This window comes from Chiloscyllium plagiosum, chromosome 47, assembly GCF_004010195.1.
Source record: "Chiloscyllium plagiosum isolate BGI_BamShark_2017 chromosome 47, ASM401019v2, whole genome shotgun sequence".
NCBI lineage: Eukaryota > Metazoa > Chordata > Chondrichthyes > Orectolobiformes > Hemiscylliidae > Chiloscyllium > Chiloscyllium plagiosum.
Genome location: NC_057756.1, coordinates 2,665,355 through 2,737,443, shown reverse-complemented (window position 1 = coordinate 2,737,443; position 72,089 = coordinate 2,665,355).

Sequence of the window (72,089 nt, the reverse complement as noted above, 5' to 3'; positions counted from 1 at the left end):
CTCCCCAAACAATAACCCTTTACAACACTTCCACCCACACTCCCCCCAATTATTTGAATCAATCACTTTCATTTCTAATCTTATCTATTTTATGTCAATTAGCTCTTTGCTCTGTGAAACTGCAGATTTTATTGGATATAAGTGATAGCTGGTCATTATATTTTCTTAACATGCAACTTTCTAGACTGCATACGAAGGTTGTCTTGTCTCTTTCTTTCTATTTTGTTGGTTCTGAGTTATCTGACATCAATCAGTAATTCTATTCCCACTGTAATTCTTGTGCTGCACAGTGTAGATATCCATTTTATTGGCACGAGGCGTTATCAAAGCCGTCTGAATTTCAAACCATTGGTGCACTGAACAAGTTCAAATTCCTGTCGTCATATAGGAGCTAACACGATTCTCCTTATCGCCTCGTGTTTCTTGGGTTTCAATGTTTCAACGTAACGACCATTTCAATCGTATTCTCTACACTCACTCTCATCCAGATTAGATGATAATCATCAATCATTTATGGACAGTTGGAATTTCCCACTTCCATGCGCAGCTGTTGTCTGTCTGAATTGTTCAATGTGCAATCACGTCTTCCCAACTTGATTCTTTAACAAATCAAGACATACTACTAATTATGAATGCGATTTTTTCCATATACCACCAACCAATTGTCTAATTATTTGCGTTCACTTTCTCTTGAAATTGTTTCTTTTGAATTTTATTGGTTGATCACAATGTAATTATTGAAAATAATGTTTTTCTAAAGCATGTACATCTGGCATGCTTTCTCTGATAAAGACATGCATGCCCTCCCACCTTCATCTACCATGTACTACATTTGAATTTCAGATTGTGTTCTCCCTCTCTGGCGCTCTTCTTTCATGCATATTCTGAACTTAACTGACAGACGTTTACACGACTGAATCTTTGTGTCCTTAAAAGTAACGTTTCTTACCATTCTACCTGTCTTCTCCTACAAATAAGAACATTCAGGATCCTCCGTTGTCAAGCTCATACTGAAATGTCCATTGTTCTCACTGCCCACTGGAATAGTGCCAAATATTTGCAGACTGATAAATATTATTCCTTTTTTTTTTCCAGAAAGGGAATAGCAATAATCTTTGGAATTACAGACCAGTCAGTTTTTTGCCATTGGTGGATAAATGATTGGAGAGGATTCTTTTCGAAAGCAGAGTCTGAGAGATTCCGGTTTTATGATTACTTGGAAAACCAGACTTGGATTTGAGGTATAAGCAATGCTTTGTGAGCGTCATGCCACATAAAATTTGTTTTATTCATTGAGGGTGTGGTAAATTACGTTGATGAAAGTAGAACAGTGGATGTGGTGCACGTGGATTTTCACAAAGAGTTTGATAATATTCCCCATGATAGTCTCATTCAGAAAATATGGAGGCATAAGACACAAGGAAATCTGCTGGTATGGATGCTGAATAGGCTTGCCCATAGAACACAGAGCGGTGTGGAAGATGGAAAGTATTCAGTATGGAGATCAGTGACCAGCAGTGATCCACAGAAACCCGTTCTGAGATCTATGGTCTTTGTTGTTTTTATAAATTACTTGGAAAAGGACGTGTAAAGGTGTGTTTTTAAGAGTACAAAAGACATGAAGAGTGGCGGAGTTGTGGATAGTGTGGAAGCATGTTGTAGCTGGCAATGGGACATTGACAGGATGCAGAACTGGGATAACATGAGACAAATGTAGTTCAACCTGAAAAATTGTGAAGTAATTCATTTTGGGAGTTCAAATTTGAATGCAAAATACAATGTTAAAGGCAGGATTCCTGGCAGCATGGTGAAAGTGAGAGGTCGTGGGATCAATGTCCATAGATTCATGAACGTTGCCACACAATTTGATCGACTTGTTAACAAGATGTATAGTGTATTGACTTCCATTACCAGACTTCGAGATTAAGAGGCGCGATGTAATGCTGCAGCTCTGTACCACACTGGTTAGACCATATTTGGAATATTGTGCTCAATTCTTGTTGTCTCATCATAGGAAGAACTTGCAAAGTTTAGGGAGGGTACAGAAGAAGATTACCAGGATGCTACCTGAACTGGATGGCATGTCTAATGAACAAAGGTTGAGGGAGCTCGGGACATTCTCGTTGGAGTGAAGAAAGATGTGTGGTGTTAAAGATATCGAAGATTCTGTGAAGTACAAAAAGAGTGGGCAGCCAAAGATGCTTTTCCCATGATGGAAGTGCCTACTAAGAGGAGGTTTAACTTTTAAGGTAATTTGAGGAAGTTTTAGGGAAATGTCAGAGTTAGGGTAATGAGATAGAGAACGATGGCTAACTGTAATGGACTGCCAGCAGTGGTAATAGAGGTGGATGCATTAGGTGCATCTAAGCTCCTCTTGGATAGGCACGTGAAATATAATAAAATGAAGAGTATGTAGGTTAAGCTGCACTTAGTGTAGGATGCCCGCAAGTATTTTCCAGCCTCAATTTCACAGTGCAAGCTACTTGGTATTAAGAAGACTAGGTTGTCTCTGCAAATTAATGCTAAACTTGCATGACTGGCAAAGCCAGAATACATTGAACCTTCAGGCGTCACTTCTCGGCAGTCACAAGGTGGTCATCTCGATGCAAAAGATGGCCAAATCAGAGAGGGATAATAGATTTTATTTCCTAAATAACATTGTGGAATCATTTTTATAGTTCTATTATTTTGAAAACCAGAAGGATGAGTTGGCAAATGTACAGCAAAAAATTATACTCTACAAGTAATTGTTCCATTCGATTTCCACACGATTAATGTTGCATTAGCACGATGTCGTGATCCTCAATCACTGGCCGATTGGTTCTGCGGTATGAGCATGCTAGTGGAGAGAGATTTATATGTTTTATGTGAGGAGCTGCTGGAAATTATTTGCATTATTACATCCTCATTAAGGGAAATCTTTTAATGCATCTGTGTCCTTTAAATGAAAGACAGCACAGATGACGGAAGTCCAAGTGACGTATTTGTTGACAGATCATAAGCAAAAAATCAGTTGAGTACCACTGTTAAATTAGGGAGGTCATGAAACGTATGAATATTCAATCCAAAACAACTAGAGGGGAGCCCCTCGCCTCATAATCTGATGCACAGACAAGTGTTAGAGCCAACCTTTCAGCTCTACAATCTGCTGGAAAGGGGTGGTTAAATGAAATGACATCCTTTCGTTAGCTCTACAAATAACAAGTAACAATTTATTTTATTAATGCTTATAGAAAACAAGCCACCAGAATTCCAAGCAAACTGAAATTTCACTCTCACGTTGCCTGAATAAAACAAGATTCTTTCGGTATGCTGATTCAATAATGTAGGTCCCACTGATCCATACAAGTAAAAAGAAAATAATAAATTAAAACTTAGTTGCTCAACGTTCACAAAGAATGGATCCTCAGGAATGCTCCATGTCATCCTGCTCATTCTGTTCTCAACGATATTTTATTTTTATTCACCTGTTCTTAATGCCTTTCTCCGTCGACTGTCTATCTTGAACGATATTCACACAACGTGCGGTGTACCACGTGGATGGATGCTGCTTTTTCAGAGAATGATGAGATTTCTTGTTAGAGCCAGGTACTTCCTTCTCAGAGAAGGGGTTTGTTCTCTGCTCAAGTGAGAGTTGGCTATCTTCTCTCTGTCCAATTTGCTCTCTGTCATACAAAACCTACGACACATCTCGCTCTTCAAATCTGCTGTCAATAAGTGAACTTCAATATCGAAACTTTAAACAGAATGACCGACTATTCTTCTACTGGTAAATAACAAAAGTATTTTTTGCTCATTATACGTAAGCAAGGTGCATTAAAATGATGTAATAACATTAAACTACCGTCATATGAAATGTGAACTCACGTATATGACTCAAAACGTTCTTATTTGTATTATTTCCGAAACAAAAATACCCTCTGTTCTTACCTGCTTCTTTATTTTCAAACTCTGAAGTGAGAAGAGTCAATAATTTAAATAACAGTTTCGCATTTCTGAAATACGACAAAATAATGTACAACTGCAATCTTGGATACGAAAACAAAAATCCATAAATGTTCATGTGAATAAACATGTTGTGAATTATATTTTTTTTTACATTCTGAAGTAATAGCATTGCAACAATTTTTTTTCTCGAAATGAGATCGTCAATTTGTGTTTCCTGATCAGCATCTTTATGGTTTTGTGTCACTCTCTATGAGCTGGTGAATTAACTTTCAGTAGACCTTTCAGTATATTTTTCAAACCATTTCTGGCATTAGGAACAGTGCAAACTATTTGACCAATGATATAAGTTGATATGTTGCAACAAATGCAAAGCGACAATAGTTACATTTAATTATACTGGTGGGTTTCCAGAGACCTATGTATTCTCACTCACTTGCTTCACCTTCTTTCCTCATCGTAAGATCTGTAGTCGGCATTGAATGGAAAATAAAACTTACATTTGAACTGCTTGAAAGAATATACAAACTTAGTGAAAGAAATAGATTACTGCTCAGAGCAAGAAATGAATTATCAAATGTAAAGACAGACACATTGACATCACAGTTTACGAGCAATACTAAGTCCAACTGAACGTGAGTTCCTATTTTTATGATTTCTCATTCATTCGTTTCAGAAACCCAAATAATACTACCAAAATATATCAGCCTTTTCTGGCATTGTTCTAAGTTCAAACATTATCATAACAAGGAAGACCAACAAATTAAACGAATGCTAACACTGACGTCATTTAATAGCTTTGCAGGACGAACTTGACATTTATTATTTTGGACTGCTGAAGGCCTTCCAAAGTATTCGTTGACTGAGCGACTTGATTTTTTTTATTACAGATCAAGTTTGTTGCATTCTTTCTGATCGTCCAGCGATCGCAAACTTCATTAAAAGGCAAATGTATTAAATGCACCAAACATTTCATCACAAGTTATCACAATCATCAATGTTGCAGTACAAGCGTAACTGTAACTGTCAGACTGCACCATCACGTAGCATTCTATATCGACTAGATTAATAATTTTCCATCTTTGCCCCATATTTCCCAACAACGTATGTTACAATGGTTACACCTCTTGAGATTATACAACTTCTAAAGGTCAGACCAGTGCTGAAGGTTTGTTTGGCGATACACCTTGAATTATTCATAACATGTCAAGACAATTATCATAGAAACCGACTGTCATAGGTGGCCATGCATTGCATTTGTTTGTAATCTGCATGTTATTGTCAAAATGTTGTCATCAGTTTTGCTCCCACGTCTCTTTGGATCGTTTGTGTACGAAAGATGGAACATGAAGAATGTGGATTTGCATACAGCAACTTTCAAGCAAACTGTGGAACATAATAAATAAGGTGGTCCTGGATAGTGAGTGGAAATAACACTGAGGTGCATATGCCATTAGGAATATAAACCGCAAACTAAACGTGAAAAAGCAACCAATTGAACGGCCAGGTATTCCACTGGAATAAATTCACCAAAACAAGAATCTCCACCCTGGTGAGTGGTGGAGTTCAGGAAGAGAATTTTAAAGAGATAACGCCACTCGTCTGAATTATTCGAGTTTCACCAAACAGAACCCGTTATGTAACTCCTAATTTAGTTTGATAAAGCATCTTTTGGTCTATTTCTTTTCCACGATCTTTTCTAAATCACTTGACAATTGCCTTTTTTGTCACAACGTTATTACCTAATATTTTCTGCATCAGGTGTTGTTAGTTAACCTTTTGTCGTCAGTTGGGGTTAACTTGTTTTTGACTTTTGAAACCTGACACGTATCAAGGGCATTCAAGTATATTGCTCATCTTCTTTGCTGAATGTTTGTTTCCATTGACGTTCTCTGCACCACTTAAACAGTTACATTTTTAATTTTGCGACTCGCAAGGAATTCATGTATTTCCATTAAACTATTTTGTTCGTGAACTTTGTCCTCATTATAAACTCAAATATAGAGATTTTGGAAATGCCAAGTGTTTGATTAGAACGATCAGAACAGTAGTGTCTATATGTTCAAAGTTTAAAGACCAAACCAGAGAGCATTTCTTTGGAAAATAAATTTTACCCTTACACTTATTTCTACTAATAGATCTCTTAATCTCATATTATAGTCATGTTACGTGTATCTCCTTACTGTGGTCCCTGTAATCATTGTTGATTTATTCTCAGTATATTTGCAACAAAGCAGCCATTTTTCTTTCCATTCTGTTCACCAGTTTCGGTAGTTTAAATATCAACTAACGCACATGCGATTATTTAAAAATCTTTTCTGTACGTCTGACGTTTATCTCCACTCTCCATTTTTCTTTTCATGCAAATTTCGAATGTTCAGTATTTCTGCTCAATTGCAATGATGTGCCGTTGTACAGAATTAATAGCTATAAATTTGTAGCTTTCCTATTCACGTTAAAATTGTCATTTGTTCTTCTTCACGGTAAAAAAAAAGTTGTTCGTCCCCTGTGGCTTGGTGTGCATTCCTCATTTCGGTGTCTTCATGGAGAACAAAGACAAAGCGTTTGTGTAACTTTTTTTTTCCTTTGAAACAAAATGCCTCACTTCAGTTTACATAAAAACTTTTACGTATCCCAAATAGTGTTACTTGTCATGCTTGTTTCTCAAATCTATGATAACATCAGTGATTATTCTCCTTTCGCAACAAAATACGACATGCAATATTGTCTTATCCTTGGGTTTGAAATAAGTACGTGTGTATTGCAACTATTTTCAACACACGCAAACTATAATAAAATTCTGTGTCATTGGCGTCTCAGCAGCATTGTGGCGATTAAGGTCACGACAGGATAGTCTCAGCATTTCGAAAGTAAGTAGACTCACCAGTCTTTTCATTTGCAAGGTCTGAAAAAAATGCAATGGAACACTAAATGCAATCACATGTTGCAATGGAAACAAATTCAATTAACAACATCACATAAATCACTGGCGAGTCCGGGAGGCATACAGCAAGGAAAACATATCCTGCAGTCTAACGCTTCCATCTCAACCAGGCTTCTCATTCGAAACTGCTCATATTTGAAAATGTATGGCCTAAATCTTTCGTATTCATGTACTCGTCCAAAAGTCTTCAAATGCTGTAACTCGATTTGCATCTATCAGTTTCGAAATCAGTTAAGGTCATCTCCACAATGCCCACTTCATGAAAATGTCGCCCCTCAGGTATATTTTAAATATCTTCCCTCTCAAATTAAAACGTTTCCCTCCAATTTCGAGGTTGTCCACGCGAAGGGAGGAAAAGAAAACTTGATCAATTACCTCGTCTACTCCATTGTTGGATTTATATGCTTGCATCTTACCAACAGTCACCTTGCATTTCCAATGTAATATAGCCTCATCAATTCAATCTCTCCTTAAATCTCAGATCCTCAAATCGTATCAGAAGCCTTTGAATATATGCTTCCGCACACTATCCAATTTAATTTTTTTAGTCAAAAGCACGGCTGTGTGCAGTACTCCAAATATGTTCTCGCCAATACCTACCAAAATACAAAATGGAATGCTCTGATCAATGAAGGCAAGAGTGGCAAACCTTTTCTTCACCACCCTGTCCATTGATGACACACTTACAAGGAACCGTGACCTGAATACTCGAACTCTCTGTTTGACAACACTCACCAAGGCCGGCAATTAACTGGGTAAGTCATCTCCTGGTTGCCTTAACCAAATGCAGTCCCAGAATAGTTCTAAATGAAATGGGATCTACCAGTCTTCTGCACATTGGCTCCGCTCATCAAGACCCCGTTGTTCACTTCAACTACCTTCTTCATTGTCAGCAAATCATCAATTTTAAATAATACAAAACGGCTGAGTTAGTTTTCTGTTTATGTTTCTTAACTCCACTCACGTCTCAATTCAAATATTATGCAGAATATATTGGCACAATATCTCTCACTTCATGAAGTCCCCAATGGACCAACATACCGCCACTAATTATTCAACAAAAGTCTGAACAACATTCAAAAAGGGAATTCATTCAGAGATTACAGTACATTCCTCCCCATGGTATTCAAAATATCATGGCTTGCTCGTCCATTTCAGAACTCCTCCCAGTCAGAAAGCTCCAGACTTTTGCTGGCAGGTTGCGAAGAGTGTCCAAATAGTCAACACATTTCTCGATTTTTTCCTTCTGCTTTGAACGAACGTTAAACAGATCTTAATTAATTTATTTTTAAAAATTGTTCTTGGCAGAAAATCAGAAATTCATTTTTGTATACTAAATGGGTGACAAATATTTTCTGCACGTATGTGGGCTTGAATAGTTTGTATTCCTAATCAGATTATTCTATTCATATTGAGCCAGATTGGAAGAAGGAGTGATGTTGTAATGGTGTAGTTGGCTTAGTCAGTCTGGTTGTAGGTGCGAGCATTGGTTGCCAGAAGAGTGAGGAGTACAGTATGCTGTGTAAGGATTAGGTATTGCAGACGAGAAATTATTTTAGGGTTTCTGTAAACTGAGTGTAATGTTGTTATGGACTAGGCCCGACATCCTTAAAACAATTCTTAAATCTTCTCGGTGTTTTTAGTAGGAGTCGAGTGGATTGGGCAGGAGCGGAGCAGCTCGTCAAACCCGTCTGCTTTCAAAAAAACAGAATTCATCTGCACATGAACAAAAGTGAACAGAATAGAAAATGAGATAACTGACCCGAAAAATAGCACTTAATTCTATAACTACAAAATGATTTTGCTCGAAACAATTGCAATATCTCCATGAACACCCTCTTGGCACAGAGAAGAACATATCACAAGTAGGTTGAAACTTTATTGCTGGAACAGCGCAGCAGGTCAGGCAGCATCCAGGGAACAGGAGATTCGACGTTTCGGGCACAGGCCCTTCTTCAGGAATGAGAATGGTAAATCTGCATATTCACCATCCCTTCAATCTGACGAAAATGATTTTAGGTACATTTTGTTTCGAAATTCCGCTCCCACTTCCAATTTGCCATTTACCATCTAACCTTCTTCATTCCTGAAGAAGGGCCTGTGCCCGAAACGTCGAATCTCCTGTTCCCTGGATGCTGCCTGACCTGCTGCGCTGTTCCAGCAATAAAGTTTCAACTTTGATCTCCAGCATCTGCAGACCTCACTTTCTCCTCGAAGATAACACAAGTAGGGTCTTACAAGAGAAACTTCAGAGAGCAAGAGGATCAGCATTAGACTATTACTTTGGATACCCAGCTAATTTTTTTTTACCATTAGCTTCAAAGAGACTGCTTGCTAAAAACAAACCAAACCAAAGTGAATTGGGAGATCGGGGCTCACACATTTCATTGTTACGAAAAAAAGAATAAAAAGGATTTCCTAATGGATAATTTTGGACACATCAGATCCTCTGCATTTACAACTTCTCTCGAAATAGATGATGAAGAAAGAAATCTTGGTGAAATAGCATAATTGTTACAATGAATTGGGCGTGCGAAATTAAATAATTGGTTAGATGGTAAATGGCAAATTGGAAGTGGGAGCGGAATTTCGAAACAAAATGTACCTAAAATCATTTTCGTCAGATTGAAGGGATGGTGAATACGCAGATTTACCATTTTCATAAACTGCAAGCATAAGAGCAGTGAACATGTGCTTAGTATGCCGTTGGGTTATTCTCCATATCACTGATTCAATGAGAGTGTGCAGAAGAACCTCGATTATCCAAACGAAATGGGTGGGCACTGTTTCCTCAGAATAATCAATTTCCCCTGGGGCTCGGAGGTTTCTGTGAAGTCTGCTCCCCGTTCAGGAGATGAGGCAGCAGCATACCAATCACTAGCCCCCACCCCTGTCCTAAACTCTGTACCCCAATAATCTGTCTGCACCCCCGCCCACTCCAAACCCGCTCCCCGTCTGCCTCACAAATCCCTCTGGTCCCACCCCTCCCCTAAACCCTGTTCGCCCCGCCCCAACCCCAGCCACCCCAAACCCCGTCTATTCCCGCTTCCCTGTCCACGTCAACCCCGCGTCCAGTGAACCTCCACCCAGCGTCCAAACCCACTCCACCCCTGCAAACCGTCTGACCCCAACCCCTTCATCCCCCGGTGCAGCCAGACTGTACACCAACATTAAGACTGCTGCTGCGTTTGTCGAGTAAGTCTCCAAACACGTGTGTGCGCTCACGGACACACGGACGCAAACACACAACTTTTTGTCTGCAACTTTTTGACAGTTTCCACCTTTGCCCTGTACGGGACCATGTTGGAGAAATTATTTGGGGAAGGCGGAGTTTACAGTACACCCCTGTCTAGAACTACAGGAATGAATGGATGGAGAGTTAGAGGGCAGGATGTTAGTTATTTGGAGGCAGTGCCTGGACTATCCAGGACTGCTTTTGGCAACTTTTCAGTGAGCTGAGTCTGTTTTTACTCATTGTAGCTGTAGATAAAAGACACGATCAGGGTCGAAACAGCTCTTTGACGTTATGTATCTGTCAGGATTTCAAGATCTCATTTGGGAAATCTGATATTCAGATAATTGATATTTGGATAATTGAGTTCCTCAATGAGAATTTGCTAACAGCTTACTATGGAAATGAACAGAGTAATTTATTTTGGAGTCTATGTCTTTATTTGATGCAAGACGAAATTCTTCTTATGCCCAATGGCAAGTGTTTTCCCTTGTCTGAATTTTTCACGTACCTTGTCATTTGCATTTTAAGAGGTCCTCTCTAGGTGACTACCGAGGAGAAGGAGTAATTGAGATGAGTGATACGGATGATAGGGTTCGCTATCTGTGTATTGTGCCTGACATGCATTTTTGAGAGTCGTGTCTGTGATGAGAGATACACGAAGGTTATCAGAATGTTTGATGTGATAATTGTTGGTGGAATGCAATCATTTGTACACTCCTTCAGCACTTTCGAAAATGTACATTATCCGACACTCTTCTAACTATCAAATTACCTGAGATTGAATTCCCAAAATAGACGGACTGTGGTGTAAATTTGGGAAATTATCCTGGCAATTCGATATGTCGTCAATAAACAATAAACAATAGACAATAGGTGCAGGAGTAGGCCTTTCAGCCCTTCGAGGCAGCACCACCATTCTTTACTATCGTGGCTGATCATCCTCAATCTGTATCCTGTTCCTGCCTTATCCCGATAACCCATGATTCTTTTATCATTAAGAGTTATATCCAACTCTTTCTTGAAAGTATCCAGAGACTTGGCCTCCACAGCCTTCTGGGGCAGAGCATTCCACACACACACACCACTCTCTGGGTGAAGACGTTTCTGCTCAATTATGTTCTAAATAGCCTACCCCTTATTTTTAACCTGTGTCCTCTGCTTCAGAATTGACTAGAATGATTTTACTACGACCTGAAACATACTACCCCGTCAATGAGCTGGCCACAATGAGATTTATAAATGCATTCCCTCTGGAATTCTGATTTTACATTTATTCACACAAGAAACATGGAATTTATGATTCAGTCTAGTACAGCATAGCATATATGTTTTCCCCCAATTCGGCTAACCATCTCAGTGTAAAATATTATGTTACCAATAACTGTTTTTTTGTGGAAACACGTTCAGGAATGTGATCTGTCATTTAGTCTCGGCCGAATGCATTTGATGTTAATTGCATATACGTGCGTCCATTCAAAAAAATACATGTTTTGAGTCAACCAGTCTCACCTTCTTGACACTTCTTCAGATCTGTAGAATAAATTAGTAAAACATTTAGCGTTGTATATTTCTTTCTTTTAATATTCCTTGATTTTTTTTTCAGTTAACCATAATCATTGACAAGAGCGATGAAAACTTATGTTGGCTGCTAATCATGACACATACCCATATTATTGGCAAATAGAATTTAAATGTGCAAATTGGACACCAGAACAGCAACGCAATTAAGCACTACTTGATTCACACTTAAACTATATCACTCTCTCAAATTCCAACTTCAATCCATGATCAAATTCATCTCTGGCTTTCTGTACAGCTTTAGAATCACGGAGTTGCTACAACTGAATGTACACAGAAAACATACATTATATATAAATCCCTACACACGTTCAAAACAATCTTTTGTGTGTTTTTTTGTGAGCAATCCTGTTACTGCAAAATCTAGTCACTGCACATAAAGTTCCTATATTCTTTGGCTTCGTAATCTGCAAAGGGAAAAACAGAATCTTGAACAATGTTCGGCTCTATCAAATAGTCAGGGAACTGGATGCAGTTCTCATTATTGAAGAGAATTTAGACTTTTTTATTTCATGTTATTGAGTTGATCGACGACTTCTTTCTCCTCTTCACCTTATTGCAATATATATTTAGACGTTTGTTTAATTATTGTTGATTTCTATCATCATTAAATTTTCTCACTTTCTATTGAACAAAAGTTACTGACATCAATTGTTTTATCATTTTTTTTAATCCTGAATGCTTTCTGCTTACACCTGCCAGAACATTTTTTTTAACTTACTAATGCATCAACTAGAATTGCACGTGCCAGAAAGACAATGTTGCATGACATAGATTATGAACATTAAAAGCTATGAAGTGTTAATGGAGATGTGCTTTAGTTTTCACAACACTTCGTGTAATAGATGAGTGCAGTTTCTCTTAAAATAAGCTTTAAAAACAGGTAAGAGCACAGAATATGAGATGCATCGGGATATGAGTAATTTTTGTCATGGGGATGAATGTAACTCAAAGGGTGTCATACAGTTAGAAACAAATAGGCAAGCTCCACGCAGAGAAATGAGCAAACCTAGAACTGTGCCCGGGGCACTGGTGTTCTGAGATAGCAGTATTAACTCAGAGCAAACTGCGTTGTCCGTTGATGCACAACAAGTGGAGGATAGGGCTGAGTTGCTTTTCATGACTGAGGCCCTCTTGCTTCTGTGATTAATGTTTTAGAGGGTGGCATTAGTGGATGGACAAATTTAAAATGTAAAGTGGTTTTTAGCAGCCTGATTAAAATGATCTATTTATTTTGATCTTTATTTGAGGGAAGACAAATGTTAGTTATTGTATTTGAAGTAGACAATTAGCAAAAAATTTAATTCTGCTACATATTTGGAGTAAGAGACCAGTATACCTATGAGGGATACTGCAAAGAGTTTCAAATGACTGCATAAATGCAACGTTTCCTGCGTGTTTGTGATATCTGACAATGTTGTAGCATTGTTTAATTTACTGTAGTTAACGATCAGGCACGTTATTAGAAGTCAGGCAGATCCTCAATATGTCTTTGATGTTACATAACGAGTTTAACATTCGGAGATAAGATAAACAAGACTTCTTTTTTAGCATTATGCTTCTTTACACGACAGCACACCTCCATTTTTATTGGTTCATTTCCATCACTCTTGAAGAGACTTAACGTTTCCCTATAAATCACATTTAGTTGTCATTGCCACTGCATTGTTACATTGTGTCAGAGTTCTCACCTTTTGGACATTTTCTGAAGTCTGTAAGACACAACAGATAAAAATGCAAATATGTAAAGAATCATTGTTAGATTTCGAATTAATCCTGCACCGTAAAAGCAATATGGATTATACTTCACAACTTTTGCTAACTTTCTGGAAACATAATCTCGCAATATTTGGATGCTGTCTTTCATTTCGTGATCTAACACAATCCTAGCAAACAAGAAAAACGTCTGTATCAGATTATGATGATCTAATGAATTAACAGAAGGATCAATGACAATTTCCTGCATAATGCAATCAATGCACATTGTTTAATCAAACTCCCTGTCATATTGATCGTTGCTGCGTATGGTTAACAGTATTCAGTTGTTGTTTGATAAATGTGGGTTAAGAGTCTTCAAACACCAATTGTTTGAACGATTTATCTTGCCAAGTGTTCCATGTGCACATGCAGGCAGAATTCAGATATTGTACCAATTAAGTAAGATTTAAGTGTTCAGTGTAGGAGATGGGGTGACCCTCATTGGATGAATGCCGTGTATTGTGCTCTTGTGGAAGAAAGATTCCATTAACTGTTGGTATTCAAAGGTTTTTGTTAATGGTGCGGTGTGATGGGAGAAGGATTGCATGTACGATTCATGATCGGGTAAGGGAACTTTTATTGTTGGGAAAACAAGGCTGATGTCGAGGATTCAAATAACATACTCGTGATTACAATGGCAACAGAACAAATGGCAAGGCTGACGGGCAGATTTCAATGTCAGTTTACATTTTTGCGCAGTTACTTTTGAACATATGCTATAGAAACGTTTTGGAATGGATGAATGTTTAAAAATAAATTAATTGATGAAATGCAGGTCCCTGGTTTCCAAGAGAGAGGATGACGCCTATTTTGTAAGGTGGGTTGTGATAGTTACCTGGGAGAGGTGTAGGGCTGTTCATTTTTAAGATATTCATTTGAGGAATGTTTATTCAAGCATCCAATGAGTTGTGAGTTCGTAACACAGTATTATCATCTGACGCTTTCACATGTATCCTGAAATTGCATATCTGGAGTTTGCACATAAATCATGTCTGTGCAACTCGTTTGGTAGCATTTATTTTGGGCGTAAGTAGCAGATTCCGTCGAGTGAGAGGTCAGGTTATATCAGTTGTCTCTTGTGTCGACACTTAGAAAGTCATCAATCTTTGATTATTTAGTGCAGCCTGGACTTCAAAGGGCATTTCTTTCGTTTGTGAGCCGTTATATTACTGTTACACTTGTGTAACGTCTCAAGCCTGAACATGAATATAAGTTATTCAGCTTGCTTCAGAAATTTTTACCTTCCACAAAAAGGGGACATTTTTCCAGAGACTGTCAAAATGCTGTGTTGTGCACAACTCATGCAATGAAAAAGTCTGTGTCACTACAAGCGTCTATGGGGAAATATCTGGTCTCCAAATGTTCGCATGTAAATAATACCTATCTTTGTTGTGGTTCTGTTCGTCGAGCTGGAAGTTTTTGTTGCAAACGTTTCGTCCCCTGGCTAGGCCACATCATCAGTGCTTGGGGGCCTCCTGCGAAGCGCTTCTTTGATGTTTCCTCCGGTGTTTATAGTTGTCTGGACCACTATAAACACCGGAGGAAACATCAAAGAAGCGCTTCGCAGGAGGCTCCCAAGCACTGATGATGTCGCCTAGCCAGCGGACGAAACGTTTGCAACAAAAACTTCCAGCTCGCTATAAACACCGGAGGAAACATCAAAGAAGCGCTTGGCAGGCGGCTCCCAAGCACTGATGATGTCGCCCAGCCAGGGGACGAAACGTTTGCAAAAAAAACTTCCAGCTCGGCGAACAGAACCACAACAACGATCACCCGAGCTACAAATCTTCGCACAAACTTTGAAAATTCCTATCTTTGTCCAAGAGTTACCAATGACAATAATTAGATCGCTAATATTTTACACTGTATGAAAATTCTGAAATTCAACCTAATATCAAAGATTTGATTGGCCAACCAACCTGACGTATTCACAACTTTGTCAAGAAAATTACTATATAAACTAATTGCTGGCAATAGCTTTCCATGCACTACCTGTGTTTGCATTGTACATGTGATTGTCAAAATGTTGTCATCACTTTCGAAGGATGTTTGGATCGTTTCTGCATGGGAAAAATGGAACATGGTGGCCGTGTTTTTGTCAACAGTTACTTTCAAGCCACCTTCCCAACAATGTATATAAGGTGATGTGGATAGTAAGTGAAAATAACAGCTCGGCATATATGCCAATAGCAGAATCAAAGCAGAAATTAAATGTCAAATGCAACCAAATCCATGGCCAACGTAATAGGAATAACGTCCCAGAGAAAGTAGCTTCACCTCAGTGAGGGGTGGAGCGCAGAGAGGGTATTTTACAGCATCTAGTTCATGTTCAGATGCATTCCAGCTTTAACAAGCAGGACGTGTTTGTAAGTCTTAATTTAGTTCACCTCAAGATCATTTAGCCTCTTTATCCCACGATCTTTAAGAACTAATTAATATGGCCTTTTTGACAGCCTTGTTACTTAATATTTCCTGCATTAGGTGTTATCACTTTTCATTTTCTTGTAAATTAGGATTGACATACTTTCGAGTTTTGAAAACCTACAAGTTGCAAGTACATTTATCTTTCGTGTTCAGCAGCTTTTCTGCATGTTCTTTTTGTGTTGACATTCTCTGAGTAGCTTTTTGTACTCACAGTTGAAACTTATGCCTCCAAAACTATTAATTTATTTCCTTCATATTATTGGATTCATGAATTTTGTCATCGTTGTTAAAGTTAATATACAGATTTCTGAAAAGTTACCTGATAGGTTAGACCTATTTGAACAATAGTGCGTACATGTTCAAAATTCGAAGAACAAAATTGACAGAACTTTATGGAAAATGAATTCGAGCATTTCTTTTGTTTCTACTCACAGATCCTACAAGCGAAAATTATATTCAGTTTCTTTGGATCTCATCACTGTCCCCCCAGTAACTGATGTTGATTTTTATTCAAACATTTGCAACAGTGTAGCCATTTTGGTAGTTTTGTTTTCACCACTTTTGGTATTTTTCGTGTCAGCTAACGTCCATGTTATTTTCTTTTATATCCTGTTTGTCTCACGTTTCCTTCACTTATCCATTTTTTCTGTTATTCACATTTTCTGCTTAATCCCAATCTTCCACCGTTCTTGAAAGTTTAGCATCATAGATTTGTTGTTTTCCCCTTCACTTTTACATTTTTGACCCTTCTTCTTCACATTAAAATTGTTGTTCTTCTTCTACAGCTAGATGTACATGATCCATTCAATTAATCCACATATGGAACAAAGAAAAGGCAATTCAATAACATTTCTACTCTGAAACAAAATTTTGTCCGTTCAGTTTACCAAGAATTTGATTTGTATCCCATTCCAGTTATACATGGTATAGGTATTTTTTTGAAAATGTTTATAACATTGGTTATATTTCACATTTTAAAACAAAATCCGAGATTGTGCTCTTTCCTTCATCCCACATTTAAAGTCAGGTTATGCCGTATCACAGGTATTTTCAATGCATGCACAGCATCATACAATTCCGTGGCATTGCCTTGTCAGTATCATTGTGGCTAGTAAGGTCATTGCAACGTAGTCTCAGGAGTCGAATTATAAATGGCCTCACCAATTTTTTTGTTTGTGAGATCTGTAACCGTGAAATTGGACAGTGAATAAAATGATACATCGAAACAAGTTCAATTGCTGAGTTCTTATTGATCAATATAGAATCGTAGAATTCTGGAGACATGCAGCAAATAAAAAATATACGTTGGTTTAGCTTGTCCATGCCAACAAACTTTATCAAACTAAACTAATCCAATTTTCCTGCGTTTGACTGCTCTCCCTCTAAAGATTTCTTATTCATACAGTTGCCATAACTTATTTTAAATATTATTTTCTACCAGCCTCTGTTACTTTCGATAACATTTCATCCTCAGTAAAATAAGCATGCTGTGTGAGAATCCTGCCATTTATGTTTTTTTTTTCAACGTTTCCTCTCTCAATTTGAACCCTTGGCTTCTCGTATTTATCCCCTCTAACCTATGGAAATGATTATGGCTACTTAACGTATCTATTTAACTCATGAATTTACAACCATGCAGATTCTCACCCCTCAAAGTTTTACTTTCCAGGGAACAAATACTAGCCGATTCAACATCTCATCATAACTCTAACACGCCAGTATCAATAATATTCCAGTACCAGTCGCACTCTTGCAATTTTTCTTTTAATGCACACTTGCCAATGTAATGACACAGCAGGGTTAGACGCACTGTTCCAAATATGGCCCCGCCAATGTCTTGCCAAACGCTTTACAAAATGCACTAAACAATGAAGGCAAGTGTCCCACATGCTTTCTTCACCCTCAATCTTTGACGCCACTTTCAAAAAACTGTGTACATCAATCTTCTCTGTTGAACACTCCTCAGGACGTATCATTCACTGCGTATGTCATGACATGGTTTTTCTTACAGACATGCAACTCTTTGAATTTACTTAAATTGAATCTTATCCACAAATGTCAGCCCATTGGCAGCACACATTAAGATCCCTTTATACTCTGGGATTAGTTTCTTCACTGCCTACGATTACATCAATTTCATTTAATAGAAAATGAATCATTTGGTGTGTTAATTATTTCTTAACTCCCCTTGCACTGCAACTTAAATGATATATTGAAATTGCTAACCTACTGAAACTGATTTCATTATTTCCTGCATGGATAAACATTGACACAATACATATATATTTTTAAAGTAAAATTCTCTGGATAGCGTTCAAAATTAGAAGTCATATCAAGAGTATAGTACATGCTGCCTTGGATTCATTTGTAGTGTCATTGCTTGCTCGTCCAAATCAGATCGCATCCCAAATGGAACACATTTGCATTCATGATGAGATAGAATGTTCAAACAACCAACATATGCTTTTCAATTGTTCTTTGCTATATTGTGCATGAACGTAAAACAGATTTCTTTTTCTTTTAAAATCATCGTTAAAGAAACTGAGAGACGCGGATGTAAACTAACTGGTTAAGGAACGGTTCCACACCTATGATGGCTGTATGGTTGGCATGGCGAGCGGGATTTCTCCATAATGCCGAGGCGGATGGGCAGAAGTAAAGTTGATATAAAAACGAGATAGCTGTCTTAATCCGTCGGGTGGTAGGCGCAAGCATTGTTTGCTGATGAGTGAGGACTGAGCAGTGTGCTGTGTAAGAGTTAGGTGTTGCAGGAGAAAAATCAGTATAGATGCTGTGTACTGTGGGTAGTGCATCGGCGTTGGAAATGAAATGATGTGCTCAGTGTTTGAAGATGATAAACTGGAAGTGGCTGTGGTAGATGTAAACAAAATATACCTACATGTATTTACGTCAGATTGTTGGTGTAGTGAACATCCGGATTGCCAATTTCATAAACACTAAAGCGAAAGACCACTGAACACCTTTTTTTGTAAGAGGGTGGGTGAGCCTCTCTTTAACCGTTTTGATAAGTGTGTTAAGTGAGTAGTTGCTGAGGTGTTAGTGTAGAAAGAACCTGAGTAATATGATTTTTCGTCTGCATCTGTCTCTGGTGCTTCACAAAATTCTTCTTGTGCTGGCAGCCAAGCCAGACTCATTGACATAAATGTTTTTGACTCGGTTTTGGTGAGTGTTATAAGTCGATTCTCCGACGATTTTTCTCAGCGTTATGAATGCCCTAGCAAAAATCACGTTACGAACTTCCAGCTGAGACATAAGAAACTTTAAATAAAAAAGTTGTATTCGGTCATTTGTAGGGAATGCATTTCGGAACAACATGATAGAGCAATAACTAAGAGAATGCTGGCGTCCTTTCCTTGACAGCGGGCCTGGTAGATGGATTCTATAGATAGGAGGCTGACCTTTGTGATTATCCGGGCTGAGTTAATCACTCTCTGTAACTGTGTCCGATCTTGACTGTTACAGTTGCCATACCAGGTATTGATACATCCAGACAGAATGCTCTCGATAGCTATGAAAGCTGACAAGGGCATTAGTCATCATCCTAAATTTCCTCAGCTGCCTGAGGAAGAACAGACATTGTGGAGCGTTCGTATCCAGTACTCCTACATGAAGAGTCCTAGAAAGCTTGTTGTGGATGACGACTCCCAGGTGGTTGACACGCTCCAATCTCCACTTTTCCCTCTCAACTTAAATGTTTTTGTTTTTGTTCAGCGCTACTGCACGCTGGTGAAAACACCTTTATTAGTTACCTTATCTATTCCATCTTGGATTTGTAACTGTGTATGTAGTCACCACTCAACCTTCCACCTTCTAGAGAATACATCCTACCCAATCATACCTTTGCTCATAACTTATGCACTGTAGACGTCTTATAAACATTAGATTTATTTTTCTGCATACTTTCCATTTTAATAACTTCGTTCCTACAGCAGGACAGTATGCAGTGCTCCAAGTATGGCTCCGCCAATGTCTTCCCGAATCTTATATTTAATACTTGATCAATGAAACCAGGAAGGCCAAATCTCTTCTTCACCATCTTGTCAAACTATGTAGCCACTTTCAAAGAATCCATCGACCTCTTATCTCACCAAGACTCTCCGTGGCCTACAATTAACTGGATAATTCCCGAAACAATTCGTCTTCCAAAAACAGAACTCCTGGACTATATCTACATTGAACATCTAATAATTGGCACGTTAGCCCTGCTTAGCCAGATCATGTAGAACTCTAAGATAACTCTCTTCACTGTCCACTATACCACGTATTTTAGGTAACATAAAAATTAATATGGTGGTCTATTGATCTTTCTTAACTGCAGTTGCAACTAAAATATTTGTCACACGACTTATATTTTTAAAACATAACAAACAAGATTCTCTGAATAGCGTCCAGAATGGGATTTACCACAGAAATTAGAGTACATGATTACTCAGGGGATTCATTCCAAATATCATTCATTTGCCTTTTATTTCAGATCACCACGCATTTGCAAAGCTCCAAACATTTGCTGACAGTATCAGAAAGAATGGCTGAATTATCAATTACGCTTTTTTGATACTACTTCCATCCGTTTTGGGTGAAGGTAAAACAAATTTTAATATTTTTTTAAAAAAAACGTCAACCTAACAGATACTCAGAGATCAGACATTTCGAAACGAAGTGGTGATGAACTGTTCTTTAGGAAGGCGTAAGCCTTTGGTATGCCTCGTCAGAATGCAGTTCTTTGCCGACGTAAGTTGTAAGAAGAATGGATGACGTTGAAACCAGACAGTTGGCTTAATTGGTGTGATGCGAGCATTTTTTGCTGGATGGGTGAGAAGTAGACTGATAGTGTGCTGAGTCGGGAATAAGTTGTGCAAACGAGGAATTAGTATTGTTGCTCGATACAGTGGTTAATGGTTTTCGTTTAGATAGTCAAATATTTGGCTCAGTGTTCGAAGATGATAAAGCAAAAATGGAAGCAGAGCATTGAAACAAAATGCACGTAGAATCACTTATGCCTAGTGGATTGAGTGGTGAGTAACAGGACTTGGCTGTTTCATAAATGGTCAAATGTAAAAATACTCAGCATCTGGAGGCACGTATTTGGATGAGTCTCTATATTGTTTTTATTGCAGACGAGATTACCATTAGAATTTGCTCGCGAGTCAATTTGGAAACAAAGAGAATAATTTATCTGATGAGCTTGTGACATTATGTGGTGACCCATGAAATCCTTCTTGTGTCCACAAGCAACTCGGTTACCTATTGTGATTGCTTCAGTTTGGATTTCAAGAGGTTGTTAATAGACGATTATCAGAGACAAGGAGACATTGGAATGTGTGCTGCTGTGGGATGGGGTTTGCCATTTGTCCGTTGTATTCAACAGGTAGTGTTGAGTGTGGAATTCATGATGTTAGCCGTCCGAAGTGTTTGAGAATTTTTCATGTGATTTTTGTTATTGCTATTCATTTTTAGCACTTCTTAAATATTTCTGTAAATTCATATTGCACAACTTTTTTTCTAACTATCAAATTAACTGCGTGCGGATAGATTTGCAGAATAGATTGACTTCTGCATACATTTGCATATTACAAAGATTTGATAACACATATTCCCTGTGTTATCAAATTGACTATCCTGGTTTTAATAGGTGACAATCACCTGATGAAGGAGCATCGCTCCGAAAGCGAGTGTGCTTCCAATTAAACAAGTTGGACCATACCCTGGTGTTGTGTGATTTTTAACTTTATACACCCCAGTCCAACACCGGCATCTCCGAATCCTGGTTTTAATAGTATGTGAAAATTATTCCTTGGGCAGTTCACTGGTAGTTTACCGAATGCATTCCATCTTATATTCTGATTTCACATTTACTCACACGAGAAAGTATGGAATGATAGTTTCAGTATGGCACATTATAAAATATATTTACTACTCAATTAGTCTAATCAACAGAGTCCTAACTTTGTGCAACCAATAATCTTTGTCGGACATAATTAATGAATATTATGTGATTTTTTAAATCATTTTAATGACAAGTACATTTATTTTCGTCCGCTCACCAAAGATTTCTTTTTGTTCTTAAGTCTCACCTTCTTTGCACTTCTTCATATCTGTACAACGAATTATTAAAGCATTAATCGTTGTATTTTTAAAGGATCTCTGACATGTTTATTGACAGCAATGCTTGGCTGAGATATATTAGCAAACTGCCCATATTGCCGAAATCTAGTATTCAAATGTGCAAATTGCACGACAGATCAGGAATTCAATTTATCATTATGTCAGTTACATATAAATTGTTACATTCTCTTATAATCCAACTCCAATTCCTGATCATGTACACAGCTCCAGAATCACTTGCTTTTGTCAACTGCACAGAGACTGAAAGATGTTTTCAAGTTAAATACTTTTCTATTTAAATTCAAACAGAAGAAATTGTGTTGGATTATTATGAGCATTGCATCACAGCAAATTCTAGTTTTTGCACTAAAAATAAATGAAATTAGCTTCTTTCGCTGCATAACCTGAAGGGGGAAAAGTATAGTTCAAAAAAATTCTGCTGTGTCAGAATATCAGAAATTGGACGCAATGCACATTATTGAAAGAGATTTGGAAAACTTAGTTCCATATTAATGAATTCATGCACGTCATCTTTCTCTACATCACTTTATCACAACATACATTCTCACAAAAAAATTGATATCGTCTTTATTTTCCCATATTGTATTGACCAGAATGTCTTTATATCTACCGTTTTATCGTTTTGATCGAAATGCATTCTGCTTCCTTGTCGTAGAAAGCAACTTTTCCTTTCACCTAATTAAGTATCAGTCAGAATTTGGAGGCTTAATTTCAGCTGGTGCATCCATACCAAAATATATCATGCTGATGGGCATTGAGATAGAACAGGCCTATGAAGCCCCATACAACATGACTCGTTGACATTTACGTACATCAATTTGGCTTGAATGAGACAAAAAAAATCTTTGGTAATTTCATGAAAAAGGTGTTCCTGCCAGATAGGATGCTGTGATGATAATATTTTATTCATCACTGCATGATACTAGATTCGAAATCGAAAATTGGCGATTTGCAATATTGTGCAGCTGTTTCTTTATTATGATAGAGTATCTATACTGTCAAGTTCAAAATTTGTGAGAAGATTTGTAGCTCGGGTGCTCGTTGTTGTGGTTCTGTTCGCCGAGCTGGGAATTTGTTTTGCAAACGTTTTGTCCCCTGTCTAGGTGACATCCTCAGGGCTTGGGGGCCTCCTGTGAAGCGCTTCTGTGATCTTTCCTCCGGCATTTGTAGTGGTTTGAATCTGCCGCTTCCGGTTGTCAGTTCCAGCTGTTCGTTGCAGTGATTGGTATATTGGGTCCAGATCGATGTGCTTATTGATTGAATCTGTGGATGAGTGGCATGCCTCTAGGAATTGCCTGGCTATTCTCTGTTTGGTTTGTCCTATAATAGTATGCTGTCAAGTATCGTAGGATGTCAAATATGCAATGTATTTGAATAAATGTATCGGAATTCCCTGGTAGTTTTTCATCCCAATTATGGTGACTCGTGATTGCAAGACAGCGTTGTATGTTATTGATTACGAAGATGTACTGCGAGTGAATTGTTAATGGAGAAAAACAACAGTTTACACAGCACTTACTATCATGGATGCTTGTCTGTGAGATCACGGAGAATGTACGTCATCTCAATATAGCCTAAAAAATCGTTCACCAATGGCTAAATCCGAGGATTGCAAATCTTTTCGAACATGTAAAAGGAACAAAATGGATTGATGAGGGCAGGAGCGGTGGACGTGATCTATATGAAATTCGGAAAGACGTTCGACAAGGTTCCCCATCTGAGATTGGTGAGCAAGATTAGATCTTATGGAATGCAGGGAGAATTAGATATTAAGGTACAGAGCTGGCTCGAAGGTAGAAGACAGAGGTAGATATGATTGATGTCTGTTTTTCAGACTGTAGGCCTGTGACCAATGGAGTGTCACAATATTTGGTATTAGGTCCACTATTTTTGTCATTTGTATAAATGATTTGGATATGAACATAGGAGGGATAATTAGTAAGTTTGCAGATGATACCAAAATTGGAGGTGTAATGGACAGCAAAGAGGGTTACCTCAGATTACAATCGGATTTTGATCAGGTTAGATACAAAACAGTATGGAAACAGGCGATTTGACACAACAAGCCCACACCAAGCCTATGAAGACTTATCACTCAGACTTATTCCCTTACCGAATATTTACTCCTGACTAACACACACAAAGCAATTTAGCATGATCAATTCACCTGACCTGCACATCTTTGGATTGTGAGAGCAAACCTAAGAAAATCCACACAGACACGGGGAGGATGTGCAAACTCCACAGAGACACCCGCCTGAGGCAATAATCAAACCTGGGTCCCTGGCAGTGTGAGGCAGCAGTGCCAACCATTGAGACACCATGTTGCCCGAAATGGGTGAGTTGTGGCAGATGGAGATTAATTTAAATAAATGCAAAATGCTGCATTTTGAAAAAGAAAATCAGAGCAGAACTTATACACTTAATGACAAGTTTTGTGGAAATGTTGCTGAAGAAAGTGACCTTGGAGTGCAGATGCATAACTCCTTGAAAGTGGAGACGCTGGTTGATAGGATAGTGAAAAGGCTTTTGGGATACGTTCCTTTATTTGTCAGGGCACTGAGTATAGGATCTGAGAGATCATCTTGCGGCTGTACAAGAAGTTAGTTAGGCCACCTTTGCAATATTGCTGGCAAATCTGGTCCATGTCCAATTCGAAAAATGTTGTTTTTTTTAAAACAAAGTTCACAACCATTTACAAGGATGTTGCCAAGGTTGGACGAAATGACCCGTGGAGAGAGGCTGATAGTCTGGGTTGTTTTCGGCAAGAATCTGAGTCGAAGGGATGCCCTCGTCGAGGTTTCTACATTCATGAGGGACACGAATAGTGTAAATAGTCAATATGTGTTTCCTGGGGTGGGAGAGTCCAGAAATAGAGGGCATAGGTTTATGGTGAGAGGTAAATATACAAAGGACCGAAGGGGCAACATCCTCACGCAGCAGATGCCGCGTGTATGGTTTGAGTTGTCAGAACATGGTGTGGAGGCTTGTAAAATTGCAACATTTATAAAGGCATCTGCATGGGTATATGAATAGGAAGAGTTTAGATGGATATGGGCCAAGTGCTGGCAAATGGGACAAAGTTAGGTTGGGATATGTGGTCGACAAGAATGAGTTGGACCGATGGGTGTGTTTCTGTGCTGTACTTCTCTGTGACTCTATGACTCTAAGAGTCGTTTTGATAATGAGGAAAGAGATTATTCAAATGGTGGTGTACGGATAAAAGCTAACAGGTAATAAGTGTCCGAGAAACATGCAGATGTACAGCATGGAAACAGATAATTGCATCCACATTGTATACGTGAATCAGAAATCCTAAACTAATCGGGTCTCTTTTGCCGCAATTTGGCCCATATCAATTCAATGCTTCCTATTCACATACCCATTCACATTCCTTTTAAAACTTATAATTGTTACTTCACCACTTTCTCTAGCAGCTCATTCCACACATGCAACAAACTGCGTGAAAACGGTGCCCCTTCGGTCCCATTTAAATCTTTCCATATCACGTTAGTCCTTTGCCCTCTGGTTCAAGACTACCCTACTCCAGGCAAAAGATCTTGGTCATTACCACTTGCGTTGTTTGCTTACTTGAAAAGCTGAATTCGAGTAAGGTAGAGGACGAGATTGCGTGCCTTTGCATGTCCGAGGGATCTCTTGTGTTTTCGCTTGCCAAGAAATGGATGGATTTACTGGATGGTAAATTTTGAATGTAGAAATGTTTTGTATGCATCGTGAATCCCCAAACGTATTAATGTCAGTATTCATATGAGTCAATAAATTTGTCATTGATTGTGTTTATTGACGAGAATTACCGTAACTTTTAATTCTGCTGCTTATTGTCACGATGCTGCACCTTTAAGAAGGTTATCGTTTCTATACTATTCTCAAAAAATGAGTTGTAAAAGGTAGGTGTTCCGATTTTTCTGATGTTAGGATACGCTGATTATCGGTAAAAGTTACTACCCAGGCAAACATCAGGCAAAACTAATTACAGTTTTTTTTATTTTTACAAATAATTTTTCCATGTCGGGGGAGATACCATATCTCCCAACTCAGTGTTTTTTCTAGGTTGGTTTCCTTTTGCTGACCGCCACAAGAAGCTGCTAGTTAAAAAAGAAGGTTTATGTTTTAGTCACTGATCCTAGGTGTGATGTTGTCTGCCGTCGTTCTCTCCTCTAAGAACCTTTTTTTTAAAATTTACCTTTTTCAAACAGGTGTGCTTTCGAATGTTGCACGTTGATTTTCCAGCCTCATTCCTGGTGAAGGGCATCGGCCCGAAACATTGATTTTCCTGCTCCGTGAAATCTGCCTGCCCTGCTGTGCTTTTCCACATTCACACTCTTAACTCTGGTCTCCAACACCTACAGGCCCGCTGACTCCTAGCTGATTTCAACCTTACTGCAAAGCCTCTTCCAAGGACGCCTACCATGAAAAACTTCTCCTCCTCTCTCTGGAAAAATCTCAATGAGTCTCTCTCTTACTCTACTCCCCAAGTCCTCTACTCTGCTCTGAAATTCTTCAGCCACGTTCTCAAGCACACTGGCTACCACAGCCACATTTCCTTCCTCAGCACCCACCTCATGAATCGTCTGATAGTCTCATTCCTGATGAAGGGCCCCGGCCTGAAACGATAATTTTCCTCCTCCGTGGATGCTGCCTGACCTGCTGTGTTTTTCCAGGAACATACTCTCAACTTTGTTGAATTGTGGGAGGCATTGCATCTGCTGAGATTTCATATAATTGTTATTTTATCATCTGGTTACCTTGCTTGTCATTCATGCACTAGTCTGTAAATAACTTCTGCTTGTTTAAAACCGAGTTCTCTGACCAGCTGCATCACTCCTGAAGTATGCAATTTATGTCTGCTTAAGAAAAGTAGAAATGTTACATCCTGGGCAGCTTCTTGAAATGTCTTGAAAGAACGGACTGGTCCATTTCACTGGTTGCAGTAAGAGATCAACGTACATGTCATGAATACTGCCAAGTGTTACGACTGACTGCATAAATGCCAATGTTCTGCGTATTGTGATAATGTACAAAATTGAACCAGTTTTTGAAATGTTGATAGTTAATGTTAGGCATGTTTATAATGGGCAGACAAATTCCCAATAAATTCTTTCATGCCATGTCTCCAGTTTAAATATCTGTAGAGCATTGGGATTAGTTTAATAATTTCCTTTCTTCTGAGTAAAGCACTCGTTCATATTTTATTAGTTCAGCTCCATCAACCTTGAATACATATAAAAGGTGTCATTTTTTTGGCAGAGGATCTGCAGTGTTTTGGTGTTGTCTCTTTCTTGATATTTTCTGGCGCTGTAAGGCACAATAGAAAAGCTGAAACACGGAAGAAGGCATTCGCTATTTTTCGTGAAAGTTGGAAGAATTTTAGTACAATTCTTTTGCCAATGTTCTGAAACCAGAATTCCACTATATCCGAAGGCTCAATCTAACACAACACTGGCAGATAAATAATTCCATATCAGTTCATGACCATTCAATGAAGCCAAAACAGGAAGAATGGCAAGTGCCTACACAATGCAAGCACAGATTAAATGAAACAAATTTATAGTGATAGCTGCTGAGGAGAAAGTGACGTCTGCAGAAGCTGGAGATTAGACTTGGAAAAGCACATCCTGTCAAGTAGCATTCGAGGAACAGGAGAATCGACCTTTTGGGCAGAAATGCTTCATCAGAAATTAGGCTTGTGGGCCACAGAGCAGAGAGGTAAATGGGAGGGCTTCGATTTCGGAAGGAAGGTAGTTGAGAAAGCAAAAAGCAATCGGTAGATCAAGGTGAGGGAGAACTTGATAGGTCGGATATGTGGGTGGAGCGGATAGCTGGGAAAAGGGATGGACTGGTCAGGAGGCCGTTGCCTAATTGGTGGTTTGGGACTGGGATAAAGTGGGAGCGAGGGGAAATGTGAAAACTGTTGACATCCACATTGATCCCTTGTGTTCGCAGGTTCCCAAGGTGGAATTTGTTGCATTTTTCTTCCAAGCTTCGGGTGGCTAGGGTATGGTGATGGAGGAGGTCCAGTATCTGCATGCCCTTGGTGGAGTGGAAGTGAGAGTTTAAGTATTCAGCTACGTGATGGTGGAGTTGGTTGGTGCGGGTGTTCCAGACATGTTCTCTGAAATGATCCACAAGAAGGAATCCGAAATCATCAATGTAGAGCAGACCACGTCGTGTGCAACGGAGAGAGCAGATGAAATTGTTCGAAGTAGAGAGATATTTGCGTTGGATGTGGAACGATCCATTGGGCTCTTGGACGAAAATGAGGGGGGGCTGTGTGGGCGTAGGTTTTGCACTTTCTGCTTTGGTTGAGGAAGGTGCTGGGAGAGTGGTGTTAGCTGCTGTGGGGCGTGAACATGACTAGGCAGTCGTAGAGGGAATGTTTTCTCCAGAACACTGATAGGGGTGGGGAGTGAATTATGTCTCCGCTGGGGTGGGGGGGTCCGCCTGGAGGTGGTCGAAGAGACAGCAGGTGATGAGATGTATGCAGAGGGTGTCGGTTGGAAAATGAGGGCTGAGGAGTGCTGTCCTTGCTGCAATTGTTGCTGTGTGTTTCTTGTATGGTTGTGCGGGAAATGGAGGAGGTGTGCTGGAGGGCATCTTCGACCAGGTGGAAGGGAAATTGTGATCTTGGAAGAACAACATTTGGGATTTTGTAAGCTGGAATTCATCATCCTGGGAACAGATGCAGAGGAGCCAGAGGAATTGGGAATAACGATGGCATTTTTAAAAAGGAGGTAGGGTAGGACGCGGTGTTGTCTAGGTAGCTGTGGGACTAGGTAGGTTTGAAGTAATGTCCGCCTCTGCCTTTATTCCTAATGACGGGCTTTTGCCCGAAACGTCGATTTTACTGCTTCTCGGATGCTACCTGAACTGCTGTGCTCTTCCAGCACCACTAATCCAGAATCTGGTTTCTAGCACCTGCAATCATTGTTTTTACCCGGTTTGGAATAATGTCCGTGGTCTGTCGGTCGCCACAGATGGAGATGTCCAGGAAGGGGAGGTAGGTTTCCGAATTGGTTCAGGTGAAATTGAGATCGGGTGAAAGGTATTGGTGAAGTAGAGGAACTGTTCAACTTCCTCGTGGGAGCACAAGGTAGCACTAATACAGTAATAAAATTAGCAGGGGAACAGGTGGGGATGATGTGCTATTAGTGTGGAAGATAGACTGTTCTGCGATCCCGACAAAGAGGCAGGAATAGCCGGACCCCATGTGGGTGACTATGGCTATCTCATTGGTTTGAAGGAAGTGAGAGAATTGGAAGGAGAATTTGTTAAGCGTGATGACCAGTTTAGCCAGGTGAATATGAGTTTCAGTGGGAGGTACTGTTCAGCACTACGTGAGACGAAGAAATTGAGGGTTTGGAGTCCTTCGTTTCAGCGAATGAATGTGTACCGGGTATGAATCTCCATGGTCAAGATGAGGTGTTGCTGGCCGATGAAATGAAAATCTTGGAGGTGGTGAAGTGCATGGGTGGTGTCCTGAACATAGTAGGGAGGTACTTGATGTAGGGGGACAGAATGATGTCAAGGTATACAGCGGTGAGTTCAGTGTGAAAGGAGCAGGCTGAAATGAGTGGATCGGGGAAGTAAGGTTTGTAAATTCTTGATAGGAAGTAGAAACAGGCGGAGCAGCGTTCACACACTGTGAGGTTGGATCCTGCGAATGGGAGCACCCAGAGGCGTTGAGATTGTGGGTGTTCTGAGAGATGATGGTTTGGCGATGAGAGGCGAGGTCATGGTCGTGAAGTTGTTAGAAAGAGGTATGTGCGAGCGAGCATCTGGCTTCAATGCTGTATATGTCATTGCGCCAAACTGCGAGTCTGTAGATTTGATGGTGAATTTGGGGTTGGAGTGGATGGAGTGGAGAGCAGCGCGTTGTGAGGGCGGGAGTTTGGAGTGAGCGAGAAAAGTTGACAGGTTAAGGCGGTCGATGTCACGGTGGCAGTTAGAAGTGACGAGATCAATGGCGGGTAACAGGCCAACACAGGGTGCCCAGGTGGATTGGGTGTGTTGGAGACGAGAGAAGAGGTCCTTGGTGAGTGGGGGATAGTCCGATTGAAAAATTGGGCCCGGAGGTGTAGATCGTGGAACAAATTTTGAAGATCAAGACTCCTGTTGAACTCCTCTATCTGAGATCATGGTGGGATGAAGGCGAGGACTTTGCTGAGACCGAAACGTTCGTCCTCAGTGAGGGGGTGGTCTGGGGAAAGAGTAAACATACGGAAGGGATGGTAACTCGGACCTCGAGTGTGGCTGGAACTAAGTGTGTGGTGGAGACATTCACGTGAGTGGGTGTGATTTTAGGGTAAGGAGTATTGACATTAACAGAAGTGACGTTAGACTTCCAGCGTTGTACAATGCTGGTGAAAAAGACATCACGTGTGACGGCAGTGATGGAGTCATTCGCATCCAGGACAGTGATGTTTTTAAGCGTGAAAATGGCTGTGATGGCAACAACTGCGCCGGTGGAATTGTTGTGCAGAGCAGGTATTGTGACTGTGCCAGGAGTCGTGAATCTGGTGGTGAATCTTCCTCCTTCCCCTCGACCATGACCTCAAGTCACATCACCAAACCATAATCTTTCAGACCATCCTCAATCTCACACCTCTGGGTACCTTCAATCCAAAACCTCTAAAATCATTGTCCATAAACACTGCACTGCCCGTTTCTACCTCTTAAAATAATTCACAAACCTGACGTCCCCGGTTGACCCATCATCTCAGCCTGCTCCTGTCACACTGAAGTCATCTGTGCGTAACTTGACACCGTCCTGTTCCTTTTAGTTCAGGAACCCCCTTCCTATATTCGGCAGAACACCAATCCACTTCACCTCCTCCAAGATTTTCGTTTCCTCGGCCCACAAATCGATGTCCTCACCATGGACATCCAGTCCCTGTACACATCCATCTGCCACGACAAACGTCTCTAAAACCAGCATTTCTGCCTATCACACCGTCCTGTGCAGTACCCTTCCTCCCACTCATTCCTCCGCCTAGCTGAACTAGTCCTCACCCTTAACAACTTCTCCTTCCAATCCTCTCTCTTCCATCAAACCAAAGGGTAAGCATGGCCACCCATATTGAGCATGGCTATTCCTGTCTCTTTGTCGGATGCGTTCAACAGTCCATCTTCCAAACTTATGCCGCATCATCCCCACCTGTTCCTCTGATACATTCATGACTGTATTGGCGCTACCTCGTCCTCGCACGAGGAAGTTGAACAGTTCATCTCCTTCACAAAACGTTTCACACCGAACTCAAATTCACCTGCACCATCTCGGACAACTCCCCCCCCCCCTTACGGGAACTCTCCATCTCCATCTCTGGCGACAAATATGAATATCCACTACAAGCCCATCGACTACCGCAGATACAGTGACTACACCTCCTCCCAGCCGACCTAGTGAAAATCACGATTCCTTCTTCACAATTCCTCTCCGTCTGTCGTGTCTATAACCAATTCAATATTAGAAAGTCCGAGATGGCGTTCTACTTCCAAAATCGGAAATTGACTTCCCACGTGGTGGTGGATGCAATCCAGCACATCTTCTCCACCTGCTGCACCACCATCCTTGAACATCACCCCTCCCAAAGCAGCAAACACAGAACCCTCGGTACTCACATTTCACCCCACCGACCTACACTTACGTTGCATCATCCTCCGCCACTTTCACCACATAAAAATGTACCCCACCATCAGAGACATATTTCCCTCACCACCTATCAGTGTTCTAGAGATATCATTCCCTCTGCAACTCTCTCTCCATGTCCACACCTCCCACTAACCCACACCCGCACTCGCGACACCTTCCCCAGCCACCACAGGAAGTGCAAAAGCCGCACACACCCCCACTCCCCTCACCTCCATCCAAGGATCCAAAGGATCCTACCACAAATGACAAAAATCTACTTAAACCTCCAGTTATGTTCCCTAATGGACCCGTTGAACCTAATGTTGTCTTCTGGGCATCGGGGAGACAGGACGCCAGCTTGTGGATCATTTCAGAGAAAATCTTCGGGTCAACTGCACCAACCAACCCCACTGTACTGTGCTTGAACACTTCAGCTCCCCCTCCAACTCCACCAGGTACATGCAGGTTCTGGACCTACTTCAGCGCTAAAACCTACCCAATCTCGATTAGAGGAAGAATGCCTCATATTCTGTCTTGGGACACTGCAACCATATGGGATCAATGTGGATATTCATAGTTTCTTCCTTTTACCTCCCCAACATTATCCCAGAACCAAGTCACCAACTTCGCAGCTATCCTCTCTCCACCCTCTTCCCCAGCCTATCACCTTCACACTCACCTTAATCTATCTAATGCTTTGTCAGCTACCTTCTCCTCCATACTCGCCCTCTCCCATGTATCTGCCTTCCCGCTCCCCACAAGCCTCATTTTTGATGAAGGGCTTATTCCTGAAACGTTGATTCTCCTGCTCCTTGGATGCTGACTTACCTACCTTTTCCAGCACCACATTCCGGAGTAGTATTTGGGATTTGTGTACAAATCCAGTGCTAATTTGTTCATCAAGCCTATATTAAGAGTGCATGTGCCAGACCTATTCGAATATCTCTCTAATTTGGTAAGATTTAGGGGTTCATTGGAGCTCATTGGGGAAAAGCTGATGGTTTGTTTGCAATGCGCATGACGAATTATTTATATCGAGCTCTTGGTGAAACATATTTTATTGTAAGTTGGTGCTGAAATGTATTAGTTAATAGTTTGATGCAATAGAGAATTTATGGACGTCGGGCTCATAGCAGGGTATCTGGAAAGTATTGTTTTCAAAACAAGGCGGACGGATAGGATTCCCTTAACACAGTCGATTACAGTGTGAATGAATAAGTTGAAGCTTGACAGTTAGATTTAATTCTCAGTTTACATTTGTGCGCAGTCAATTTTCAACAAGTATTATAGAAACATGGATGATTAGAAATTCACAAAGAAACGAATTGATGTTGAAATGTTTGAGATGCTGGTCTTCGCGTGCCAAATGAGACAACGTCGTCTTTTTTTGTGAATTTGGGTGATGATAGTGATTGGGTGAGTGTGCCGGCCACAGCGTCACACAATCCACGAAATATACAGAACAGAAACATAAGTATTAGTCCAATAAGTTCATGCCGACCAGGTACCTAAACTAATGTATTCCCATTTGCAGGCAGTTAGCACGTATCCATCCAGACGCTTCCCAATCACACACATACCCATTTCTCGTTGAAATATTTTAAGTTTACCAGCCTTCACATCTTGGTTTGGCAGCTCATGTCCGATATGCAACAGCCCCTGCATGAAAACTTTGCCCATTGTTACATTTATTTTTTTCTCCACACATTCTATGCCTCTCATTCTGAATTCTGCCAACTCAGGGAAAACACGTTATCTATTTCTCCCAACCAAGCGCCTCAAGGTTTTGTTAACTTTGTAATGTCACACCACAGCATACAATGATTCAAGGATAACATCCCCGCCTATTCACCCTCTCCAATAACTCAAATTCTCGAACACTGGCAATATTCTCGTAAATCGTTTCCGAACTCTTTCACGTTTCACAACAAACTTCTGATAGTATTGAGACACGAATTACATGCAATATTCAAAACGTTGACGAACCAAAGTCCTCTAAAACCACAAGATGATCTTGCAAATCCTATACCCAATGTTCTGACAAATAATAGAAAGCATACCAAACGCCTTCTTCATTATCTTATCTACCTGGAACTCCAGTTTCAACGAGCTATGAAACTGCACTTTAAGGTTTCTATGTTCAGCAACACGCCCCAAACCTTACATTATTTGTGCAAGTCCAACTTTAATTTGCCTTACCAATATATCGCACCGCACATTTCCCCAAATTCTCACTCCTCTGCCCACTGGCCCACCTGATCAACACTCCAAGTCTTCTTCACTGACCACTACGTCTCGGATTTTGTTGTTATCTATAAAGTTACAAACTCAATTATCTATGTTCAAATCCAAATTCATTAAATAAATAATGAAATACATTGGAGCCGACTTCGATTCTTGCAGCACACCATTGATCACATGCCATGGTCTGAGTAGCAACCGTCCATCACCACCATCTGTCTTCGACCAGGTCTGTTCACTTTTAAGATCTTCACATGAGTAAACTGTAAGTCAGTCCAATGTTCATTGGACACTGCTAAAGTTTGATGTTTTCTTTTGTCTATTATTGTTTCATTCCTGGATACTATGCATATCCACGTCTGGGGATATTACTTTGTACATCTTATTTTGAGCCTAAAGTGCAGGTGTTATGCAATGAGACATTAGGTGATATCATGTGTACTTCTTTGTCAGTACTAGACTGTTGTCAATCTCTGATTGCATGGTGCACTGTGGAGTCGAGACACTAACTCTTTAGCCCATTAGCCATTATATGACAGTTAAAATTACTTCACTTCTCATGCATGTGCATTAATATAGTTATTTCCGCATAGTCGCCAAATATTCACATTCCACATTAAATTGGGCATTTTACAGACAACAAAATGACTGCAGATGTTGAATAGCAGAAAAATAACGTATGGCACTGGCAAAATACTGCAGGTCTTGAAGCATTCGAAGATCAGTAGAGGTGAAACTTAGACTCCTAATGAAGGGTTTATGACTTAAATGTGGATTCTGATGTTCTTCGGATGCTTCCTCACCTCCTGTGGTTTTGCCAAGAATCTCTCTTTTGGAGTGTCAAAGGTGCCATGTATTGCACAATTCAATGTTTCAACTCTCCTGGCATCCGGAACGGGTGTGTCAGAATTCATCAGCTCACAGCAAACTTCGATTGGGTAATATCCGTTCTCCAAATGCACAGTGATGAATATTTTTCCATGTTTGTTCCAGAATTACCAATGGCATAAATTACTGGAGAACACTTCATTGCATTCTGCACTTCGAATTCAGCCTAAAATCGAACGTTTACTTGCAAAGTTTTGAAGTATTCATAAATAAATCAAGATAATTACGATACAAACCAACTACGTATGTTAGCTTCAAAACACTTCATTTCTTTTTGGTCTTCATGTTCTTGTCAAAACATTGTCGTCACGTTTGCCCCCATGTCTCCTTTGGCTCCCCAGACCATAACTTTGCAATTTGATTTGTTACGTGTACAGAGAAAATTACCCTGAGTAATTTAGCTCGGTTATGACAAGGTTTTAAAACAGACAAAAGAAATCGCAAAATTACACAAAGAAACACAAAGAACAAAACAAAAACAAAAAACCCCTACAGAACTCAGCCCACCCCAACTAGAATTAATTTGGCTGTTTTGAATAAATGCAACAGTCCCAACATCTTACACCCATGAACACAGTAAGTATGAAGCAAAGACTTGCAGTTTGAAGTTAGACGGGCAGAAGGAGAGAGACTGTAGCAGCTTGTTTCTACACAGATCACTGCTGAACTCCCTAACTCGTTCTGGACTGAACTGCTCAGCTTAACTTCAGGTTCCAGGACAGGCCACCCCCATTCATTACAGAGATCACTTCGAAACATAAAAACCTTGGCGTAAATTCTCATCTGTATACGTCTAAACAAAAAGGCCTCTCAGGACCCTTTTTTAATCTTTATGCAAAACATTGCCGTTTTGGAGCCTGGAGTGTTTCACGATGTTTGGGAAAATGTCATGGACACGCTTGAGAAAAGGGACAGTTTTCAGAGAAAAAAAGAATCAGCTTTGTGACAGTGGACACGCTCTTCCTGTAGACCAGCGCTTTGAAGCCAACTTTGGAGGATAAAGAACAAAGTGTTCAAAGGTGGGGAATGAAAACATATCGCAGAACATAAGCCATTAAATGTTTAAACGCAGAAATTGAAAATGAAATACAAAATAATTAACGGGCTGTTTTCCGTTCTCACTGGACTAAATATATGCAGCCTCACCTTGGTGAGGGTAGGAGTGCATGGAGATGATTTTTCAGCGATAATGCAATTTCTCTGAATTATACGAATTCCATCATCAGAACGTATTTAAATCCTAATTTCATCAAGGAAAACTTAAATTGATGTTAAATAATGTACTTGGCAATTGCCTTTTTGCCATAAACGTGCTTTCAAATATTTCTTGCATGGCTGATGTCACTATACATTTCCTTGTTAATTGCTATTGAATTATTTTGGATGACTGATAACCCAAAAAACCCAAACACATTCAATTGTTTTGCTGATCTACTTCGCTGAATGTTTGTCTGTATTATTGTTCTGTGAGCTATTTTTGGACTGAATGTTGAAACTTGTGGCTGTAAAATCGTCATGCATTCTCTCATTACATTCATGAATATTGTCAATGTTAAGTTAAATGTACAGATTTTTGAAATAGAACCTGATAGATTATAACTATCTATTCAGTACTGCTTCCTTTTTCACATTCAAGAAGAAACTTGAAAGCATCTTTGAAAAATAATTTCGGGACTCACTTTAACTTATAGTAATAGATCCCAGAAACATAACTGCTTTTCACGTTATGTGGATCTGCTTGTTATTCCCCTTGTAATCAATGTTGAGTTATATTCTGCTTTTGCAAAAGTTCGACATCATGGTCCTTTACTGTTAAAAGTTTTGACAGGTTTCATGACAGCTCGCGTCACTGTGTTTTCTATGTTTTGGATATCCCATATATTTCTCTCAACTCTCCATTTTTAAATCCAAGGAAATATGTAAATGCATCACTTGTGCTCAATCACAAACTCCTGCTGTTCTTCAGAATTTAATGGTAATAGATTTGTTGTATTACTCTACATTTGTAATAGTCGTTAGGTCTTCACCACATTAAATTGTCATTCATTCCCGAGGGTAAAGTGTACATCCGTCATTCAATTTACGTTCATTTCGAAGAAACGCTAGTGATTTATATAAATGGTCTTTTATTTGATACGATACGTCTCATTTCAGTTCAACAGAAAAAAAGTTATGTACATAACACTTCCCGTTATTCATTGTGTGCCTTTTTCAATCTGTTGATAACTTTAGTGATAATTCGCCAGGTAGAATACAATACGCCATTTACCTGTTATCTTAATTTAGTTATTAACGTGATTATGTATTATGTTATAAGTACTTCCAACACATGTGCAGTATATTAAAATTTGATGGCATTGCCTTATCACAGCATTGTGGTAAATGACGATACTGCAAGGTAATTTAAGGAATCAAATTACAAAAAAAAAACACAAATCGTTTCGTTTGTAAGATCTCAAAACGTGAAATTGAACATTGAAGAAAATTGCTTGCTGAAATGAAGAAAAAAATACCAAGTTCATGGACCAAGGACATAGGGTCCTGAAAACGCACAGGAAAGAAACATACACCTCAGATAAATTGGTCTAATCCAAACACTTTTCACAAATTAAACCTGTCACAGTTACTTGCGTTTGGACAAACGAATCTAAGTCTTTCCCATTCATGTATTTGTCGAAATGTACTTACATGCTGTAAATCTCACCTGCATCTATCACTTTATGTAGCAGTTAATGTCTCTTACGATACATCCTCTGCATTTATACTTTGTTCTTCAGGAGACTTTTACGTAATTCCCTGTCAAATTCAAACGTTTCTCTGCAGTTATGAACCTTTCTGCCTCGGGAAAACTTCTTAGTTATTTACCTTGGCTATTCCCTTCTTGGGTTCCGAAAAGTGTATAATTTCACCACCCAAAATTCCACCTAACTCGCAACAAATCCCAACCAAAACAACATTTCCTCATAACTTAAGCCCTTTTGTCAACGTCGAAAATATTTTTGTTTTCTGTTTAAGAACACTGTCCATTGTATTAATATCCTTACCACATCAGGGCTCTGTGCAGTACTCCAAATAGGGCCTCGCCAATGTCTTCCTAGATTCCATATTTTGATGCACGGACCAATAAAGTGCCATTTGCCTTCTTCCCCACGCTGACAAAAAGTGGTGTCACCTCACGGACCTATGTACCTGTACCAAACCCCGTGAACTCTAAAAAATAATATAGACTGCTCCTTGGCCCCAATCAACAAGTTCCCGTGGATATCTTCCAAAGCCATGATAACCATGTTCACTGTCTACTATACCACGAATTTTACGTGATATAAAAAGTATTAGCTGGTTCTTCGTTTATCTTGTTCAATCATATTTGCACCTCAGTTAAAGCAATGTACAGAGGAAAAGTGCAGCACTTTGTTGTGCACTTCCTAAAAAAGTTCCACACCATGAATTTAAAAAAATAGTATTTTCTGATTAACGTATAAAATGGATTTTGTTACATATAGTAGAGCACGTGCTTCCTTAGGCTCAGTCCAAACATAATTTCTTTAGCCTTTCAATTCAGATCATATCCCAAATGCAAGGCTCCAGAAATATTATGGAAGCACCGGAAAGAACAATCAACAAGTCGGAACACGCATTCTGAGGATACTTCCTTCAGTTTTCTATGAAGGTAAAATATGTCTAAAAATTTAGAAAGTCACCTTACCAGAAACTGACAGATGGGAGTTTTGAAAACTAAGTGTTGAGGAATGGCTCTCCAAAGATGAGGATTGAATGATTGGTATGACACGTTGGAATGTAGCTTTCTGTCTCTCTGGTTTGGAAGAAAAAGCACGAAAGATTATGTAATGAGATATTTGACTTGAACTGTCTCGAGGTAGATGCGAGCATTTGTTGCCAGATGACTCACAACTACAGTGGTTGTGCGTTGTGTGTGAGATAAGTGTTGCATTTGAGAAATTTGTATAGTTACTGCATACGGTGGTTAATGTAATGCGTGTTAGAAGTCAAATGATTGTTTCAGTGTGCAAAGATAATAAATCGAAATATGAGCAGAAGTTCTAAATAAAATGTGTACAAAATCATTTGTGCTCGTTTGATTTGGTGGTGAGTAACAGGATTTGGCCAGTTCATTAATGGTCAAATGCAACAGCACACAACATCTGTTAGCAGATTTTTGGCTGTGTCTGTATATTGCTAATGCCATGAGGGTGCACAGTGAGACGCTAAAAGGTCAATTTGGAAATAAAGAGTATGATACATTTGGTGAAAGTGTGACAGTATCTTGTACACCATGAAATTCTTCTTCTACACACAGCAAAGTAGTATATCTATCCTGTTTGTTTCAGTCATATTGTACTTCGGAAATGCAGAGTTTGCTCGTAAGTGACTATCAGGGAGAAGACAAAATTTTGATCTGCCTTGCTGTGCAATACTGTTCACCATTTCTGTGTTGTATGCTTCAGGTAATTTTGAGAGTGGCATTTTGGATGTCAGCTGTGCAATCCTTTTGACAAGACATGATGAGATTTTCTTTATTGGAATGCAATGATTTTTACATTTATTCAGTGTTTTACTAAATTCACATTACTCGACAATTCTCTCCTATCACCTTACCTGAGGATACATTTGCAGAATACATGTACTTTGGCACTAGGTTAAACTATATGTTATCAAATTGACCAGTATGGTTTTAAAATGACCTGAAAATTACGAACAGTGCAATATGCTGTTACTTTAGCAAATACATTTCCTGTTATGTTCTGATTTCCAATTTCTCAGATGAGAAAAATCTGGAATATATGATTAGATCTACCATGGCATAAAATAATCCCAAATTGTCGGATAACAACACTGCCAACTTCGTGCTTTCATTAAACGTTGTCAAAAACAAATGTCTGCATATCTTCTGTCATTTGATAGCCCAAATAATTCTAATGGCCATTCGCATACGCTCATCAGTTGCCCAAAAGATCTTTTCGTTAAAGTGTCTCAACTTCCTTGTACTTTTCTTCATATCTGCTTGACAAATTAGTAAAACATTAATATTTGTATATGTTTTAAGCACCAAATATCTGCATATTCATTCAACCATTACAATTCACACTAATGCTGCAAAGTAATCTTTGTTGAGAATTATGCCACGATCCCCATATTCCCGAAAAATAGAATTCAAGTCTGTAAATTACACAACAGAAGAAGAAATCAAGCTAGTACTATTTCAATCACATCTACTTTACGTCAGTCTCTCATTTTCCAACTCTGATCCATGACGAAATATATCTCTTGCTATCTACACAGCTCCAGAGTTGTGCAGAGATAGAAAACATGTATTGAATTTTTATTCCTTTGATTGTACATACAAACATCCAATTTCTGTCGGTTTATTGCGAGCGTTCGTATCACAGTAAAACCTAATTACTAACGTAAGCCCATCATCTTATTTGGCTGCATTATCTGCAAATGGAGCAAATGGATTCTGATTAATTTGCTGCTATGTCAAATAGTTATCAACTGGATGCTGTTGTCATTGCTGAAGGAAACTTGGAAAATTCAGTTCCATGTTAATGATTTGATGCTTGCCTTCTTTCTCCACTTATTTCGACTGCAACATAAATTTGTTTTTTATATTCTCACAGTGGCACAGTGGTTAGCGCTGTTGGCTTCCACCGCCAGAGACCCGGGCTCAATTCCTGACTCAGGCGACGAACTGTGTGGAGTTTGCACATTCTCGCCGTGTCTGAGTGGGTTTCGTCCGGGTGCTCCGGTTTCCTCCCACAGTCCAAAGATGTGCAGGTCAGGTGAATTGGCCATGCTAAATTGCCCGTAGTGTTAGGTGAAGAGGTGAATGTAGGGGCATGGGTGGTTTGCGCTTTGGCGGGTCGATGTGGACTTGTTGGGCCGAAGGGCTTGTTTCCACACTGTAAGTAATCTAAAACAAAAGGTAGATTCTCTGTTATTTAATTTTCCCATATTCTATAGACGGGAATTTTCTTATATCTATTGTTTTATTGTTTTTGTTTTGAAATGTATTCGCCTAACTCATTACAGATCGTATCATTTTGCTTATCCGTTTCTAAAATCTCGGCTAAAATATTGTCACTGGATTTTCGCTGGAACCTCCATACCTACACATGTCATGCTGACAGTCATTTACACAGAATAACCATATGAGGCCAAATACGGCATGACTCACTGAAATTGAGCTAAATCCGTCTGACTTGAATGAGACAACCGTTCTTTTATGGATTCACTTACAAAAAATTGTTGCTTCCAGATAAGATGGCTTGAAGATAACAGTTAATTCACCATGTGAGGAGAACAGAATGAAAATGGAAAATGGACAGCTTCCGAATAATTGGCCGTTGTCTGTTACTATGATGTAATATCGACACTACCAAGATTTCAAAGATTTCAATGTATTACAACAAACGTGTAGGAGCGTGTGTGAGACTTGCTCATCCTATGCATCGTGACACGTTCCTGAAGGACAGTGTGACATATTTTTGATTATGAAGAAGTAATCACAGATGAATTGTTAATTGAGAAGAGCTCCAGTTTCTACGAATTTTTTAAGTCATTCCTCTGTTCCTGAAATAACTATTAACTTCAGGGCTTTCCTTGATTCTCTCTGCCAAAATCCCCACCTGGGTCTTCTTAATTTTCTCGTCATGTCTTCCCTGACTAACTTGTAACTGTCAAGCGACCTGAGTTTTTCGTTTCACCCTAACATAAGCCTTCTTCTTCCTCTGTTCAAGAGAATATGATAATGAAACTTATTTATCGTTTTTTGTTTGAACGTAAATATTGGCATTTCAGCATAACCTCCAAATATTTTTCTTCGACAGTAATTCTAACATTTTCTACAGAGTAGGAGAAAGTGAAGAATGCAGATGCCGTATACCAGAGCCCAGAAGTGTGGTGTTGGATGACAGATTATCAGGCAGCATCCAAGTTGCAGGAGAATCGACGTTTCAGCTCCTGATGAAGAGCATATATCTAAAATTTCGACTCTAATGCTCCACGGAGCATGAGAGCGTTTCCAGCCAAACATTGCCACCCATTTTCCAGAGAGTCCAAGGTGCTGCGTTTAATGTAATTGAATATTTCAGCATTTCTATCAACCAAAGCACATGTATCAGTATTCATCGTTTCACAGCTATCTTCAAACAGAAAATACCTGTTCTCAAAATGTTCACAGATAAATATGTTTCCATGTTGTTACACAATTAGCAGTGCCACAAATTACACGGGTAACATTTCATAGTGTTATCAGCCTGAAGTCGAAAATTTGAATGGGCAACGAACTTTACGTATACTGCAAAAAAATTCTGTCGCTGTAAGCTTTCATTTCTTTGTAATCTGCATGTCAATGTGAAAGCATTTTCATTGCTTTCACTCCATGGCTCTTTGAATTGCTTCTCGGCAGAACAGATTGAATGCAAGCAACCTGTTCCTGTCAAATATCATTTTGAAGCCACCTTTGGAGAAAAATGAACACTTGATACCGCGTGGGGACTCGAAAAAACACCACAGCAAATATACAGTTGCAAATGTAAAACTAGAAATTAATGTTGAAATCCGAAGATTATTAATAGTTAGGCTTTTCACTGGAATACCTTCGCCAATATATGTAGCCCTTTACTTGGTGAGAGGAGGAGAGCAGGAACTTGTTTTACAGTATTAATGCCATTCTTCTGAACTAATCAAGAATTGCCACAGAATATGTATAAATGCTAATTTCGTCCAGTACAATTAATTTGGATTTCTTTCCCCCCACGACCTTAAATAACAGTTGAAAATTTCATTTTTGTCACATTAGCCATTGTCACTTGACAATTTTTCACCAATGGGTTTGCTTGTTTAGTATGTTTCGAATACCCATTTACTCGCATCACCTTTCAGAATTATGCTCATTTTCTTCGCTAAATATTTGTTTGTGTTGACATTCTCTGAGCCGTTTTTTGCACTTAATGTTGAAACTTGAGTTTCCAAATGTATTTGTGTATTACGTCGTTGGGTTCCTGAATATTATCATTGTTATTTATCCAAAATGTACAGGCTTCTGAAATTCTACACAGTGAATTTGAATGTACCATAAAGTAGAGCACATAAGTATCACTTTCAAAAAAGAAACTTAAAAACGTTTTTTTTCAAAATAAATTTGGCCCTTACTTCTACTTCTACTAACGTCCACCACGTAGTTAAGTTATCATCACGTCATATGTATCTCCATTCTGTTGTCCCTGTAATCGATATCAATTGACATTCTAATTTTGCTGCAGTTAAATATCTTGTTCCTTTTTCAGATGAGCGATTTCGATAGATATCATGACAGACAGCGCCCACGTTTTTTTTCTGTATGTCTCACGTTTCCCTCACCTCTCCATTTTCCATCCAAAGAAATGTTTCATATTAACCACTTCTGGTCAATCACAGTCTTTTGCACTTCTTCAGAATTTTGCATTAATAGTTTTGCAGTTTTCATCCTCACTTCCACCTGTCAATTGTTCTTCACAGTATTTTTTTTTGTTCCTCCCCTACGGTGAGGTGTTTGTTCTTCTTTCAATTTATGTTCATATCGAAAAGATGTTCAAGTGAATTTTACAACTGGTTTTTCACTGAAACAAAATGTTTCACTTCAGTCTACAAACACACTGATGTATATAACAGGTACAGTTAGTTGTTACACAATGTTTTTAAAGCGTTGATAACATTACTGATAATTCAACACATCAAATAAAGTACGTGATTCACCTATTCTCTTAATCCCATTCGTAACGTGACCATTTATTAAGTATTATCAACACACGCAGAGTATATTAAAATTCTGTGGCAGTGACTAATCACAACATTGCAGCGAATAAGGACTCTGCAAGGTTTTTTCTGATGACTAAAAAAAAAACTCACCAATTCTTTCATTTTCTAGATCTGCAAACGTGAAATGGAACAGTAAGTGAAATCATATGTCGAAATGGGAACAAATTCAATTACTGCATCATATTAATCATTAGAAGGTTCTCGGGTTCTGGATACACACCGAAAGGAAACATACCCTTCAGTGCAATTGGTCCAATGCAACCAGGTTTTACAAATTAAACCTGTCTCCTCTACCCTGAGTTTGGTCAAATTCCATCTCAATTTTTAAGATTCATGTTCTTGATAAAATGTCTTTTAACTGCTGTAGCTCTGTCTACATCTATCACTTTATGTAGCAGTTAATACCATTTACACAGCACCCTTTGCAGTTAAATCTTGATCCTCAGATGTCTTCTAAATATTTTCTCTGTCAACTTCAAAGGTTTGTTGAGAGTTGTGGAGTCCTCTGCACTCGGGGAAATACGTTTTGTATTTACTTTATTGCTTCCACTTTGGATTTATAACCCTGTGTAGGTTACCCTCTCAATTTTTGACCTTACAGGGAACAAATCACAGCCAGTCCAACCTCTCCTCTTAAGTCAAACCTGTAGCATCCGTAGAAACCATGTATTTTTATAGAACATGGAACATAGAACATAGAACAATGGAGTGCAGTACAGGCCATTCGGCCCTCGATGTTGCGCCGATCTGTCATGCGAATCTGAAGCCTATCTAACCTACACTACTCCATGTACATCCAAATGCTTGACCAAAGACGACTTAAATGTACTTAACGTTTCGCTGTTCATTTTCCATTGTAATAACATCCTTCCGACTGCAGTACTGCTTGCAGTACTCAAGATATAGCCTCGCGAATGTCTTCCAAACATCTGATTTTGATGCTTTGATCAACGAATGCAGGATGGCCTAACGCATGCATCCCTACCCTGTCAAACTGTGGTTCCACTTATAAGGAACTAAATGCCTGAATTCCACGACCTCACGACTCAACTACATTCTCCAGGGTTTTCCATTAACAATGTAATTACTGATGTGATTGCCTTACAAGAATGCAACTCCGTGAATGTATGCGAATTAAACAGCATCGACCTGTCTTCTATCTATTGGCACATCTCATAAAGATATTTTGGCACTCTCAGAAAAACGTCTTCACTGTCCACTATACCATCAATTTTATTTAATGCTCAGTCTATTGGTTGCTTTGTGTTTATCTTTCTTAACTAGATTTGCATCTCATTTAAAACAATGTCAAAAAATCCGTAACACACCGTTCCACATTTCATTAAGTCCCACATGGACAAAATTTGGCACATCATGTATTGTTAAAAAAAAAATCAATATTCTCTGAATGGCGTCCAAAATGGGATTTCTCGCACTGGTTAGATGGTTTCATGGTTTATTCCAGATATGATTGCGTTCTCGTTCAGTTCAGATTGCATCCCAATTGGAAGACTCTACAAATTTTCTGGCAATATCAGAAAGAATGGCCGAAAAGTAAAAGCACTCCTTCTTATGTTGATTCAATGAAGGTAAAACTGAGTTTTAAATCTTAAACAGTAAATGTTACAGAAACCGAGCGACAAGATTTTGTGGTAAGGAACAGTTCTCTACCTATGATGTTTGAATGGATTGCAAGACTGTTCCGGATGCAGTTCTGTGTCGAGGTATATTGGAAGAGCAATGGATAATGTCACACCGAGTTAGTTGCCTTAATAAGTCTGTTCGTGGATGCAATTATTGGTTTCCAGATGAGTGCGAAGTAGTTTAGTAGTGTGCTATGTAAGGGATAAGTGTTGCAGAAAGGAAATTAGTTCAGTTGCTGAATATGCTGGTAATTTAATTGTTTGCAGGAAGGCCAGTAGTTGGCTCATTGCTCGAAAATAATGAGGTATAAATTGGCGCAGAAGGTCGAAACAGAATGTATCCATAATCGTTTATGTCAGATTGGATGGGTGGTAAGAAACAAGATTTGGCTGTGTCATTAGTGGGTTAGGTTAGAAACACTAAGCAACTGGTATCAGGTTGTTGGGTGAGTCTATGTTCGGGTGCACAGTTAGAATAAAGATTAGAGTGGTTCTGGAAATGCACAGCAGGTCAGGCAGCATCTGAGGAACTGGAGGGTAGGAGCCCTTCATCAGGAGTTCAGCACGAAACTAATCTTGACTCTAACCTCCAGCATCCACACTTCTCACTTTCGCCTGTACAGTTTGAGTAAGCTAACGGTTCTATTTGGAAATAAAGAAAATAATATATCAGCTGAATCTGTCTGGCAGGATGTCGTGCCACATGAATCCCTTCCTGTGCGCACAAACTCGTGGTACAGCTGTCCTGATAGTTCCAGTCAATTTGTAGTTCGCCTATAAAGAGGGTATTAATAGGTAAGTCTTAGGGAGAACACAAAATTGAGATGGGTGTTGATGCACAATCGGGTTCACTTTTTGTGTGTTGTACCCTCCAGGTAGTTTTTAATGTGGCATTTATGATGTCAGCTGCACGAAGTCTTTCAGAATGATTGATGTGACTTTCGTTGTTGGAATTCAATGATTTTTACATTTCTTCAATACTTTAGGAAGTTTGCATTAGTAAGACTAATTTCTGTCAGTCCACTGCCCTGAGGATGCATTTGCACAACAGATTTACTTGTGCATAGTTTTCGGGAATTACTCAGGTAATTCCATATGCAATCAAATTTACTAGCATGGTTTTAACATGGCCTGAAAATTGCTTCGGAGGCAATCTGCTATTCGTTTAATAAATGTTTTCCCTGTTATATCCTGATTTGAAATTCACTCACACTTGAGAAATCTCGAATTAAGGTATCAGTTTGTCACGTTATAAGTTAAGTTCATTATCAAATTCGTCTAACAAAGCAGTGCCAACATTGAGCTATCAATAAACTTTGTCATATGTAATGTTGTAGATTTCATGTGTCATTTGAGCAAAGCAGAAATTGATTTTAATGACCAATCAATGTACTCTTCTTTGCTTCGCAAATGGTCCATTATTTGTTAATGATTCTCACCATCCTTGCACTTCTTCAGATCTGTAGGACAAATTAATAAAACATTGATCATTGTGTATACATCCGAAAGGAATTCTCTCCGTTTTCAGTCAATCATCAGTATTCAGATCAATGCCGTAAAGTTATGTTGGCTGAGAATTGTGTCCCAAGGCCCATATTGCCAACAAATATAATTCGTGTAAGCAAATTGCACAATTGAGCAGGAATGCATTTTAGCACTATTGCTCTCACAACTGCATTATTTCAGTGTATTATATTCCAACTCCGACACTTGACCAAATCTCTTTTTGGCTCTGTTCACAGTTCCAGAGTCACTTGCTTTTATGAACTGCCAGAGATGAAAAGCATTCATGCAGTTTAAATTTGTTTCATTCTAACTTCAAACAGAAATATATAATTTAAAAATGTTGGTTTATTATGGGCACTACTATAACAGACAAAACGAGATTCCACACATAAACTCACCGGCTTCTTTATCTGCATGTTCTGCAAGGGGTAAAGAAGCATTTTGTATTTTTCTGCTTCACCAAAGGATAATGAATTGGAAGCAGTAGTCATTACTGATAGATATTTAGAAGATTCAATTCCACGTAAATTCTAAGAAAATTGTGTTAATCGTTGATTCCATTATTATTTGATTTTCCCATAATTTATTGATCAGAATTTCCTGATATCTATTGTTTTATCGTTTTGTTCTGCAAAGTATTTCACTTACTCGTTACAGAAAGTCTCGCTTTCTTCCAATTTCTCATGTCTTGCTGGTAACATTATGAGTAGAGTTCTGCTGGAGCTTCCATACCAACAGATATCAAGCTGGTTGACATTGATAGAAAATAGGCATATAACGCGGAACATGCGTGACCCACTGACACTTAAGCATGTCAATCTGACTTGATAGAAACCAAGCCTCTTCAGTAAATTTATCAAAGTTATATTGCTGCCAGATCAGATGTTGTGACGATAACAATTCCACGTTAATGAATAGATACAAGCCTTCGTTCATCACGTCACATTATTGGAAGATAAATTCCGATAAAAGTTTGGTGAGAGTTGATTCTGTAATGATTTGATTTTCCTATAATCTATTGGTCTGAATTTCCTGATACGTTGTATTTTATCGTTTTGTTCTGAAAAAAAAAAATTCGCTTACTCGTTACTGAATGCATCTCTTTCTTTTAATTTCTGACATCTTGGTCTTAACTTTGTGAGTAGATTTCCACTGCAGCCTCCATACAAACACATATCATGCTGATACACATTGATCTAGCATAGGCATATAGCACACAACGTGCCTGATGCACTGAGATTTAGCTAAATCATTCTGATTTGAATGAGACAAAACATCCTCTGTAAATTCATCAAAAAGATTTTGCTGCTAAAGCGGATGTAGTGATGCTAACACTAAATTCATCACCTGTATAGAAGAGATTGGGAAAGCAAAATGGCGGTTTCCCATTATTGTCCATTTGTCAGTTTGTTATGGTGGACTATTCATACTGCAAATTTTGGGAGGACATCAAACGTGCAATAGATTTCTCCAATCGCGTATGCACTTGCTTGCGAATTCTTTATCTTATATGTGACATTTTCATGAAGGACAGCATTGCATGAAGAGTATTGAGTATGAATATGTAATGAAGGGTGAATGTTTAATTCAGACGGAGTGCAGTTTACACAGCACCAACTGTCATTGATGATTGCCTGTGAGATTACTGAGAATGAAAATTGTCTTTAAATAGCCTGTAAAAATGTTTGCAAACTGGTAAAGTATAGTTTGTCAGACGTTTCTGGAGATGACTAGCTATTGTAACGAGGAAGAAGCTAAATCACAATTCGGCACAGGGATAGAATCTAACAGATGATAAGTCTCTTAGAATCTTAGAGATGTACAGCACGGAAAAACGTCCTTTAGTCAAACCCGACCATGCCAATCAGAAATCCGAAAACTAATCTACAACCATTTGCCAACACCTCACCCATATCCTTCTAAAATTATCCTATTCATTCACCCATCCAAATAAATTTTATATGTTTTAATTGCACCAACCTTCGGCATTTCCTCTGGCAAATCATTCAATATACGCAATACAATGCGTGAAAACGTTTCCCCTTAGGGCCGGTGTAAGTCTCTCCCCATTCCCCTGAGTCTAAGCTCTCCATTGCTGAACTGCACTACCCAGGGAAACGACCTTGGTTATTACCTCTTGAGTTATTTGTCAACCTGAATAACTGATTATATTGAAAGCAGAGATCGAAAACCAGTAGCTCTTCATTTCTGAGTGACATGCTGTTTCCTTGGTAATTAGTAACAGCTGTCTTTAGTGGATGAAGCGATTTCGAATGTAAAATGGTTTTGGGCATCATGAATAGGCAGTTGTATTTATTTCACCGTTCAATTGAATCAGACAAGATTTCGTTTAATGTGTTTAAAAATGGGAATTAGTGTAGATTTAAATTCACTTTGTACTGTGATGAAGCTGCTCCTTTAACAAGGTTATATTTTCTGTAGTACTTTTCTTTCTAAAAACGGTTGTAAAAGGCAGAGATTCGCATTTGTCTGAAAATAGACTACTTTGATTGTGGTTGCAGATACTACGACAGCCAACAACCAAGAAAACTGGCTCATAGCGTTGATTTCTGGCAATCTTTTGCACAATGAGGAAGTATTGGCCAGTTCACCCAGTTCAGAAATTTCTCCAGTTTCTCATTTTATTTGCTGGGAACCCCAAAAACCTGCTGCCAGAAAAGAGGTTCTCTGATTCAGCTAGTGATCACTGGAAGATCCATTCTGAAATCTCTCCTCCTCCAATCTGTGCTTCATTGTAAAATTTTGCTAAGGGGCATCATTATCGGATGTTAGGAACTCAGACCAGCTCTTTCTAAGTTGTGCTGATATTGAGTTCGTCGAGCTTTCAAATAGTTGTTATTTTAAATTAAGTTTTCACTTTCTTGTTTCTTTTTTTATTCAGCAGTCTGCAAACAAATGGCATCTTGCTTGAAAATGAGTGAGTCGAACAGCTGCATCACTCCTGAAATAGCCAACTTTAAGCTGCTTAAAACTTGAAGAAATAATAGGCCTTGAATAGTTTTTTAAGTGCATTGAAGGTGCCTGATCTGGTCCAAAACATTCTTCTCAGTAAGAGATCAGCCTATACATCCTGGATATGGACACGTATTTCAATTGAGTGTATAATTGCAAAGTATTGTGCATATTTTTGATGGCGTGCAGTATTGCTTTGGTTTTCAATGTACTGGAAATTAATGGACAGACATGTTATTAGAAGTCAGGAAAATACTCAATACCTCTTTCCTGTTATATCACGAGTTTAAAGATAAGTAGAAGAGAACAGCTGAGATTATTTTACCATATCGTTTCTTTAGATTAAATGACAACTTAGAATCATAGAATCATAGAGATGTACAGCATGGAAACAGATCCTTTGGTCCAACGCGTCCATGCCGACCAGATATCCCAACCCAATCTAGTCCCACCTGCCACCAGCCGGCCCATATCCTTCCACCCGGCTCCTATGCCCTCTAGTTCTGGACTCCCCAAAACCAGAGGAAAATAAATCCTTCTCAATTTATCCTATCATGTCGCTCATAATTTTGTAAGCTTCTAAAAAGTCACCCCCTCAGTCTCTGACGCTCCAGGGAAAACAGCCCCAGCCTGTTCACCCTCTCCCTATAGCTCAGATCCTCCAACCCTGGAAACATCCTTGTAAATCTTTTCTGAACCCTTTCAAGTTTTACAACATCTTTCCGATAGGAAGGAGACCAGAATTGCACGCAGTATTCCAACAGTGGCCTAACCACTGTGCTCTGCAGCCACAACATGACCTCAACACCTGTACTCAATAATCTGACCAATAAAGGAAAACATACCAAACGCCTTCTTCACTATCCTATCGACCTGCGACTCCACTTTCAAGGTGCTATGAACCTGCACTCCAAGGTATCTATGTTCAGCAACACTCCCTAGGGAACCTGCACTCCAAGGTCTCTTTGTTCAGCAACACTCCCGAGGACCTTACCATTAAGCGTATAATTTCTGCTAAGATTTGCTTTCCCAAAATGCAGCACCTCGCAGTTATCTGAATTTAACTCCATCTGCCACTTCTCAGTCCATTGGCCTATCTGATCAAAATCCTATTGTAATCTAAGAGTAACCCTCTTCGCTGTCCACTACACCTCCAATTTTGGTGTTATCTGCAAACTTACTAACTGTATCTCTTATGCTCGCATCCAAATCATTTTTGTAAATGACAAAAAAGTAGAGGGCCCAGCACCGATTCTTATGGCACTCCATTTGTCTCAGGCCTCCAGTCTGAAAAACAATCCTCTACTACCACACTCTGTCTTCTACGTTTGAGCCAGGTCTGTATCTAAATGGATAGTTATCCCCCCTATTCCATGAGATCGAATCTTGTTAACCAGTCTCCCATGGAGAACCTTGGCGAATGCCTGAAAGGCCGCCTTGCTGCTCTTTGAGAGGCCCTTTTCTCTTCCTAGTTTCCCCTTTTTACAAATATATCTTTGTAAAAACCCTTTGGATTTTCCTTAATTCTATTTGCCAAAGCTCGCTCATATCCCCGTTTTGCCCTCCTGATTTCCCTCTGAAGTATACTCCTACTTTTTTGTACTCTTCTAACGATTTTCATATTATATTAGTCAAGTTCCATCACCCTTCAGAAGACAAAAACTTTCAGTGTTGATCGAATTTCAGTGTCAGAGTGCCTGCAGTAGTTTAGAGTTATAACCTTGATATTTTCTGAACTCTGTAAAATGCAACAGAATAACACCAATATGAAAGGAGGCATTTTTTTCTTTTTCCTTTTCTCCATGCACAATCATTCCAGTGCAGTTTTAAAACAATTCACTTTGCCAACGTTCTGAAAGTATTCTTTCACAGTATCTGAATGCAGACATTCATTTGATGATCTAACACAACGCCAGCATATTAATCACTCTGTATCAGTTTGTGATCAACCAACGGATCTAAAGAATACGAATGATGTTTCTCTACACATTGCAATCACTGCACAAACTCTAAAATAACGTATTCCATATTCATAGCTGCTGAGAAGGCATAATAGCCTACGGGATTTGTGGGACAAATATGTGTTTCGAGTGCTCGAACGCCACGTCATAAACTATTCATCAAGCCTGATGTTTAGTCTGAATGTGCTAGAGTTGTTTGGGTATTGTCCCAAATATGTAAGATTTTAAAAATACTTTAATGTGATTGACGGTCGAAACATTATAGTTTGTTTTTAATGCACATGGTGAATGATTTTTATTGCGTTCTTGGTGACAAAATATTTTCTTTTTAGTTGTGATTCAAGAGTATCAAATTTCATTTTGATGTGATCGGAGATCTTATTTGTGTCGGGCTCATAACAGGATAACTTGAACGTATTGTTGATCAAACAAGACTGATGTCTAGGATTCCCTTAACACATCCGGCATTACAGAGATGGCTGAATAAATGGGAAGGCTGGGTATCATACTTAACTACCAATTTAAATCATGTTCAGGCTATTTTCCTAAATGTGTTGTGGAACCCTGAATGAGTTCAAGTTCACAAAGTAACGAGCTGATGAATAAGTCGATGAGATGCACTTTCTCGGAAGCCTAATCAGACAATAATGTATGCCCATGCGTTTGGGTATTGGCAGTTATCACGTGAGAGTGTAGGTCACAGAGTGATGAATATATACAGCACAGAATCAGACTCTTTGGACAAATATGTCATTACTGACCAGATAGCCTAACTTAGTCTCATTTGCCAACACCTTTCACATCGTACACCGCCCAGTACTATACCCATCCAACTTTCCTTTTAAATGTTGCAAGTGTACCAGCCTCCACCGCTTCATGTGGTATCTCATTCCACACGTGCAAGAAGAAGTGACTGAAAGAAATGATGATTATGTCACTGCTATTTTTTTCCCTGCTCTGACCCTAAACCTATACTATCTAGTTCTGGACTCCGGCATCCCAGGGAAAATATCTTGTCTATTTAACACATCCAAGCCCCTCATGATTTTATCAATTTCTGCTTTGTCACCACTCCAGGGAAAACAGCCCCAGCCTGTTCTGCCTCTGCTTTGGCTCAAATGCTGGAACGTGGCAAAAGCATTATCAATTTTTGTGATGCCTTTCAAGTTTCTCAACACATTTCGGATAGGATAGAGACCCGAATTACACAAACGATCGAAACGTCGACGAAACAATGTCGTCCACCATCTCATCACTATCTCCCAACTCATGTATTCTATGCTCTTAAAAACATTGGAAAGCACACTAAAAGCCTTCTCACTATCCTATTTACCTGAACGCCGCTATCAAGGAACTATGAACCATCTGGGCAAGATCTGTTTGTTCAGCAACACCCCCTGGACTTCACAATTAGGTGTATAAGGTCTGTTCTGATTTGCCTCTACAAATGTAATGATGCGACATTTTTCAAATTACATTCCAACTACCAATCCTTAGCTCATTGCTCCATTTAATCAGCATGCCGTTGTACTCTGTGGCAACCTTCTATGCTGTCCGGTACAGCTCCAATTTGGTGTCATCCGTAATTGTTTTGTACCTCCTATGTTCACAACCAAATCATTTAAGTAACGGATGTAAAGCAATGAATCCAGCAACGATCATTGTGGTACTGCACTGGAGGAGGTCTCCAGTGTGAGCGTCATGTCAATACCACCACGCTCTGTCCTCTGCCATACCTGTTCACTTTAGAGAAATTCACATGAGGCAAAAATATTCTGATATCCAACCATTCGATTTTTCAAATGGGAGTGCTATAATCTGACGTTCTTATGTGTCTCCTGTGTCCCTGGAGAGCATGCATAACCTATGTTTGGGGAAATCTTTTGTCCTCAATTATGTAAGCGTGATGTACAAGTGTTATCCAAATTAACATCTCATACTTGAACATAAATATAGGTATTTTAGCATGCGCAACAAATGTTCACTCTGGTCAATAAATCGGACATTTTGCAGAGTAGGAGAATTTAAGGAATGCAGTTTGGGTATAACGGAGTTGTAAAGTGTGGTGAAAAGGCACAGAAGATCAGGCAGCATCGAAAAAACAGGGGAGATGAGTTTTCGACTCCAGGTGAAGAGCTTTTGCCCAAAAGGTCGACTCTCCTCTTCCTTGCATGCTGCCTAACTTGCTGTAACTTTTCAGTGCCAACGTTCTCGACAATTTCCAGAGTGTACAAGGTGCTGTGTCGTGCATATTTCAACAAAAATGTGTTTGTAGGCTTACATCATTCTGCAGCAAGTTTACATCAGGAGATATCTCGTGTCCAAATGTTCGTAGATTAATTCCTTTACTTATTTATTCCAGAATTGACAATGGCATAAACTACCCAGGTAACGCTTCATGATATTATAACAAATCTCAAGTTCGACCGAACATCCAATATTTGATTGGCCAGTCAACTATAAGTATTCAGGTATACTTGAAGATAGTCATGATATAAACTGCCTGCCTGTGGAAACTTCCCATGCATTTCCTTTGTTTGCAAACTGCATGTCATTTTCTCCACTTTTGCTCCCATGGCTGTTTGGATCGTTTCTGGGCAGACCGGACTGAATGTGGGAAATCTGTTCCTATAAACAATGACGTTGTAGCCACATTGCAGCAAAAAAAACCAGAGTAATCCAGAATGGGAAGTGGAAATAGTTCTGCAGAAACGATGCCATTAATTGGATAATCATCGAAATGAAAGGCTGAATTAAGATCAACAGAATTTCCTCTGGAATAACTTGGCCACGACGAGTGGCCTTACCTCTGAGAGAAAAGGAAGACAGGAAGATTATGTTACAATGGTAATGTTATTCTATACACTTAATCAAGTTTCATAGAGCGTGAGCTATGAGGAGAGGTGGGATTGACTGCGATTTGTTCCCTGAAAGGTAGAATATTGTTCAGTGACCTTTTACACAGTTATGAGTCCAAGAGGCAAATAGATAAGGTAAATAAACAAGGTGTTTTCCCAAGGGTAGATGAGTTCACAACTACAGGAAAATGTTTAAAGTTGACCGAAGAAATAATTAAAAGACACTTGAATATCAACTGCTTAATTGCAGAGGGAGACAAAGTAATGGATGCAGATAAAGTTGCGGCATTTGAATGATTTTATGTCAAGGACATCAACATAAAAGATTTGGAGGGATGCATGTCATCTGCAGACAAATGGACTGGTCTAATTTGAGAAATCTGGTTGACATGGACTAATTTTACAGAAGAGTAAAAAGTCAAATAATTGTCTCGGTGGTCGAAGAGAATAAGGAAGAAATGGGAGCAGAAGATCTAAACATAATATATCCAGAATCATTTACATTCGATTGAATGCGTGGTGAGCAAAAGGATTTTTTCTGTTTCATAAATTGTCAAGTGTCAACTCACAAAGCTCGCGCTAGCATTTTGTTGGCTAATGAGAAGAGCTTGTTAATTGGTGACGATCAGGATGCAGGCGAAATTGAGGTGGGCATTTCCCGTGCAATGGAGTGTTGAGTGTTGAGTGTGGCATTTATAATATCATCTGTTCAAAGAATGAATTTGCAAGCCAAATTGACTTTGGCACAGTTTTAGTGAATTATCGAGGTAATTCCATTCATTATAAAATTGACGAGCTTGGTTTTAATGTAACATGAAAGTTATTACGTGTGGAGGTGCAGTCCCTGATACATTTTAGTGTCGAATTTACTCACACTAGAAAATCTGGAATTTAGGTTCCAATCTATCAATCTATCACGTTATAAAATATGTTTATTATTTATTTCGTCTCATCACCACAGTGTAAACTTTGTGCTACTAATAAACTTTGCAGCAGATAAATTTATGAATGTCTTATCCCATTTGAGCATAACCAAAAGCTCAATTATAACCAGTCCATCTCCTCTCATCCGCTCAGTTAAGAATTTGTTTTTTTGTTAAGGAGTGTCACCATTATTGCACCTCTTCGTATCTGGCGGACAAATTAGTAAACCATTAATCGTTTATATACACCAGCACGTGGCCCATATCTCTCTGAACGCTCGCCATTCAAATGTCCATTCAGATGCCATTTAAGTCATATAATAGACTTCAGATTTCCTCTGGCAGCTCAGTCCATACACGTAGCTCAGTCCAATCACGCTAAACCGATGTCTAGTTCTGGAGTACCTTACCCACGGGAAGAGGCAATGGGTTTTAATTCGTGAGAATATTTTTAAACTAACATATCTGAAAACAGGGAATGGAGAAGACAAGGCAGGGTGCATTTTCCTTGACTGTCAGTAAATGGATGGATTTTTAGATTAGATTACTTACAGTGTGGAAACAGGCCCGGCCAACAAGTCCACACCGATCCGCCGAAGCGCAACCCACCCAGACCCATTACCCTATACTTACTCTTTCACCTAACACTACGGACAATTTAGCACGGCCAATTCACCTAACCTGCACATTTTTTGGTGTGTGTGAGAAAACCGGTGCACCCGGAGGAAACCCACGCAGACACGGTGAGAATGTGCAAGCTCCACACAGTCAGTCCCTTGAGGCGTGAATTGAACCCGGATTGTGGCGCTGTGAAGCAGCAGTGCCACTGTGCGGCACATAAATGCTTTCGTGCATTTACAAATTTCTAATGTTAAATCATTTTCAGCATCGTGAATTCACTGATGTCTTAATTTCGGTTTTCATTTGAGGCAACACAAATGTCGTTGTTAGATTTTTTAAAGACAGGAATTAACGTATTGTCGCAATGCTGCTACTTTAACAAGGCTACATTTTCCCTATTGTTTTCCAAAAGGGATAGTAAAGGCAGAAGTTATGATGAGTCTGAATTCATGCCACTTTGATTGGGTGTAATAGATACTGCTCCAGACAAGAATCAGGCAAGGGGGCAGATAAGTTTCTTCTTACAAGCATTTCTACAATGGACGGGAAGCGAGTCCTTCTCCCAGTTCAAGGATTTTTCGAGCTTCTTTTAGAGTTTCATAGGGACCCTGAGAAGATGCCTGTTAAAAAAATGAGTTTCCATGTTTGAGCTAGTGACCACTGGATCATTGTCTCTCCAATCTCCCGACTGAACAAAAACAAAGCTGTGTTAGAATTTAACTTTTTTCCAACTGGTTTGTTCATGGGAACTTGCAGGAAATCGGAATAGCATTTTGTTAAATTGCCAGTGATATCGTATCCATCGAGTATTCAAATAGTTGTTTTGTAAATTCTGTTTTATTTGAACAGCTTTTGTATTGTTTAAAAATGAATGGTTTGACAAGCGAAATCACTCCTTGAACATCGAAATTTTCCCTGCAAAGAACAACTAGAAAGGTGAGGTTCAGGAATAAATTTTGTTATGTTTGGAAGAGGCTCGGACTGGTATATAACAGTGTTCATCTTATGAGATTAATGTACACGACCTGGACACTACTAAGCGTTTTGATTGAGTGTATGAATGCAAAGTTTTGTGCATATTTGTGATAAAGTAGAATATTGCAAAATGCTTTCTAATTTACAGCCTTTGCGTGAAACGTTGCTCTTTACGTCTCTTTAATCTTTCTCCTGACACAGTAATCCTACTCCTCCTCATTCTAGACTACCTTACCCACGGGACGTGACCTCGCCTTTTAGTTCTTGACATGTTTTATTTTGATTAAACAGCTGAGAACATGGAAGATAGAGGAAGAGGCATTGTGGCTTTTCCTTTGTTGTCAGGAAATAGATGGGTTTAGTGGATGAACAAATTTCTAAATTAAAATGTTCTTTTTAGGCATTGTGAGTACGTTGATTAATTATTACAGTTTTCATTTGAGGCAAAACAGATACCGTCTATTGTTTTAGATGAGAGTTACTTTATTTTGATGGTGCTGTTGCTTTTACAAGGTTATGTCTTCCGTACTATTTTCTTCCAAAGGGAATCGTCAACGACGAAAATTATCATGTGTCAGAAATTATACCACTTTGATTTTTGCTGAGAGATTTTGCTCCAGGCAAGAATCAGTGGAAGGGGAATACATAGGTTTTTTTAACCAGAATTTCTATAATTGATGGAGAGTGACCAGTTGTCCCAATTCAGGGATTTTTCCAGTTACCTTTAGGTTTTGCTGGGAACACCGAGAAGCTGCTATTTAAAAAAAAAGAGGTTCCATGTTTCAGCTAGTGATCAATGGACTATTCTCTCTGCAATCTCTCTCTCGTAAGAAAGCTGTGCTTGAATTTACCTTTTTGCCCACTGGTCTGTTTATGGGATTATACAGGAAATCTGAAAGGAATTTTGTTAAATTACGGTTTATTGCATCTACCAAGGTTTCAAGTAATTGTTTTTGTAAGTTCTGTTTTCGTTAGACAAATTTTCTTTCTGTGATTTGTAAGTAACTTCTGTTTTGTTTACAATTGAATGGTTTGACTAGCCGTTTCACTCCTTACATACCCAAGTTACACCTGCTTAAAACAACTAGAAACATTCGTACTTGATTAGCTTTCCAGATGTTTGAAAGGGGTGTGGCCTGGTCCAAAAGAGTATTCACCTTAATAGGTCAATAACATGACTTGGATATTACCAACTGTTTCAACTGAGGGCATGAATGCAATTTTTTGTATGTATTTGTGAGAAAAAGTACAATATTGCAAATTTTAAAAAATGCTAGCAGTAAATGCCCGACCACATTTTTAAGAGTTACACAGATTCTCAGAATATATTCATGTTGTATCATGAGTTGAAATATCTGCAGATAAAAATAACTTGGATTATTTTCACCATTGTGTTTCTTTAGATTAGAGCAGATGTTCATTTCACATTAGTCCAGTTCCATTCGCCTTCAACATAAAAAAGTCACAGTTTCATCGCAATCTTTTGTCAGATTGTCTGCAGCGTTTTAGATTTCTCACCTTCTTGATATTTTCTGAACTCTGTAAGACGCAACAGAAATGTTCAATTAAGTAAGAAGGCATTGTTGCATTCCCAATTAGCCATGCACAGTTACAGCAGTTAGAATTATAGTACAACTCTTTTGACAACATTTCGAAACAGGTTTTCCACAATATCTGAATGCTGGCTTTAATTTCACAATCTTTCACAACGGCAGCAACGCTCGCATACAAATCAGAATCAAATATATATCAGAATATGATTTCTCGGTGGATCAAAACAATTATAAATGATAGGTGCCTGCAGAAATGCAATAACAACACAAATATTAAATGAACAAAACTCATATTGTAATCTGCTTAGAACATTTAGCAATATATGGTATTTATGTGATAAATGCCTACTTGGAATGCTCAAACACCCAGTGTCACACTGTTCATCAAGCCCGCTGTTCTGTGTATATGTTCCAGCTGTTTTGGATATCGTTCCAAATAAGTGATATGTAGAATTTCAAGGCAGGTGACGAGGTAAATATGATGGTGTTTTTGTGATGGTTGTGATTGTCTCGAGTTCTTGGAGAAAACATATTTTCTTGATTGTTCCTTGTTTAAAAAGTATTCGTTAACAGTTTGATGTAATGGGAGAACTTTTGGATGTCAAACTCATTGTCGCATTACTGGAAGGATTGTTGGAAAAACAAGACTGAAGTCTAGGATTCCCTTAACAAGCGAGGGAATGCAGAGGCGAATTAAACAATAGGATGGCTGCATGTGGATTCAAGTGATTATTTACATTTATATGCAGTCACTTTGTAACATGTATTACAGAAACCTGGATGAGTTTACGTTCAAAAATAAACTACTTGATAGATGAATGAATGACATGAAGGTCTTCGGATGGATAATAAAATAATAATTTCTTTTCATGAGTTTAGATGGTGTTAATTATCAAGAGGGCGTGCAGGTCATAACGATATTGTTATGTACAGCACGGAAACAGAAGTTTTGCTCAACATACGTCCACGCTGATCAGATATCCGAAACTAATTTAGTTCATTTTGTCCACACTCGGCACATATCCTTAGAGATCTTCCCATCAGATATCCACCCAAATGCCGTTTTTATTTTGTACGTGTAACATCCTCCATCAATTCGTCTGCTGCTCATTCCATACACGTAAAAAACGCTGTCTGAAAAAGTTGCTCTTTAACTTTCTTTATTTTTCTCCTCCCACATGAAACTGTATGATTCCATCCCTGGCAACACCCTTGTAAATCTTTTCTGACACTTTACAAATTTCACAACATTGCGGTTCTGGAGGAAGTCGGAGACGTCACGAGGTCTCCAGTGAATATACGGTTTAAATTTCTTCAGTTCCTGGACACAGTCGGAGACGTCCTCTAAGCACAAAAAAAACAGTGCGCTGGTTGATAGGGTGGCAACTGTTTTCTTTCATGTTCATTTTTATTGGTACTCTATTTTGTAAGCTAGAATGGCGGAAATAGAGGTTTGAGCAGTTGAATGTTACTCCTGGAGTATGTGGGAGTTAAGTGTCTCCTCTAGTATCCCTGCTGACTTCTTTGTAGGAAGTTCATCCAACTCTAGCCTCTCGAGAACCGTGTTAGGGTACTAGAGCTGGAGCTTGATGAACTTTGGATCATTCAGAAGGCCGAGGTGGTTACTGAGATAAGTTACAGTGTCACTAAGCTCGTCCCTTCTTTTTTTCTAAAATCTGTTCCTTGGCTCATGGATTCTCTAAGCCTATTTTTGTTCCACTGAGGGACAATAAACCGGTCCGGATACCGATTAGTCTCCTTTGGTACACAGATGAAAGGGTTTTTTAGATGTGTTTTGTTAATATGTAAACAGATGAGTCTTCAGACCAAAGTGGTCGTGCTTTAGAATTGACCTGTGGAACGAAATGGGAGTCAACTTCGTTAGCTTGCTGAGCTGAGCATTTTAGTTCAATCCTGAACTGTGAAATTCAAGAAGGAGCTGTATGAAAACTCTCTTTCTTTTCTGCTCTTCAACTTCAATCTGACCGCATGTGTCCCATTTATACTATCTTTAAAATGGAGTTTGGTTATTGGGACCGTTTTGTGTACTCTGAAAACCATAGTTATGTCCAGCTGGATAGGTTGAGTTCTGTAGGAGTTCATTATTCTATTCGTTGAATCGCATTGTGTAATTTTGTGAAAAAAACTTTTGTCTCTTTTGAAATCTAGTAGTCAACCTAGCTATCTTACTCCAGCTAATTTTCAATGCACCCTTATTGAAAAAAATTGCAAACTTAGATTTACAGCTGCCTGCTTAAGAACGTTTTGAGTGGTCTGGCCTTGTCCATAACAGAGTTATTTTTTTCCATAGCCACGTGAAGAAGGTAGATGGTTTCCTCCAGCGACAGGAAAGGGAACAGGCAGGCACTGCAGGGATGTACTGTGGTGGTTCCACCTCAAGAACAAGTATACCCTTTTGGACTTGTTGGGCGGAGGTTTGGGAATGACTTACCCAGATAAGCAATGGGACCCATGTCTCTGACGCAGAGTCTGTCGATGTTGCTCCGAGAAGAAGGGTAAGACGAGCAGAACTTTCATTGTTCAGGGGACAGATAGGACATTCTATGGGACCGAGAGAGACTGACGTTTGATTTGTTTTATGTCAGGAGCCAGGGTTCGTGGTGTCTTTGAATGCACATTCGGCATCATTGAAGGGAAGGGAGAGCAGCCCCAACTCGTGGTCCACATGGGCACCAACGACAGATGTAGGAAATAAAGTGTGGATCTGAGGCAAGAATTCAGGGAGCTGGGGTGGAGTCATTGAGCTGGAACTAGCAGAGTTTGTATTTCTGTTTAGTTGCCCATGCCACGTGTTAGTGATGCGAGGAAGAGAGAGAGAGTGGAGCTGAGCACCTGGTGGCAGGGATGATGTAGAAAAAAGTGTTTTGGTTTATTGGATAATTGGAGCTCTTTCTGAAGAATGTTGTACCTCTCCACACAGAATAGTCTTCACCTGAAGCAAAGGGGTACCAGTATCGGTGGGGGGCGAATTTGCTAATGCTATTTCGGGCATGGTGGGTGGTTGTTAAACTCGTGCAGCAGGGAAATTGTAACCTGAATTATAGTTCCAGTGTACAGGAGGCTCAGAGTGGTGAGGTCAGGAATAGGTGTACAAGGTCATGCAAGGGTACTGGCAATCATTATGTTGGTTTGAAATGTTTGTACTTCAATGCCACGAGCATCCGGTATATGGTCGGTGATCTTGCAGCATGGGTTGATATCTGGGATTTCAACGTTGTGGCCATTTCAGAGATATGGCTCCAGAAGGGAGAGGAACGGTTGTTGCACATTCCTGGGTTCAGATAGTTCAGCAAGAACAGATAAGGTGTAAAAGTGGCGGGGTGTGGCATTGTTAATAAGGGTATTTTACAACAGCTGAGATAACTTACCCACTGAGGACTTACCCACAGAGGTATCTTTGGCTGTCGTTAGAAACAGGAAAGGAAAGGTGACACTGTTCGGAGTTTTTTTTTCCATAGGTCTCCATATTATTCCAGGAATGTCGGGAAAAGTACAGCAAACAAGAGTAAAAGTAACAGAGTAGTTGTTATGGGGGTCTCTAACTTCCCCAATATTGACTAGGGATACTATTGTTCAAGTAGTTTTGATGGGTCGGTTTTTGTTCAATGTGTGCAGGTGGGTTTTCTGATACAGAACGTAGACAGACCAACAAGGTTCTGATTAGGTATTGGATTTGGTACCGAGGAATGAACCTGGCCAGTTTTTAGATTAGCACATGGGTGAGCAATTTGGCAATAGCGACCATAATTCGGTTATGTTTACAATATTAATGGACAGGGATAGGTATATACCGCAGATAAAGGCAATCATGATGCTATTATGCAAGATTTAGGATGCGTAGTATGGGGTTGGAAACTGCAGGGGATGGACACTATTGAAATGTGGAGCTCATTGAAGGAACAGCTACTGCGGGTCCTTGAGAAGTATATACCTATTAGACATGGAGTTAATTGTTGAGCGAGGGAACCACGGTTTACTAAAGAAGTTGAAGCTTTTATAAAAAGAAAGACGAAAGCTTATATGAGGATAAGGCGTAATGGTTCAATTTGTGGAGCTTGAGACGTTTCAGTTAGCCAGAAAAGCTCTAAAGGGAGGGCAAAGAAGAGCTAGGAGGGGCTATGAGAAATTCTTAGTAGATAGGATCAAGTAAAACCAAAAGGCTTTCCATAGGTACATATGGAATAAAAGAATGACTAGCGTAAGCTTGACATAAATCAAAGATAGTAGTGGAAAGTTGTGTTTGGACTCTGAGGACATAGAGGAAGCACTTTATGAAAACGTTTCATAAGTATTCACATAGGAAAAGGGCAACGTTAATGAGAATACTGAAGTGGAGGCTACAAGACTGGATTGGATTGCGTTTGACAAATAGGAGTTTTTAGTAATTTTAGAAGTTCTGAAAAAAGATAAGGCCGTTTGGGATTTATCCTCGGAAACTCAGGGAAGTTAGCGAGGAGATTGCAGAGCCTTTGGCTTCGACCTTTATATCATCATTGCCGACAGGAGTAGTGGCTGAAGACTGGAGTCTTCCAAATGTTGTTCCCTTGTTTTAGAAGGGGAGCCGTGACAAATCTGGAAATAATAGGCAAGTGAGCCTTACTTCAGTTTTGGTAGGGTGTTCGAGAGGATTATAAAAGATAGGATTTATAATCATTTGGAAATGAATAATCTGATTAGGGATAGTGAACACTGTTTGTTGAAGGGATCTTCATGTCTTATTAACATTATGGAGTTCTTCGAGAAGGTGACAAAACAGGTAGATGAAGTTAAAACGGTTGACGTGGTGTATCTGAACTTTAGTACACGCTTGATAATGTTATAAATGGTAGGCTATTGTACAAAACACGTAGTTTCAGGACTGAAGGTGATTTAGCCGCCTGGATGAGAAATTGGTTAACTGAAAAAAGGCAAAGCGTGGTGGTTTATGCAAAACGTTCATCATTGAGCTCAGTTACAAGAGGGGTGGGGCAAAGATCTGTTTTGGGACCACTGCTGCATGTTGTTTTTATGAATAATTTGGAGGTGGGCATAGGAAAACGGGTTAGTAAATTTGTAGATGACACTAACACAGGCAGATTTGTGGATAGTGCCGAAGGAATTTTGTGGATTACAGAGGGACATAAATAAGATGCAGGGCTGTGCTGAGATGTGCAAATAGAGATTAATGCGGAAAAGTGTGAGATCGTTCACTTTGGAAGAAGTAACAGGATTTCAGAGTACTGGGCTAATGGTAAATATCCTGGCAGTGTCGGTGAACAGAGAGAACTCCGTGTCCAGGTGTATAAATCCCTGAATGCTGCCACCCAGGTTGAGAGGTTTGTTTCGAAGCCATATCGTGTGTTAGCCTTTATTGGTTCAGGGCTTGAGTTTCGGAGACACAAGGACACACTTCAGCTTAACAAGACACCGGAAAGCCCACACTTGAGTATTGCGTGCAGTTCTGGCCACCGCATTACAGGAAGAAAGTGGAAGCTTTGAAAGGCTTATGCGAGGATGTTGCCTGATATGGAAGGACGATATTATGAGGAAAAGCTGGTGGAACTGAGGTTGTTTTCGTTGTAGAAAAGATGGTTTGTGAGTTGGCTTAGTGTGGGCAGTGAGAGCATTTTTCCTCAGGTGCGAAGGCTAATCCGAGGGGACATAGCTTTAAATTGCTGTGTGATAGATTTAGCGTAGGCATTGGGGTAGATTATTTCCTCAAAGAGTAGTAGGGGTTTGGAATGGGCTGTGGCACCATTAGTAGACTCGCCAACGTTAAGGACGTTTAATCCAGCATTTGGCATACATATGGATAATAATGGAATGTTGTAGGCGAGATGGGCATCAGATTAATTTCACAGTTCGGCGCAACATTGAGGGCCGAATGCCCTACACTTAGTCGCAAAGTTTTAAGTTCAATGTTCAATGTTTTAGCTATCCGACCGTAGGGAGAACCGAATTGCACACAATATTCCTAAAAAACCTTACCAATTTTCCATACATGATCTCTGAACTCCTCTACTCGGTGCTTTGATCAATAAAGGACAGCATATCAAAAACTATCCCATCTACCTACGGCTTCACTTTCATGGAACAGTGAAGCTACACTCCAAGGTCTCTTTGATGAACAACGCTCCCCAGGCCCTTACCATTAAATGGTTATGATCAGCTCTAAGTTGCCTTTCCAAAATATGGTACCTCACATTTCTTTAAGTTAAACTCCATCTGCGACACCTCAGCTCATTCACCCATCTGATCAAGATCGCATCAGAATCTCAGGGAACCTCCTTCGCTGTCCACTACATATACAAAGTTGCTGTCCTATGTAAACCTATTAACTATTCCATCAATGGTCCCAACCAAATCAATTTTTAATGAAAAATGAAAAGCGATAGCCCAGCACCGATTGTTGTGGCACACCACTGGGACAGGCCTCCAGTCTGTCAGTAAACCCTACACTATCACCTTCGATCTTCTACCAAGTCTGTTTACTTTCCAGAATTTCACGCAAGGAAACAATCTTCTACCCTCCATACATTCCAATGTGCACATTGGACCGCTGTCATCTGATGTTTTTAGATGTCTCCTGCTATTGCATTCCTGAGTAACCATACATAATCCATGCCTGAGCACCGCTCAAGTACAGCTTATTTTGACCGTAACATGCAGCTGTAACCCAATAAGACAGTAGGTAATAGCATGTACACCGTGTGTCAGTACTCAGAATATAGCCAGTCAGTGAATGGTGCTGAGCAGTGTCTTTATGCTATTTCTTTAGATCAGAAGCCGTTATATGGCAGTGGAGAACCGGTTTATCCCAGTTGACTGGATCATTCATTTACAGTAAGATACCAACAGCATGGGTTCAATTCCCATTACTGCTTAGTGGTTACCATGTCGGACACGCATTCTTCAACTCTTCCCTCGCTTGAGGTCCAATAGCACTCAGGTTAAATCACACGGTCCTCCCTCTCCCCAGTCGTTTCTTTTGAATAAGAGAGCAGCACCTGTGCTGTGGTCAGACTATTGTGATACGACAGCAAGAATAACTTACTGTCCCATGTTTAAACATGAATATCGGTATTTCAGCGTACTGGGCAAATGATCACTTTCACAATATACCAGTTAACAGATTTGCTATCCACTGGAATAACTTCACCACAATAAGTAGCCACATGTTGATGAGCAGATGGGAAGTGATAGATTATTTTAAAGCTGTATTTCCATTTATCTGAATTCATCCAGGTTTGGCAACAGAACGTGTATAATTCCTAATTTCTTTCAGCAAAATTAATTTGGCCAATGTTTCTTCCAGGACCTTAAATAATCTACTTGACTATTGCCCTTTTACGACCATCTTGTAGCCTAATATTCCGTGTATTAGCTGATGTTATATATTTTTTTTGTCAATTGGTTTTGATTTGTTTTGGATGTTTCAAATCCGCGTACACGAACCACATTCAAGTGTTGTGCTCACCTTATTCGCTGAATGTTTGTTTGTGTCGACATTCTTTGACATACATTTTGCACTGAATGATGAAAGTTGAGACTCCAAATATATTCATGCATGTTTGGTTCATTTGATTCATGAAATTCCTCATTGTCACTAACTGAAATGGACAGATTTCTGAAATATCACCCAGTGGATTAAAATTACTCATTAAATAACCATATTTGCTTATAATTCACGGCAGAAACTTGGAAGCACATTGTGAAAAGACACTCGGCCCTGACATTCACATTTACGACAAGATCTCACAAACCTAAACCATCATGAAGTTATGCAGATCTACCCACTGTTCTCCTCGTCGTTGGTGTTGATTTGTAGTCTGTTTTTTTCCAACATTAGACGTCTTGGTTCATTTATCAATGTTGATGTGAATTTTCTGTTCTTTTTGCCTCACGTTTCCATCAGTCCATAATTTTTCATCCGAATCAATGTGTAATATTCACCATTTCTGTTATGTCACAATCTTATTGCTCTTCTACAGAATTTTTTGGAAATAGATTGGTTGCTTTCTTTTGTCAATTGTCATTCCTTCTTTTTCATATTTAAATTTCGTTTATCCCCAAAGGCTAGATGTATATTCCTCATTTAATTTATGTTCATTTCGATAGAAAACCGCAAGGGATTTGTATAATTGCCGTTTCTCTGATATAAAATCTCCCACTTCAGTTTAGCAATAAAAAGTCTTTCTATGCAACAGTTCCTGTTATTTGTCGTATACAGTTCGCAAGAAGGTGTTAACTTTGATTATAATTCAATTTGGTGAACTAAATCCGTGATTCACCGACTGTCTAAATCACCTTTTTCACACAAATATATTTTCAACACATATGGAACGTAATAAAATTCACAGTATTGAAATCTCATATCCCTGTGACGAAAAAGGATACAAATTAAGTTTAAGTTATGTGATGAGAGAAAGACTTACTAATTCGTTCGTTTTCAAGTTCTGCAACAGTGAAATCGAACACTAAATAAAATCATATGTTAAACTGGAAGCAAAATCAATTATCAACATCCTTTTTTAATGATAAGTTCATAGGATCCTGGAGAAATACAGAATGGATCATAATCTTCAATCCGAATTGTCCACCTGATATCAGGTATCTGAAAGTAAGTCTCTCCCATCACCTGTGGTTGGCCAAAATCCCCTTAACCCTCATCTCTTTGTGTACTTGACCAATTGTGTTTAACATAATATAATTCTGCCGGCATCTATCACTTCATGCAACAGTTATTGTCATTTGCTCACCACCGTCTGCAATTTCAAACGTTTCCCCGTATTTTGAACTCCTCTGTAGAGGGAAAGAGCCTTGTTCATTTATCTTCACTATTAAATTCTGAAATTAATACACACGTATAATGTCACCCCTCAACCTTGTACCTTCCTGGGAACAAATCTCATCTAAACCAACCTCTCATTATAAGACTTCCTGTAGTCCAAGAAGAAACCATGCATTTATATTTTTGCACATTTGGGAATGTCACAATGCCCTCCCTACAGCAGGGCTACATTCAGTACTCCAAAAACAGGCCTCGCAAATGCCGTTCCAAATCCAACAGTTGATGATCGCATGAGAGAATGCAGGATCAATTCGGAAATGCCAAGTTGGAATATTGAATCCAGGATAAGACGGTAAGAGCGGAAATGAGGAAACTGATGAAATCAATATTGATTCCGTGTGTTTGAAGAGTCCCAAGGCAGAAAATGAGGAGTTCTTCCTCTAGGCGTCACGTGTCTAGAGTTAGGCAGTGGAGGGGGCCCAGGACTTGCATTTCTTTAACTGAGTTTGAAGAGGAATGACAGACATTGGCAACAATGTGGTGGCTTTTTTATCTCAGAGATGTTCTTTGAAATGCTCTGCAAGTAAGCATTCTGTCTACCCATGTAGAGGAGACCCAAGAACTGTAATGGACACCGAACATGAAGCTAGTGGCAGTGCAGGAAAATCTCTACGGCATGTGGAAGTATCCATTTGGGCATTGGATGGAAGTGAGCGGGGAGGTCTGGACGCATGTTTTGTACCTCGTTGTTATTCACCGTATCTGTTTTCCTCTTGGATTTATAAACATGTAGAATTGCAACCCTTAACTTTCCAGGGAACAAATCACAGCCAATCCAACCTCACCAAACACTCATGCCCTGTAGTACCGGGAGAAACATTGTTTTATATTCTGCACACTTTCAGTTCGAATAAAATTCTTTCTACAACAGGGCTATCTGCACTATTCCACATGTGAGCGCGCAAATGTCTCTCCAAAACCTATACATGATGCTTGGATGAATAAAGGCAGGAATGCCAAATGGCTCATCGCCAAACTGTGGTACCTCTTTTAAGGAAATATGTGCCTGAGTCCCCAGAACACTCTTCAGAGCTTTCCATTAACTATGATTTGAGTTGACTTAAAAATGCATCTCAACGAGTTTATCTAAATTAAATATCTTTGACAACTTTTTGGCCCATCGACACCTCCCATCAAGATACCATGCCACACTTAGATAATAGTCTTGACTATCCACTATAGCAACCATTTTATTACATAAAGTGCATTATTTGGTGTTCTGTTTATCCTTCTGAACTAAAGTTAAGCCTGTATTAAAACAACATTAAAAAATCTGAAACACAAAGTTCTGCATGTCATGAATTCCACGTGAACAAAATTTGTGTTTTTTTTTCAAAGAAAAGAGAGTTTCTGAATATTGTCCGAAGTGGGATGATGTGTAGATCTTAGAGTACATTCTTCCATATATTCATTCCAATCATCATTCATTTGTTGTTCATTTCAGATCGCATCCAAACTCGAATGCTCCTCAAATTGGATGGCATTTCAGAAAGAATGGCTGAATAGACAACACACGCTTTCTGATGTTACTTCTTTCTGTTTTCCTTGAAGATGAAACAGATATTAACATTTTTAGAAGTCAACTTGACAGAAACTGAGACACGAAATTTTTGCACACTGATGTGTTGAGAAACGGTGCTCTGCAAATGAAGGTTTGAATGTGTTATATGACCAACAGAATGCAGATTTCAACAGAGATAGATTGAAAGAAAAATTGATGATGTTGAATCAAGGTAGTTCACTTAATCGCTCTGCTGGTAGATGGTAGCAGTGGTTGACAGATGACTGAGAAGTACAGTAATAATGTGCTCCGTAATGTATACGTGTTGTAGATGAGAAATTAGCATCGTTCCTGGACATAGTAATAAATACATTGGCTGTAGGAATTCAAATAAATGCATCCTTGTTCAAAGATAGTAAAGTAGAAATGGGCACTGAAGGTCTAGAAAAAAGTGTACCAAGAATCATTTACGTCTGATTGAATGGGTGGTGAGTAGCACTATTTCTCTGTTGCATAAACTGTTAAGCGTAAAAGCAATAGGCAACTGGGAGCAAGTTGTTGGATGCGCCTGTACATTGCTGTTTGAATGAGAGTGTAGAGTGAGAATTCGCTAATGCATCAATTTGCATATACACATAATAACTTCCCTGATGAGTCTGTGGCAATATTTTGCACACCGTGAAATTCGTCTTGTGTCCAAGAAACATAACGTTCCAGTGCTGATTGCTTCAGTTATCTTGAAGTTCAGATTTCAATCGGTTTTTTTTAGTGCATGACTATGAGGGAGAAGGCGAAATCGTTATGAGTCTTGCTGTGCAAAGGTTTCACCATTTATGTGTCGCAACCTACAGGTGGTTTGGATTGTGGCATTTGTGATGTCAGCTGTACGAAGATCTTGTGAATGCTTGTTGTGATTTTCGTTGTTGGAATTCAATGTGTTTTACATTTCTTCAGTGTTTGGTAAGTTCACATCAACGAAACTATTCTGACCATCAATCTAACTAAGGATGCATTTGATGAATAGATTGACGATGGGCGCAGATTTGTGGAATTACCACGATAATTCCATATGTAATCAAATCGACTAGCATTTTTTTAATGTCATCAAATTGACCAGCATGTTTTCAACATGGCCTGAAAATTAATACTTTGACAATACACTGTAAGTCTAGAGTTCACTGCATAGTTCTGATATCAAATTTTCTCATCTGAGCAAAAATGTCATAAAATGTGATTCTCATCCAATTCATCTATCCACAACAATACTCTCTTTGTGCTACCAATACGTTTTCTCAGAGATAGATTAATGGATCTAATGTGCGATTGAACGTGGTTAGATGACAAAACAAATGCACTCATCTGCTTATCAAATTTTTTTCAAAATAAGTCTCACCTTCCATGCTCTTCTTCATATCTGTAGGGAAAATATAACAAAATGCAAATCATTGCACATGTTTTATCTTTTAAAATCTACGTTTTCCATCGTCCATGTTTATCAACAGCAATGCTACAGTGCTCATACTTCCGGCATAGAATTCAAATGTGAAACTTTCACAAAAACAGGAATGCAATTTAGCAATATTTTAGACAAATCTACATTATTTCACGCTTTCATATTGCAATTCGTTTCTATGAGAAAATGAATCTCTCGCTATCTGCACAGCTCCTAACTCACTTTTTTTTTGTACTGCATGGAGTCTGAACATATGCATTCCCTTTAAATTACTTTCATTGCAAATTCAAACTGAACAATTTGTGTTATTTATTGTAAGCATTCGTATCACAGCATATTTTAGGATCTGCACATTAACTCACCAGCTTCTTTGGCTGCAAATTCTGAAAGATGATCAAAGGCATTTACAATAATTTTCTGCTATATCAAAATATCATGTATTCCATCCATCCTTCATTATTGAAGGAAAAGTACAAAGTTTCGATCCATGCTAATAAAATGATGCACCATCCTTTCTCTAATCCCCTCTATCGTGACATAAATTCTGACACAATTTTGAGAATTGTTAATTATCTGCTGTTTATGTTTCTTGTATTTCATTGACCAGCACTCTTTATTACTACTTTTTATCGTTTTGATCTGAAATGCATTGGCGTTACTCATTGCAGAACGTATGTTTTATTTCAGTTTCTCACGTATCGGCCTGAAGGTTATCACTGGATTTCCATTGAAACATCAATATCATATGTGATCAAATCGACTAGCATGTTTTTTTTTAATCTCATCAAATTGACCAGCATGTTTTCAATATGGCCTCAAAATTAATACTTGAACAATACGCTGTAAGTCTAGAGTTTACTGCATCGTTCTGATATCAAATTTTCTCTCCGGAGGAAAAATGACAGTTTCGGTTTCTGTCTGTCATGTCATAAAATGTGATTCTCATCTAATTCATCTACCCACAACAGTACTCTCTTTGTGCTACCAATCCGTTTTCTCAGAGATAAATTAATGGATCTAATGTGCGATTGAACATGATTAGATGACAAAACAAATGCTGCCATCCACTTACCAAAGTTTTTTTTTTAATGAGTCTCACCTTCCATGCGCTCCTTCATAGCTGTAGGGGAAAAAAAGAAAATGCAAATCATTGTACATATTTTATTTTTTAAAATCTATGTTGTCCATCGTCCATGTTTATTAACAGCAATGCGACAATGATCAAACTTCCAGCATAGAATTCAAAAGTGAAATTTGCACAAATACAGAAGAATGCAATTTAGCAATATTTTAGCCAAATCTACATTATTTCATGCTTTCATATTGCAATTCGTTTCCATGAGAAAATGAATGTCTCGCTATCTGCACAGCTCCGTATTCACTTTTTTATATACTGCATGGAGTCTGAACATATGCATTCCATTTAAATTACTTTCATTGCAAATTCAAACTGAACAATATATGTTATTTATTGTAAGCATTCCTATCATAACACATTTTAGGTGCTGCACATTATCTCACCAGGTTCTTTGGCTGCAAATTCTACAAGATGAACAAAGGCACTTTCAATAATATTCTGCTATATTAAAATATCATGAATTCCATTCATCCTTCATTATTGAAGGAAAAGTACAAAGTTTCG